This window comes from Mangifera indica, unplaced genomic scaffold (assembly GCF_011075055.1).
Source record: "Mangifera indica cultivar Alphonso unplaced genomic scaffold, CATAS_Mindica_2.1 Un_0012, whole genome shotgun sequence".
Lineage (NCBI taxonomy): Eukaryota > Viridiplantae > Streptophyta > Magnoliopsida > Sapindales > Anacardiaceae > Mangifera > Mangifera indica.
In genome coordinates, this window is record NW_025401104.1 from 387,333 (window position 1) to 459,421 (window position 72,089).

Below are 72,089 nucleotides of genomic sequence, written 5' to 3' on the forward strand. Positions count from 1 at the left end.
ATATATATATATATATATATATATGTTATACATATTCTAATTCAATCGTCCTTTTATCATAATTTGTAGATACTTGAAGATGCAAGGTAAACAAAAGACGCTTGGTATTAGTTATGATTGATACATGGATTTTTATGATATTTGTAACGAACTTTTTTTATTATAAAGAGAGATTAGGATAATATGAAATTATAGTATTTTTTTTCCTTTTTTTTTATGATTATGGATTATATGGACACCATAATTAGGACATAATCAATAGTAATGATCATATTTTGCATATAAAAAACAAAATATGAAATATTTATTTTTATGACTATTCAGTTTGTCACAAATTATTCTTAATATGACAATAAAAAAAATCGAACAAATATTAAATTTAAGAACAAAATATTTAGAGATAATTTTAATTTTTTCCTAAAATGATTATTTTAATTTCATCTCCAATAAGTTAAGAGTTATTTTTAACGACATTTTCAATATCGTTTCAAAATCATAATTTTAATTTTATCGTAAAATGATTATTTTAAATCAAATCAAACTCAAATTAAAAGATGTTTATTTCAGTTTAATTTTTGTTTGATAATTCAAATTTAAATCTTGATTCGATTTAATAAGTTTATAATTAAGTTAAATATAAATTTATAATTCAAATTAGTAGTTTGATGCCAACCTTATTTCACCTAAAATAACTGAACTAAAGTAAGTAAAAATTCTAGCATTTTTGTCCTCTTCGTTCCCATTTTTTATTATATTATTTTTTGTTCGCTAATTTTCTCTGAAATCCAAAAAATAGCATCTACAGAAACAAAGCTCCAAAATCAATCACATTTCTTCCTCTTTGAAGGTAAATCCTCTTCTAAATTATCACTACTTCAGTTATTAATTCTAATATCGCGTGAATTTCCTCTGTTATTTCGTTTGTTTATCAGTTTTTCTTTTTGATTGAGAAACGATGTAGCATCGATTCTTTGATGGCAATGGCAAATGCGGCTGATGAAACCACAAAAATATGCCGTCACTGGTAATCATATTTCTTATTCTATATATTATGTGATAATTTGTGGTAGCTTATGAATTTCGAAGTGTTTTTTTGTTTTTTTAGTTTCCTTTTCTTGATCACAGTTATTTATTTGTGATTTATTTGTAGAATTTGTTTTCCATATTTAATTGTGCTAGAGAAAAATTTTCATTTTGATATATGATTCATCTCAATTTTGATATCTATGGAGTGAGTGCTAAAAATCGTACGTCAACTTAGTTAAGCTTGACCTAACTAGTTTATTGGCTTCTTAACTTTTATTTTATTGTCCTTTATCAGACCTTTCATATGGTTAGATTTCGTGTTTTGTGTTCATTCTTGGACAATCATTTATGTTGCATATGACCTTTGCTTTGTATTGTTAACGCAAATTGATGTGTTCATAGTTTTAGGCGAGGTTTAATTGAGTTTATGGTATTAATTAATTTTTTAAAATTTTAGTCAAACCTAATTAACATACTTAAAATGTCTTATGTATATCATGTGTCTGTTATACTTTTATGCTAAAGCTGATTACAAAGCATGGCTGCTATATATGACTCATTTTTTTTGAATTTACAGCATGACTATTATGTCATCTGAGCTAGTGGACAACTTCCAAGTATAAGAAATTGTTGTCGATTAAACTTATAGGTGCAATTTAATATATTCATGTGTATATGCTGACAGTTGACAATTTATTTAATTTGATTGTTTAAAATCTTGTGCAACACTACCTGTTATTTTTTTATAAGCAAGTTCGTATGATCTATGTCATTGTTACTACAGTCATCTTTTTGGTCTCTATGCTTTCATTCTTTCTTTTGAATCCAAGTTAATGTGGCAAATAGGTGGAATTGCTCATATGTGTTGTTTTCTATGGTGGATTTGGGGAAGATAAAAGAGATTGTGAGGTGGAAAATAGTGATTCAACCTATTGGAAATGGAATTTGGTTTGGATAGTTTAGTTGAAAGAATCTTGCTTTCTTACAGAAGAGTTAGGGGTTCTAGTCATTGTCAATGGACATGTATTTTCCATGGAAGCAGCTTGTTTTAATGCTGCATGAGTCAAAATAGTGTGATCTTAATCATATATTCTTACAAGCCATAAGGTTTTCATGATTCTTCTTTCACATTTTTAGAAACTATTAGTAGTAAACATTATCTTCTCTTTGTCCTGTGCCATTACTTTAAACTTATGATGTAATGTTTCAATGGCCTCAAAGTACAAAATGGGTTGTGTCAAGATATGACATTTCTTTGAAAAATACTCTATGGGGAGGTAGAATACAAGACTGTTTGTTCCCTTCTATCCCCTCTTGAACTCCTTTTTTTTTTTTTTAATATGAGTAATACAAGTTTATTCTGTTTTGATGCTTGGGAAAAAATAGGAAAAAAAATAGTCTTGACTATATGTTGCTTTTGAGTTCCACAAAATAATATCTTTGATTAGTAAATTAAAATTGTAAAATAATGTATTCAAGTGTTTTGTCATATTAGGTAGTCAGTATTTGTTGTATGATGCAGAGGGATGATAGGCATTGTTTAATGGTATCAGAGGGTTGTCTGTTCAATTAGGCTGAGAAGTGTCTGCATTAATCTTTGATTATGTGTTGTCCTTATATTGCTTCTGTTTGCATTCTAGAAAAGATATTAATGATTCTTTTTTTTCTTCATATTGTTATGTTTGATTCTTAGGATACTATTTGTACAATCATTCAAAACTCTTGGAATAAACTTTTCATCAAGGCAACTTTTGTGCTATAGATCAGCCAACATTAAAGATTAGGTATGTTTTAAGTCTTTTTTATGTGAATTATGATGACAAATCAACAAATTCAATGACTTGGGCCAATTTATGCAGCTATGTGCTTGGCATGCCGGGGCAGTTTCTTCTTTGACTGTGCACTCATGCAAGGAAGACAGGTTTAGGGTTGTTCAACTCTCTGGTAGCCATGCTGCCCTGTGTACTTGCTGTTGAAGCTTTTCATATGATTTGTAGTAGTACTAACAATTTGATGCTTAGTTATTAGTTAATTTTAGTAATAATAGTTTAATATGATTAATATTTTTTTAATATGATTTCAGTAATAACAGGTTTGGGGTTGAAATGATGTTTTACATGAATGGTTGAATTTTGAGGATTAATATAATTATTAATTTTAATTTATGATTGAAATTCCCGTATCAAATTCACCAAATGATTAAAAACAGAAATTTTTGTTTCTAATTCGCCACATAATTGAGGATGAAAATTTTTGTCTCCAATTCACAATATAATCAATGACATAAAAAATTGTCTTTAATTCATCAAATAATCGAGGACAACAAAATTTGTCTCTAATTTCATTATACAGTCAATGACAAAAAATAAAAAATTGTCCTCAATTTAACATACAATTAAGGATGAAAAATTTTGTTCCCAATTTATTATGCAATTAAGGAAAAAATTATTGTCTTTAATTTGTTGCATAATAAATGACGAAAAAATTTGTCTTAAATTTATTGTACAATTGAGGATGAAAAAATTGTCACTAATTCTCCATATAATTGAGAATAAAAAATTTTGTCTAGTATTTAACACAATATCAAAGACAAAGAATTTTATCCTAAAATGTGTTCTTTTCAGAGCGAAAATTTTTATCTCTAAATGTGTTTTTTTGAACGAAATAGAGTTATTTGGGGTGAAATCTGTCTCATTTATGAACAAAAAATTTCACACCAAAATGTGTATCTTTTTATGATAAAACATCATTTTGTCCATAATACCTAATTATTAGAGAGATTTCTTTTTTCCGTAGATATTACCAATTGCTAATGCACATTTTTTGACGAGTTAATCTTTTGTCTTAAATGATATTTTAGGATGAATTTTTTACTTGTGGAGATAAAATTTTCATCACCTTTTATTAAATTTGTTGTAATGAATTGTCATAATTTTTTTGTCACAAATTTTGATAATATATTTATAGTAACCGTGACAAGAAAAATTATCACAATATAGTTATATTATTGTGATAAACATAAAAATCGGCACAACAAACTTAAAAGGATGGGCTTATTTTGACAATGGTGATGACAAAATAAATTTGTCATTATATACATATTATGACAATAATAATTTATAGTAATTATGACAAATTTTTTGTCACGAAATATTTAAAATATTGTGACGAAAATAAAAGTTCTCACAATGTACTTGAGAGGATGGAATTGTTTTGACGATGGTGGTGATGACATATTTGGTCACAATATACTTATTATAACAATAATAATTTATAGTCATTGTAACAATTGTTTTGTCATGATATATTTAAAATATTGTGACAAAAATAAAAGTCATCATAATAAATTTAGAAAGACAAATTTATTCAGACAATGGTGGTGACAAAACATTTTCTCACTATATACGTACGTATTGTGATGAGAATTAGATTTACTGTGACAAAAGTTACTATCACAAAAAGCAAAATTTATTGTAGCATTAAGTACATAGGCCACTATTGCCCCCATCCTTTCCTCTGATATTGGTCTTACTAAGTGCGAGAATTTTCTGCTTTTTATTTATATTCTCTTGTTTCAGTTTGTATATCACAAGTACCATTTGCTACCTTCGCATAATACACACACAATTCATGTGTTCAATCTTATTTGATGCATAAAAGTAGCCATAAGACTTCGAAGATTGTCTAGAAGTAACCATAGTATTTGATGTATAGTCTCCAGAAATTATTATGCATCTCCACATATTTATCTTGACTTAATAAAGTAATCAAGTGCAACTAATGATCACTCATTGGCAAGTTGTTTATATCCACTTGCCCATGGATGCATGGCGAAAAAAAAAAGCAAACCCAGGTAATTCTAATGACAACATGATAGGTCCCAGTCAAAGCTAAATAGATTTGTTTTTGTTGTTGTAAACAATATTCTCCTCAAGCATCAACTGGAAAAGAGTTTAAATAAAAAAAAAGAAACTACTTTTTTCCTAATTCTCAGATAATATCTCTGAGTGCGTACACGTTTCCAGAGCACGTCATTCTGAGTGCGTACATGTTTCCAGACCACGTCTTGCTTCCAGACCACTTCTTGCACGTCCACTGTACACGTTCCATGCGCTTGCGTTACACGTACACGTTCTATGCGGTTGCGTTCCACGTTCCATGCATTAATCAAGGAATTTGGGATTTTTAATGGGCACTCTCTTGGACCGCCTTGGCTCATCACAACACTTCAAATCAAGTTAAAGTAATTAATCATAGGCCAATTTGTTGAGAACAAAATTAGTATTTCATTTTCCATGGGAAATTTCCAGGATACATGTAAACATCTAGGAATTCATTTATCTGAAGTCTTTATGTTCAATAGCGTGAACAATATGCAAACAGAGAACTGTTCTTTACCCTATTGACAAGTTAATTTAGTGCCTTCCTTTCCACTGATTGTTTTCATATTTACTTATTTTGTGGCGTTAACTTCTACCAATATCATTGAATTTTAAACATACTGATTTGTGTTGTGGTCTCTTTGTAGTATTAAGATATCTTTATTACAAGTCAATGCAAATATGAAAATTTTTCGTAAAGAAAAATTTACACTGATTATATTATAATTAAATGTACCTCTTGTAAATGAAGATCCTCGCACTGGTCACTACACTACAAACGATCTAAGATCCCTAAATCTTAATATTTTTCACTTTGTCTTACTTTACGCTGATTATATTATAATGGTAGATTAAGAAAATAAACCGTAAAACTGGTAAGAAAGTAGGACACCTCAAATAGAAGAAAAAATATTCCATAAAAGACGTTTGATTAATGGAGAATCAATCAAAGCAAACCCAAATTTAACAATACCCAAATGAAAAGCTAATAAAAAGCAATGAACATATCCGTGATGAAAAATTGGGAAGCAATCGAAGGAGATTCAAGGAAGCTGAGAGGAATAATCAAATTGTACTTACGTAAAATTTTGAGATTAGGGCAAGAAATGTCGAGATAAGTCATATAAACTTTTCAAAAAGGAATAATCAAATCACAATATAAAATGGTGGCTTAGTAGTTGCACCAAACACCATCATTTGGTAATCTACAAAACGGCATCGTTTTGTTTAGTCAGAATTAAAAAAATTAAAGTTGTGGCAGATACTCAACAATTCATGTGTCAGTTTAAACTTTGAAATTGGAAAAAATTTTCAAAGTTATTGCACCCCACAGCACTTTCAAAGTCATTTGCCAAAATTACATGGACAGAAAAAACGTTTTACATGAAAATTGGCATCTAAACATTTACAATTTGCTATAAATATAATCAATATACCATATTCTCAAGCATAATCAATAAAAATGGCTGTCAAGTTCCCATTTGTATACTTTCTGGTAACCTTGCTTTTAATTCTCCTCTGCTCTTCAACTATTCTTCCCCATGCAGAAGCAGCAAAAACCAGTGAGTCAATCTTCTATATATATTTCTCTTCAAACTCATATATTTTCTTTAATTAGTTTATTTAATTTAAAACAATGGATTTGTACATTGTGAGTGAGTAAGTTCATTTCTTTATATTAATTTCCGTCAATTAATGTCTCTTTGTATAAAATAAATTCATGAGTATGTTCATAATTATGCAAGATATATGATCAACTGATAGGTTATGATTATTATGATTTAAAATAACAAAGAATTAATTTTCGTAGAAGAGAAGACGGCAGCAGCACATGGCCACATGATTGATGGAATTAATCATTTTACTAAAATCAGTGTTTTTGGAAGTCCCTCGCTACCTGACAAACACGGTGACGTTTCTAATAATCCTACTAATAATCCTATCAATGTCCCATAACAAAGTGATGCATGAGGTGGCGAGTTACTCAATGGATAAGCTTTTGCTATTAAAATAAGTGTTTCCTTAATGTATTTGGTTTTTAAGATTATACTCCAAGTTGGTTTATCATGTATGTTATTTCTGTTGACATACAAATATTATACATAATTTATATAAATGCTCTTTGCATAATGCCTTGATATTATTCTTAATTAATATCGGTCGTCTTCTTTAGTTTATAGCTAATTCATGTAATATCTATAGTTTCACAAGTTCCTCTAATCATAAGAATTGATTTAGAAGAATCAATATTGTTAGATTATGGTTTTTTTTTTTCCTCTATAAAGTATATGAGGTTTATTAGCAAGACTGCCTTTTCTATGGTTAAGTTTTAATGGTTAAATTAAACAGTAGGGACAATATTGTATTCATTTGAAGAGTGGGGGATCCAAATTTAATTCGACTATACAAAATCTTTCAAAGAAAGATGAGACAAAGATATTTTAAAAAACTATCATTCTATATATATTTTTTACTTTAATTCAAAGATATTTAAATTTAATTTAATCATACAAAACCTTTCAAAGAAAGATGAGAGAAGGATTGTCTTTTTACAGTTAATAGCCAATTCAAAGATATTTTAATTAGAGAATATACTCAAGCCTCAGGTACAAAGATGAGATTTTAGGAAAGATGCAAGAAAGTGCCAATATAGGAAGATTTTTGGATATTGGAAACTTTTTAGATCATTCAACATTTTTTGAAGCTCTTTTATTATTCCACCTTGATTGTATTCTTTACTGTTGATGCCTCATCAAACTTCATGGAAAAAATTTCTTAGGTGTCAAATCCCTCTTAAGGGCTCCATCTATAACATTATAATAATAAATGGACTTGTTAAGTATAACTTCTTTGACTATTGACTCAAATTTTTCATCCAATAGCCTAATAGAAATATACACTTGTATATAACAACAATAAGCATCGTAGCGGCTTCCTTGGCAACTTAAACCCCAAATTTGACCATGCCATGAATTTTTATGTTTGAAAATAGTTCTGGTTTAAGCATTTTAGTTTCATGCCTATGTCTATCTAATGGGAACTATTTTACTAATTCAAATATCAAACAAGACCTCTTAAACTATTTATAATTTTTAAATGGGTTTAACAGACCATGAAGTTTTGTTACAATAAAACTATGCGTACATACTTTTGATACACAATTTAGATACACAGATAATGTGTCATCATGTGATTGGATGATTATAAATTAAAGATAAAATAATACTCAATCACATAATAACACATTATCTATGTATTCAAATTATATACAAAAAATATGTACACATAATATTGCTCCTTTTGTTTTCATAATATTTATTAGTTTGATTTTCCACAATATTGTGGGCACATATTTTGCATTATGTGATCATATTCTTATAAGGAATTTGTATATTTTGGATATATTGTTACCTATATCTATTGATATGGCACTATTTTGATCCTAATTTTTTGATATATACTATGCTTGATCATTATCTTTTGATGAATAATTATTATGATCATTATCTTTTGATATGATTAGGCATGTTAATTGGGTCAAGCAAGCTTGAGGCCTAATTGTTCAACCCAAAAGAAAATCCTTTTTGGAGATAATAGAGTTTGGGTCTTGGACTTGCCTGGACAAAAAAAATTATTATTAAGTTCTCGAGCTAGGTTTGAACAAAGATTGTTTAAGCGTAAAGCCTCATAAGACCCCAAAAATATAATGTTAACTTATATTAATGTTGTGCTTAAGTAGCATTTGTTAATTTGTTTCATGTCTAAATTGGAATAAAGTTAAAATAAGTTTAAATATTAAATACAAGGTTACTCAAACAAAGTACTTGAACGTAGAGTCACAATCAAACAAAGTATTGATTAGCTCAAGCTTTACTCAATCACATTTAGACCCAGCTAGAGCTTGAAAGTTCTTGGCCCAAGCTCCAACTTGAGATAAAAACAACCAACTCATACTCAACAGGACAAATTACTCTCAAACTTTATAACTAATATATTTATCAATAACATTTAAAGTCATAGTGTAAGATTTTAGTGGCGTAAAGACAATATTTTCAACTTCTAAGGGTGAATTGATATTTTATTTTAGCCAAGTCACAAGCTTGCAAACTCATTAAGCTACAGAATAACAAGTTCAAGCTCAAACTTAACTCGATAATAATTTATCTAAGTCGCATACAACTCATCTCGTTTATAACCCTATCCAAACCCATATCATTATAAAATTTCTAACCATAATTCTCATAATTTAATTAAAAAACCTTTAATGAAATGTAACATAAAATGCATTAAAATTTTATAAACAAAAAAAAATCAACAAACTTCATTCCCAGTCTTAATAATTGAATTATATATCATATCATATATCGAAAATCTAATTGTTATATTATGTATCGTATATCATATCATATTGTAAAATATTTTTTTAAATAATGATAATAAAATAGTAAAACAATTAATTTATATATCATCATCTTAGAAAATATCAAAAACACCTCTAAAATTTTATAATTTCTCCTGTATACCCTCATTATGTTAGTAGTTTTCTAAAAAAGTGTATCAACCTATTTTGGCGATATATATTTTGTTGTATAATACATTCGTTGTATTGTGCCAATTTCCAATACACATTAGAATATGCATAATTTTTTTTACATGTTTTGTATCTATCAAACAATATATACCGTATATTGTAAGATACAAATAATTATGTATACATTATTAAATTATTTGTATAGATTAACAAAATTACCTTGTATCATTTAATAAAATTTAACCACCTTGTTTGATCTTTGGGATTAAAATAACCTTTTTCCTGATCTTACCAGATGACTAGACCTATAAATTTCTTCAAACTCAAGGGGGAAAATTTACTAAGGCCAAATGACTATTTCCTACCCAAGATAATTTTCACATTTTAAGTTTTAAATAGTGAAAATTTCACCCATCATTTATTTTACTAAAAATGACCATTTTATTTTTTAATTAAAATTACAAAACTTTAGACCACTAAAATTATCAAAACTCTAACTCATTTTAAAATATTATTTTTGTTCAATTTTTTAAAAATATAATTATTATTTTTAAAATTATTGAAAAAATATTAAAATTTTGAAAATTTTGAAAATACTTTTGAATTTTTTGAATTTTTAAAATTCTTAAAATTTGATATAACAACTTTAATATTTTTAAAAATTATAATTGTACTCAAACATAAAAAGGAAAAAAAAAATAGCCATTAGCATTTTCATTCACAAATAGGGTTGAATTCAAATCGAGCCTATTCGAGTTCAAGCTCGAGCTCAGCTTGAATAAGCCGGAAACAAGCTAACCCTATACAAGCTCAAGCGAGTTGGAGCTCAAGCTGCTTGTCAAATTTGTGAATTAAAAATTTTGATACAAAAAAGCGTTGTTTTGATCAACATGTATTAAAATGATGTCATTTTAATAATGAGCAAGTTAAAAGCTCGAGTTCGAAATGAGTCGAGCCAAGTTTGAGTTTAGCTTTCACGAATTCGAGCTCGGCTTAACTTGAATCTAGCCCTATTCTCAAAGATGACATTTGGGAATCTTGAAAATAGAATAGTGGGAGCTTGTCATTTAGCAAATCTTGGAAGGGTTTAGGGAAATGAGCAATACTATGTGTACCCATTTTGGGTACACAAATATATACACACTCATATGTGTCATCATATGATTGGTTATTGTTTTATTTTTAATTCAAAATCATTCAATCACATGATGACACATATAAATGTGTACACATTTGTGTACTCAAAGTGGATACACATAGTTTTATAGTAGAGAAATAGTGTTTTGGCGGCTATTAATCTCTAAAGTTGGTGGCAAAAGTAGTTGAGTTTTACTCTTCAACTTTCTTAGCATGTTCCTAGTTTTCATCGACAAAAATCTCAAACTAAACCAACAAAAATGCTGCAGATTCGCTTCATTTTAACTTCTCAACGAAGCTTAAGACCGTCCAAATGCTTCCCATTTCATTCTACCCGTTGTGTTATTCAGCGGCTGCAGTTGAAGCTGAGAGAACTATCAGAGAAGCCCTAGACACGACTGGTCCAAAGATGAGATCAATTCCATTTACGACTCTCCTGTTCTCGATCTCCTCTTCCATGGAGTTAGTTTCAGTTCTTAATCTCTTGTTTAGAGCTTTAAGTTTTGATAGTTTAGTTTTTTTTTTTTTGAAGTCCGTTATTTATCATCTCCGCATATTGAACCTTGGACCACGAAATTTTATGGATTCAGGGATTGCCGCCAAAGCAGTTTAATTTTTGAATTCTTGAGTTAATTGGAGGTTGTTTCTTATTTTAGGCTCAAGTTCACAGGCACGCTCATAACTTCAGGGAGGTGGAGCAGTGCACTCTCGTCTCTGTCAAGACCGGTAGGTGTAGTGACGATTGTTCGTATTGTCCTCAATCCTCAAGATACGACACTGGAGTAAAAGCACAAAAGCTAATGACCAAGGAAACTGTGATGCAGGCAGCACAGAAAGTAAGAAGTTTGTTTTACTACTTTTTATCACACTAGTAAGTATAATTGATTGATGTTGTTCTATTTTGTATCGAGTGAATCTTTGTGTCCTAGCGGTGTTGCTAAGAGATCTTGAATTAAGGTGTCAGAACGTAATTATGTTCTCCGTCACAGTGGTAATTATTTGCTATCACAGTTACTTGCAGTATATATTAAGAGAGAATACTTTTTTTAACTAATCAACGGAGTTGAGGGAAAGAGCAATCATTCCAGTTCTGCTCCAACATAAACAATCTGTATAAGTCTCAGACAAATTGATCACATGAATGTTTTTCTTAAAAATGACTCTGATTGGCTGGTTATAGTCTCGAGTTAGTTTTTATTTCAATCTATGGACTATTGGTTGATTCATGTTGTATTACGTGTAATACAATGCTATAACCACGGTGTCAATATCTTTATTCAATGCTATAACTATGGTGTCAACATCTTTACTTCTTTTATTAGGCAAAGGAGGCTGGCAGCACACGTTTTTGTATGGGTGCTGCATGGAGAGACACAATAGGGAGGAAGACCAATTTCAACAACATCCTTGAATATGCGAAAGAAATAAGGTGACAAGTCAATATTTAAGAAAAAGTTACTTTGGTAAAAGAAGTTGAGATCTGGTTGTACTTGAACACCTTCTTTAACATAAGTGAGTTCATTATACCATACTGTGGAGACACATTACCGCAAATTTATCAAACAAGTGAGTTATATTCATACCGTATGAGTTCTATTTTCTTCTTATTGACATATCTGTTTGTTTATGTTTATTTTCTTCTCGTCTTGGAACTATTTAGAAAGGACTTCTGATCATAACGTAAAGCCATGTGTTGAGGAAAATTTAACTATGTTAATAATAAAAAAGAACTCAAAAATATTATCTAGCACTTCTAGTCAATTTATAACATATGCTCTCCTGCTGTTTATCCTTTCTGTTTACCAAATGTGTCAATGGAGTGGCACTGCTGATTTATATTTACTGCCTTTTCAATTGACTTTTTTTATGTCAATTTTGTTGATCATGATTTTTTTTTCTTCCCAAATAGAAAGAAAGACTATAATGCACAGGTGTCCGTTTGATTGTTTTGGTGCTGTGAAATTCTGACATTTCAATAATCTGTGTTAGGCTTTTTATCATATTCATGAAATGGATAATCTGTCTTCTGAATCTGCCATGTACCAGGGAAATGGGGGTGGAGGTGTGTTGTACATTAGGCATACTGGAGAAGCAGCATGCTTTAGAACTCAAGAAAGCAGGCCTTACAGCATATAACCATAACCATGATACCTCATAAGGCCTTACAGCATATATCCAAATGTTATCACTACAAGAAGTTATGAAGAACGCTTGAAAACACTTAAACATGTCCGTGAAGCAGGGATTAATGTCTTTTCAGGTGATTTGGAACTAAAGTTTGAATCTGGTATCTTCCTAAATATTTTGTATGCAAAGATGTTTTATCTAGCCATATCATCTGGATTAGATAGGTAGAATATTCAAGTCCACCTGTGAGGGAAAATATGACATGGGACACTATTGTGCGATAAAATTTCTTATATTCCCTTAATTGGGTTTATATCATTTGCTAATTTTTTCTGTCATGATCATGTCATTTCAACAATATAGATGTAATAATTGTAACCAAAAATAATAATCTAGAAAAGAAATTATTTTTTGAGTATTTCAAATGCTCCATCATGATGGGGTTCCAAGCTTTCATTCTAAAGTGACAAAATATGAATCTGTATCATTATATTCTTTTTCTACCATCGTTTTGAATTGATAATGTGTCATTTGGGCTTTTGGCTTATCAATTTAATATCTTTTCTAGGCTCCAATTCATTACCTCTTGTTGAGTTGTATAAAACTATATTAGGATTAAAATCAAGTTATATTAGGGTTAGGATATGTAGAATAGGAAATTAGGATACCGCATTTCCAATTATAGTTTATTGTAACAGTATATATAAATATGTTCTATAGACTATCAATATGCAAAAAATTCAATTCATATATCTTTTCACATGGTATCAGAGCGTTAAGTTAATCAAAAACCCTAACTGTGTACTTTTTGGTAACTGTTTCTAGCTAAGCTTAGATTGCCCTTCTCTTTGTGTTGGATTAAAAATTTGAAACACTGACCTAATTGTCTCTCTTGTTGGCAAAACCCCAAAGACGTGTCACCATTTGCTGTTGCACGCACCTCCACATGCCACTTGATTTTTTCACAGCTTTCTTCACTAATCTCTATCTTTTAGGAGAGTAACACCTCACAGGCAACACTATTGGACTCAAAGGTGGTGTTAGTCGCAATGGTGTCATCCTCTGTCACTACCAGATTTGTAGGATAAGATAACAACAAGCACTAGAGTTGGACTCTAACAATTAAGTCTAGTCTGTCCAGATTGATGGTATCGTTTGCAAATATGTTACTAAACTTCTTTTCCTTCGATGGCCTTTTTGCACAGCTAATTGAATAACCTGACAGTCATCGTTGCATCGCAGAAGGAAAAATTACAGATAGATTAGTTGGTCATGCCAAAGTTCACTGATCCCCTAATGGATTAAAATAGTCTTTATATACTTCTCGTAAATATTTTTTGGGGTAGTATACGTTTGCACATCGGAAACAATCAAGCTGGTTATTAAACCATGTCATAGTAGCAACATGTGTACATGGAATATAGGAAAGCTAAAATTTTGCCTACTCAAATGTCCATTGCACAAGATCAACAATGGATGCATGTTGCCACATATCATGGACTTTGTATTTGTCGAAGTTGGTTGGTTTGACCACTATGTTGGTAGATTTACACATATGTTCAACAATCTTGTCCTCAACCTATGGTGTTAACGGGTGAGTTCTCTCATTTTTTTTTTTTTTTTAAAGAAAACTTTAGTGATGTCATACTTTGACATATCAAATCATTGGTACATACATATTGAATGTTTATTGAGATTTATCTACAAGGTTTCATCTATTTTAAAACAAATGTTGTAGTATGCCCCTAATAAACTTAACAAATATGGTGATAATCAAAGAACAAGCAATTTATGTCAAAGTGTTAAAGAACTTAGCAATATTGGTCATGATGATGTTGTACCATAACCTACCAAAGTAGGCTCGTGCCTATCTTTCATACCTAATATTGGCCAAATAGGTTATCGCATTGGGATTTACCAAGGATATTTTTCTCAAGGTAGCATTGAAATCAAAGAGGCGATATGTCTTAGCAACCCTCTAAAATAATTTTTTAATGTGTTTGGTCCTTTTTTTATTGTGTACTCATGTTACCATATGGTGGATACAAAAACTGTAGACGACATTAAACATTATGTTTGCCATTGACACAATGATTAAATGATGTCAATATAAGATTATGGCCAAGCTTGGGATATCACTGATGCACATATGTATGTACTTCAAGGATGGCATCCATGTCTCAATTCCCTCATTTCCCCTGATACCAAAGATACCAAAGACTAATGGATAAATCTAATTATTATTATCTTTCACAATCATAATGAAATGCATCCTAAGTTACTTCCCCTTAAAAAGTGAAACATCAATGCAAGTCATTGAACAACAAAACTGTTGGAACTCTTTTATTGAATAACCTAATGTCGTGAAATAAAACTAAAACTTATTTTCCATGTCAATATTAATGTGTTATGATTCTTAGGTTTTATAACTCCAAACTATGACAATACTCAGGTGAAAGCAAGAAATACTCTTGGAAATCCTCACAATGCTTTATTACATATGTCTTTGCATGCCATACTTGTGTGTATGATATGTTAGTCATATACCTATTGGCCATGTCAAAAATAATTTTCTTTGGTCGATATAAGCGGTCAACTACAAATATTGATTTAAAGATGAGTCTCAATGCTCAAGCACGAACTTGTCTATGATGTGGTCATATTTGATCCTGTGGACAAGTGTATGCATCCCTCATAAACCATAACACCTAAAAATCTTCATCCTCGTCTCTTGTTGCCCGTGCCCACCATTTACATTGTTTCACTACACATTTAATATCCCACAATTTCCTATCAAAGTAACCTACTCTAAATTGAAAAATTTTCTCTAAAGTATTTTTTTTTAAATAAGATATTTAATTAAAACATTAGATTGTACATTGATTCACATAAATTAAAGAGATAAAACAAAAGTGAAGCTCGATTGAAATGAATAGCAATCTAGAGCAAACTTTTTTAAAAGTAAGTTAAGGAAACAAAAGGAAAAATGAAAAAAGAATATACAATGGAAGGTAAGTTGTTGCTTGTCCATCTTATGATACTGTTGCTTGTAATTCTCTAGTACTTTTCATTTCAACCATGTGTGCTTATGTTTTCCAAAATACACCACAAACAAGTGAGCCCATTTCTTCATAATGTTGCATGATAAATGATACAACTTATAGGTTATTGTGATGGAAAATAACAAAAACAATAACTTTGACAATTTTTGTAGAAGAAAAGATGACAACAACACACAACCACATGATAAATGGAATTAAGTACTTTACTAAAATCAATATTCATGGAAACAACTTGCGACATGACAATAACACATAACAAAGTGATGTTTGAGATGGCAAGTTGCTCAATCGATCTATTTTTGCTATTAAAATAAGTGTTTCCTTGTATTCGGTTTTTAAGATCCTATTCCAAGTTGGTTATTTATATAATCTATGTCTATATACAAATATTATAAATAAATAAGAACACATCTTGTGCCTCATTATAGTCTCATCTAATGGGTTTATTGGGTATTACTACATACTTGTAATCTCTCTACTATATCTCGAAATGACTCGTAAACCCTAACCTAGTTTCCATTTTCTTTCTTTATTCTGCCCTTCATATAGGGGCATGTATCTTCCCTTCTACACAGGTGTGTTATCTGTCTATAGCATACATGACTTTCATCTCATCATGGCCTCTTCCTATGTAAACAAAATCAACCATACACGGGTGTGTCCCTTTTTCTTTATACTTAGGCATTTTCAAACTTAATCTCATGTCTTCATTACTTAGTTGACTATTCAATGGTCAACGACATCCAATAACTAACAGATCACCAAAAAACTCAATCTAAAATATTTAATTCATGCACACAAGCATGTGTCTCATACCATATAATCATGTGTTGAATCTAGAAAATTGACGAGTTAACTTAAACTTGTAACTCCAATCCAATTCCTACAAATTTCTAAACAAAATCAACCCTATTTTAGATCTATAACAAAAATATCGACATACTTATTCATCTACTTAATAAACTAATACTATAAATTCATATATCACAAGTCTTAATCAATATCAATGCAAATTTCCCATATGTTCATTCAATTTTTATATGATTACCATCACAAAAATAGATTTATAAACAAGTAAATCCCATATAACTCATAATGATATGTAGTTAAACATTTTATTCTCAGCATTTACAACTGACATTATAGACATATAATCTTTGTCTTAATTTTTGTTAAACATCATAAGTACAATCATCCTTTTATATACATATATATATATATATGTGTGTGTGTGTGTGTGTGTGTGTGTTAGCTTCTAAATTCTAGATAACACAGGAGAAGAATGAGCAAGAAAATGAAGACCATGAAAAAGAATTCCTTTGACATAACAAAGAATTCGGAGAAGAAGATTAGTGGAGTGCAACCATAAATTGGCTAACTAAGTGAAATGCATATGCAATATCAGGTTGAGTTATTGTGAGATATACTAAACTATCAACAAGTTGTCAATACAATGTAGGATCATTAAGAGAAGTGTCATCTATTAGAGCAAGTTTGACATTAAGCTTTAAAAAAGTAAATGCAGTTTTGCTATCAGTGATACCTACTCAAGATGAAATATTTGAAGCATATTTAGCTTGAGAAAGATAATATCAATCAAAATTAGAAGATACCTCAAGTCCTAAGAAATATATGAAGGAACCAAGGTCTTTTATCTCAAAGTGTTGATTGAGATATTATTGTACTTCGTAAACACAAGTTACATCATCTCCGGTGATGATCATGTTATTAAAAGTGATGATCATGTTATCAACATATAGCAAAAGAAGAACAATACCATGATTAGTATGACAAATGAACAAAGTTGAATCATAAGTAATAAAGATGAAACCAAATTGGGCAATAGTAGAATTGAACTTTACAAACCAAGCCTTTGGTGCTTGTTTTAATCCATATAAAGTTTGAAGAAGTCGACAAACCTTTCGAAGAGGATGGGAATAACCAAGTAGAGGATGCATGTAAACCTCTTCCATTAGGCCACCATTAAGAATTGCATTTTTCATATCCATCTAAAGAAAGCGTTGTTGTTTAATAGTAGCAATGGCTAAGTTACTTTGGATAGAGGTTAATCAAGCCACAGGAGCAAAAGCCTCTTCATAGTCAATGTCATATTCTTGAGCATATCCTTTGGCTACTAGGTATGCCTTATACTGCTTGACAGACACATCTGAATAAGTTTTAATCTTATAGACCTATTTACACCCAATCTATGTTTTACTAGGGGAGAGATCAACCATATCCCGAGTATGAGTTTTTTCTAGAGCTTAAAGTTCTTTTGTCATAGCTTGTTGCCAAAGAGAATTAATATTAACTTCATGATAAGAGCGAGGCTCTTTTCAAGTGGCAATAATAGAAGAACAATGATAGTCATTAAGGAAAACTAGAGTTTTTCTTACCCAATCAGAATAACAAAACTCAAACCAGGGATAGTATCAATAGCTAGAATAGTCTCATTAAGAATAGATATAGTAGTAGGAGTATTATTGAATTCTTCAGAAGCAATTATATTAGAATTAGGAAATAGTTCAATAAATGAATCAGTAAAGAATAAGGAAAGTGAAGTGTCAACCTGATGAAATTTTAACAAAGAGGAAAACATTATATGTTCCCAAAAGGTAACATATCAAGAGATATGTAATCTATTAGAAAAAGGATCCTAACAATGATAACTTTTCTGTTTTATGTCATAGCCAAGAAAAAAACATAAGCAAGCCTATGGCTATAATATTTTATGTTCATAAGGTTGTAATAAAACAAAACATGCACACCTAAAAGGTTTAAGAATAAAGTAATTTGGAGGCTTACCAAATAATCGCTCAAAAGAGAGAAATTATAATGGACATGAGTAGGAATACAATTAATTGTATAAACTGTAGTTAAAGCTGTTTTTCCCCAAAATTTTTCAAGACATAAGAAAGAAAGAGAGAGGGCATGAACAGAGTCATGAATGTGATGACATTTATGTTTAGTCCTTCCATTTTATTATGAGGTATAAGGACAAGAATGTTGAATGATAGTACCTTACTAAGAAAGAAATTGAAAAAAAGAAGAATCTCAAAATTCTATGGCATTATCAACTTAAAGAATTTTTATAGAATGAGATAATTGAGTTTTAATCATAATAACAAAGTTAATATAGTTTTGTGATATTTCAGACCTTTGTTTTAGAATATAAGTCCAAGTAAAATATAAATAATCATTAATGAATAAAAGAAAATATCAATAACCATTGACAGATGAAATAGGGGAAGGACCTTAAATGATAGAGTGAACAAGCCTAAAAGGAATATCTAAAATAGAATTATTATTATTAAAAGACAAAAAGCTAGTTGTTTTGCAAGTTGACAGTTTAAACAATTAAACGACTCAAATTTTATAGATTCTAACAAACCACGAGTTACTAAAAGATGAAGTTTACTAGTTAAAGTATGACCTAAACGAAAATGCCACTGTTGTAGAGGATAAATAGTTGTTACAGTAGTAGGCATAAGTTTTTGAGGAAAAGAATGAAAAGTGAGCTCAAATAATCTTCCCACTTTATGACCCATCCCAAAAGTCTGGCTTATCTATAGATCTTGTACCTGACAACCAAAATAAGAGAAAGTTATAATAAGGTCTAATTCGCATAATTGTCTAACTGAGATAAGATTTAAAGCTAGATTGAGAACAAAGTATGAATCAAGTAAATCAATATTAGGAGATGATGTATGCCCGATATGGGTGATGGGCATTTTTGTTCCATTTGTAGTATGTATAAGTGGAAGTGAAGAGATGGGTGTTTTAGTTGTCTGAACAGAAAGGTTAAAGGCCATATGATTGTAGCAAGCTAAGTCAAATAGCCAAAAAAGTTTACCTAAAGTCATGGATAAGGTAGCAGGGAAAGGAGAATTAGAAGAGATAACCTATTTAAGAAGAGCCTCAAGGTCACTAATAGTCATAACATTACATGCCTCAGAGGTAGCAGTAGCAATACTAGAAAATCCAGACTTAGAGGAATTCCTTGGTTTAGAAGATCCTTCTTTTGGTTTTGATGGCTGAATATGATAGTTTTCAAGAATATGTCTAATTTCATAACAATATATGTATTCAACAGTAGGACAATAAAAAAAAAGACCAAATTGATGATAGTTCTTATAGTATTTTGCTCTTACTTTTTGGTTGGACAATTGGAATGTGTGGTTGCAAGGACAACATCAATTTATAGAGATCTATCTAAGCAAAGGCATGTCTCTTCAAAGATAATCTCCTAAGTAATAATATCTTGAGTTGAAAGGCTATATCGATGCAACAGAAAAGCCTTAACTGCTTCATATTTTGGACGCAGAACTATGAAAACCTTTATAAGTTGGAGATGATCCTCAAGAAATTCATTCACTAATTGTCCTGGTTCTTGTTTGAGATTATATAAAGTACTCCACAATTGATAATAGTGAGCAAGTCTAGTAACTCTAAATCGATTAGCTAAAAAATCCCAAATCTCTTTACCAATGTCAAAATTAGCAAATTGAATATAAATAAAGGGAAGGTGTTACAAAATCATGTGATTTTTGCTATCCCAATCTTTAAGTCGTTCTGCAAACTTAGTGTCAAATTCATCTTTCTCTTGCATAGATTTAATAATATCTCCAATAATAACACATGAAGGTTTCAGCCTAATGAAAAGACTTTTCGTGCTATGTTCCTATAGGTTATAGTTTGATCCAATCAAAGCAGTGTAATTGGCTTGGAAACATCAATTTTCTCTATGTTATAGAAGATTTTGTAGAAACAGATATGATGGATGATGATCACAAAAAGTATTGTATTTGGGTTGTTTTAGAGACAAGTTTGGTAGGCAAACAGAAACAGACAAAACAATGAGAGATTTAATAAGCCAATAGAAATAGGAAAGCAAATGTATTATTTTAGACAGCCAAAAAAAACTTAGAACAAACAAAAGAACTCAGATGGGTTATAATACAATATTATGAAATCAGAATTGTATATTTCAATTGTGTATCTAATAATACAAAAATGAATCTATTTATACAATACAATTAACTATTAAAAAAGACAAGGATAATTTATACAATCACTATGATTAAGCTCAATCATTATAATTAGGGTGTCAATCATTATGATTGAGGGTCAACCTTTATGATAAGATCAATCACTATGATTAAGGTGTTAATCACAATGATTAGGGTGTCAATCACTATGATTAGGGTGTCAATCACTCTGATTGAGGGTACCACTATGACAAGATCAATCACCATGATTAGGGATCAATTACTATCAATGATGCATTAATCAAGAATCCATAAAATTACATTAACAGTATCTATCATGTCAAAAACATGGATAAGGATTCATATAATAAATCGGCAAAGGAACAACCCCTCAATTCACAAAACATAGAAATCTGACATACAAAGGTATCACCAAAGTTGCCATAAAAGAGCCTAAATATCAATCTCAACACTCTTGAACCCTCAATTGAATGTTTTCATGTAACGCCATACACAAGTATGTGTTTCATGTACCACACATCAATATGTATCACTTAATTCAAAATTTATGTGGCGTTCATGTTATCCAACTGATATGACAATTGACACACAAGTGTGGCCACCTCATGCATGGTCGTCTATCATTCTAAATTCACATTTTATCATTTATTTCACTTTCAATCAATCATACATTAATCATGATCATACAGAATGACTAAGTCCTTCAGAGATATGTATAAGTGTTAGAAGAGATAACTTGAGACACCAATAAGGAGATGACTATCAACATCAGAGTGCAAAGAAGATGATATGCAAGTTAGGGATTTTAATTGGGAATCTTAATTAAAAAAGATAGAATGCATAACTAAAAGTTGCTAAAGTAGAAACGTCTTTCAAAACATGTAATACTTCTCAAATTTTTTATTAACTTTTTAAACGAACCTAAAAGTTTCTAAAATTAATTTACAAAATGATATCATTTTGTATATCATTTAGGTAAACTGGCATTGTTTGTTAATAAGCTGCAAACTCAAACAATGAATTCGAGCTATCGATTTGAGTCATAATTCGATTCGAACTATTTTTATTCTAGTCAATCTCAAGCAAACCTTAATTTCAACTCGACGAATTTTAGCTGAATTCTAGTTAGATTATTTTTTATTCAAGTTAAACTCGAGCTGAGAGATGTTCAGGGTCAGTTCAGTTCATATCCATCTCTAGTCTTTTATATACCCATAAGACTAATAACGACAAGTTTTTAAGCTTATACTGAGAAATTTAAAATTTTGTTATTGAAAGTATAATTTCGTTTAGTTTTAACAAGAATATACATAATTAGTTGTTAAAATTATAAATATAGTATTTATAATGACAAAATATTTATCATCTCATTAATTTTTTCTCACTAAAGGCCCCTTATAGTTAGTAAATACAAGTATGAAAATTATACGGGTATGATACAGTAAATAGTAAAAAATACGTTTGTAAAAAAAGAGTCATAAAACTCGGATATAGGAAAAATTCAGAACGTGTATAAACGGGTTTAATATAACACATCATTAAAAATATATTTCTAAAAACACAACAATATTAATTATAATTTGAACAGATTTCATGAAATCTGTGGTTAAAATAAATATAAAAATTTGTATACAAAGTATTTAATTAGTTATTAAAGCTAATGTAACATAATACATCATATTTAATCATTGCAAAATCAGGCGAATATACAACAAAATTAATGAATGATTGATGCCTCAAATCAAATAATATATTAAACATTAAAAGAATTTTAAACATAACGAAACTATAAGCAACAGAGGAAAAGACAATGAAAGTTTACATATTTGGAGAATATCAAAGATGAAAAATTGAGCTGGACAAAAAGAAAAAATCAATCTAGTGTAAAAAGAATTATGTGAGAAAATGTTTACTGCTATTATAAATATGAACTTGATATGATGAATGGAAAGGTTAGAAATTTGAAAAAAAAAAAGGTTTTTTTTAATGACAATATGGTAATTAGTGAAAAATTAAAAAGATACTTTCATACTTTAGACGTAGGTATCAAAACAACGTGTTTAATAATATAAAATTCATTCAATACAGGAAACCCGCAAAATACATGTTTAATAATATGCGAATTAAATGCGTTTTTTACTAACTACCACCCTACCTTTTTTTTTTTTTTTTTTGTGGTGACTAAAACTGAAAACCTTATACATGGTAATTAAAATTTTATAATAAAAGGGCCATTTTCACTAACGTGTTAGAGGGAAATTGAAAACTTTCCATTAACGAGTTTTTATATGCGAAGGGAAACGAAATTCATTTATAAGAACTAATAAAAAATTATTCTGTTTTCCATGGGAAATTTCCCAGATGCGTGTACACAGCACGCAAGGAATTCAAATATGATGAATTCTTTATGGTCATTATCGTGAACAATACGCAAATAGAGAACTATTCTCTACCCTGTTGACAAGTTTTAGTGTTTATCTTTTCATTGAATTTTCACATATTTATTTGGTGGCGTTTAATTCCACCAATATTATTCAATTTTAAACATGTTGATTTGTACTGTGGTCTCTTTGTTGTATTAAGAAATCTGTATTATTAGTTCTACAAGAACGGAAATTTTTCGAAAAGAAAATGTAGAACACTGATACATACATACCTCTTGTAGTACTTGAAGTTCCTCACAGCAGACACTCGGATTTCTAATTTTTTTTTTTTTTAACTCTGTCTCACTTTACACAATTTATATTCTAATTGTAGACTAAGAAAAAAATGTTAAAACTGGTAAGGCAGTAGGACAACTCAAAGATTAGGGCAGAAAAATATCAAGATAGGTCATATAAAAATTTGGGGAAGGAATAATTGAATGGCAGTGGATAAAATTGTGGCTTAGTAGTTGCATCAAACACCAACATTTTGTGATCCACAAAACGACATTGTTTTCTTAGTTAGGATTAAAAAAGTTAAAGTTATGCCAGATACTCAACAATTTATGGGTCAGTTTTGATTTATTAGAGAGTGGAATCAAAATTAGACCAAGACCCTGTTGGTTCTCCGAAAATTTTAACTAAAGTGTACCCAATATTTGTCAATTCAGATAGAAAACAGAATTGGTAATCAGATATATAGTGATTCCAACTCCAAACATGTAATTTGCTCTTTACCCTAGCTGAGGCTGAGCCACAAAGGGTTAAGAGGGAGCTTGACTTAATAATTTTTAAAAATGTACCCTTAGACTCTTATGTTAATGAACACCCTTTATTACCTTTATTTATTTTCAACTAATTTATGAGAAAATTGATTTGTAAAAAATATTATTTCAATTAGTAAGTCATCAAAGTGAAAAATAAAATCTCAAATATAAAGTTTTACTAAAGTTTAAACTACAAAATTGGAAATAATTTCCAAAGTTATTACACCCCATAACACTTTCAATGTCATTCGACAAAATTACAAGCATAGAAAAAAAATTTTCCGTGAAATTTAGCACCTAAACATGTCTAATTTGCTATAAATATGTCTATATAATCGATATACCATATTCTCAGGCATAATCAATAAAAATGGCTGCCAAGTTCCCATCTGTGTACTTTCTGGTAACCTTGCTTTTAATTCTCCTCTTCTCTTCAACGATTCTTCCTTTTGCGAAAGCAGCAAAAACCAGTGAGTCAATCTTCTATATATATTTCTCTTCAAACTCATATATTTTCTTTAATTAGTTCATTAATTTAAAACAATGGATTTGTACATTGTGAGTGAGTCTACGCTTACGCTTGTGGAATCACCACAAACAAGTGAGCCCATTTCTTTATATTAATTTCCATCAATTAATATCTCTTTGTATAAAATAAATTCATGTGTATATTCATAATTATGCAAGATAAATGATTCAACTGATAACAAAGCAATAATTTTGATAATTTTTGTAAAAGAGAAGACGGCAACAGCACATGGCCATATGATTAATAGAATGAATTACTCTATTAAAGTCGGTGTTATAGGAAGCCCCTCACCACCTGACAATCACGGTCTCGGTGCTATCAATAACCCATAACAAAGCGATGCATGAGGTGGCGAGTTGCTCAATCGATCAGCTTTTGTTATTAAAATAAGTGTTTCCTTGTATTTGGTTCATCATGTAAGCTATTTCTGTCTACATACAAATATTTTACATAATTTATATCAATGTTGTTCACGTAATGTCCTCGTATTTTTCTTAATTAATATCGGTCGTCTTCTTTAGTTTATAAACAATTCATGTAATATCTATGGTTTCACAGTTTCCTCTTATCATAAGAATCAATTAAGAAGAAAATCTATATTGTTAGATTAGGGTATTTTTTCTCTATAAAGTATCCTGAATGAGGTTTATTGACAAGACTACTTTTTTGTGGTTAAGTTTCAATGGTTAAATTAAAAAGTAGTGACAATATTGTATTCATTCAAAGAATGGAGGATCCAAATTTAATTCGGCCATACAAAACCTTTCAAAGAAAGATGAGACAAAGATATTTAGAAAAACTGTCATTCCATATAAATATTTTTTAATTTAATTATAAAATATTTAAATTTAATTCAGCCATACAAAACCATTCAAAGAAAGATGAGCAAAAGTTTGTCTTTTCGTTGTTAATAACCAATTCAAAGATATTTTAATTAGAGGATATACCTAGGCCTCAAAGGTAAATAAGATTCTAGGAAAGATGCAAGAAGGTGCTTATATAAGAAGTTTTTTGGATATTTGAAAGCTATGATAAGAGCATTTCTAAAACTTTGAAGCTCTTTTATAACTCTACCTTGATTGTATTCTTTATTGTTGACGCCTCATCAAACTTCATGGAAAACATTTTCTTAGGTGTCAAATCCCTTCAAGGGGCTCCATATACAACAACATAATAATGAATGGGATATTGAATTTTTTTTCCCTTTTTTTTTAATCGTGTATACTGATATGTTACTCATCTCAAAGCCTAAGCAAAAATGCTACAATAGTAATTCATTTCCCTAAAATACCCCGTTGATGTAACTCATGCAAAAGGAGAGAATACCATCTCTCTCTTTGTCCTTAACCTTCCAGTAAGGGACGAAATCTTTGTAGCATGAAAAAAAATTCTTTAATAGAGAAGACTCCTGTGATTGAACAATAAAACCCGTGAAAAAGTCATTATAAATGATTCAACTTTGATACAAGGAAGGGAGAGACAAAAATTGTCAAATTTATTTAGAGAATTAATATCTGTTGCAAAGATTTCACAACAAAATCATCCACATTCAAGTCAGTCTTGATTCAAGCTCATATGTTAATATGTTTTTTTTATGAACAATTGAAAATCAAATAATATATGGTAGATTCATATTCATGACTTCATGTGAAATATTGCGATTTCATGTTGTTTTATTGCTTAAAGTTATTATAATATTGTTTAATATTGTATTGATGGTTAAAAAATATGAAAATTCAGATCTAGATAAAAATCATGTAAAAAGTAGGTTGATATTAACGCCAACCCCTTGAATTTTATTTTTATGTTTGTTTAAACATAGTTTCTATTCCTCTCAATTCCTTTATCCATCCTCTTGTGTTTAGGGAGTGATGGTGGAGTTCCTAGGTTGGTGGATTTATCCTTTATGCCTTGGTTATGCTTATGTTTCAATTTGATGCCATTTCAATGTGTGTACTGTTTTCTTTATCTTAGCAGAAAATTTAATAAAAATTACAAAATTGCCACTACCATTTTCTTCCATTTTTTATTGTCTTCCCTTGATCATAATTTGTACATCATTTGATGATATGATAGTTTAATGTGTTATAAATATATGCGTATGAAGCTTGGCTGCATTGGTTTGCATTTGAGGCCTAATTTGAAGAAATTATAAAGTAGTGCAATTTGAAGTGAATAATATTTTCTAGCTCACCCCTTTTGGATTTATTGCTTATGCATAGTGTTATGCATCAGTTTAGTACTAGAGCATTGGTTGTTTGTGCAAACTAGCTATGATTTTTTTCATTTTGGAGTTATTATTTTTTACTGAAAGATACTATTCACAGCACATAAACTTTGCCTAAACACAGGTTTTTTATGTTTTTAGGTTTATTTTTAGTCAAGATGGAAAAAGCTACATTTAAGATTCTCTATGGAGAGCAATGAATTGAAGTTAATAATAATGTGATAAGATATGTTGATGGGAATAAAAGAGGGATGTGTATTAACACAAGTATTGATTTTGAAGGATTCATTGCGATAATAAGTTATCGTCTAAGACTCGATCGAAGGCAATCAAATATAAATATATTTACCCTAGGTAATGTGGGTCTAATAGATATTGTAGACGATGATGATCTAAAGTTTTTTATGGTTAAAGCAAGAAGTTTACGAGGATCAACCAAACTCTATGTTAACAAAAGTCTAATTTATGAAAGGGGCAATCAACAAGCTGAAGATGTTCATAAGGAAGAAAGGGAGAATCATCCACAAAGTTTCCAAGAGTTTGGTGGGAATTATGGTGATGATAATAATGACAATGGCGTGGATAAGGATTATGAAGTAAAGGTTAATGAGTAGGATGATAATGGTGATAAATTCTCTAGTTTTAATGAGGACTTGTACGATGTTCCAAGTCAGGATGTTGGCGAAAGTTAAAGTCATGTTTATAATGAAAGAGCTAAATGTAGCACAATACATCATGACTTTATAAATATTAGAGCATATCCTAGTCATATTCATAATCTAAATCCATTTAAATGGGTGCCTAAGCTAGCTATTAATGTTGAGATTGTCGGTATTAATAATCTAATGACATGAAGGGACAATCATTTGTAAATGACGAGTTTTTATAATTCGAAGGTAGAATTGAAAGTATTGTTTTGAACATTTGCCTTAGAAACATGAATTCAATGGAAGGTCAATCACTCTAATAATATACAGTATGAGTTTAAGTGCATACATCCATTATATAAATAGAGAGCATGAGCAACGAGAAAGAAAGATAGAGACTATTGGGTGTTATGACCTATGGACGAGACACATACTTGTTTACAGGATCAAATATTATCACACCATAGGCAAGCTGGTGGAGAGTCATTTCAAAACATACTTAAATCAATGTTTGTGATTGATCGCATTTATCAACTGAAAGAAATTATTTCAGACATGGCAAACAAGTACAAAATCAACATCTCCTACACACAAGCATGACGTGCCAAAACATATGCACTAAATGCATTACAAGCATCTTTTGAAGATTCTTTTATTGTATTGCGTGAGTATTTTCATAATTTAGAGCTTAAGAACCCGAGAACTGTGACACGTATTGATATTGATCCAAAAATAGGTTTAAGTTTTTCTTCATGTGTATGGGTTATTCAATAAAAAGGTTTCAACAATTTTGTCACCTAGTGATATGCATAAATGGTTCACACTTAAAGGGAAAGTATCTTGGGTCTCTTTTCATTGCACGAAGGATGGTAATAATCAAATCTACTAGTTCGCCTTTGGTATTAGGCACAAAAAGAGAATCAATACATGGATGCCCTTTTTGATATGCCTATGCATGTGCATTAGTGATTTGTCTAATTTGGCCATTATTGTAATGTTGGTAGAGTCTTTGACGGTTGGATTCCCTTTTATGTATAAAAATTACTTGCCCTCATTAGGTATGTCAGTGTCTTATATGACATTATCAACTTCTTCATTCTTTCTAAGCTAGTGGTATATTTAGTAGAGTCAAATACATACAACTTCTAATTATTGATATCCAATACGTTGCACACCCAATGTTAGTTATCAAAGTTAAGGGGAATGAATACCTACCACCAATAAAAAGAAATAAATACAGTTATCGATAACCATATACCTTAAATGACTTACTTTTGTAAACCACCTTATTCACACTACTCCATAGTTGAAAGTATTCATTGAATTGTACACGTGAGACGTCATTAATTTGATCTAGAAAAAACAAAGCCTACTCCATATTTACACCCAAATGTTTGAACTCATTGTAGCACTGTAGGAGAAGTGCAATGAACAAGGTCAAAATAGTTGTCCACTTACTATTTGGAAAAGATTTACAGAGTATTCCCATGAAAGCTTTGATGTACTATGTACACAAATAAGTTAAACTATAAGTTGAAAGTGATAACCAATATGAACAAATACAAAGGAATGGTGTATATCGTGTTTTCTAACTATTGCTCCTGAGTTACAATTTAGGTCCACCAGGGTTTGGTCACACTAGCTATCATTCGGTTTGATCCCTCGAGGAAGACATATCAATTGTCATTATTTGAAGCACTGTGGCACCACAATAAGAACTCTAAGTAGGCCTCAACCAATCCTTAGGTATGGGTTGTTTGTTCTTTCATGCCTTTATTAGATCGGTGAAACGACTTACCAATTGTTTTCCTTTCACAGCACATGCCCAAATGCTGACACTTTTTTAGCTGCCTGTGGCTTCTTAACAATTGTCAATTGGTCCTTCTCTTATTCTTGCGCATCATTGTCCAATGAGACGTCTAATTGGAAAAAAGAAATTATGGTTCTCATTATTTTATAACACAACTAATTGAAATAATAAAAAAAAAGTATAGTGGATAATAACCTATATTGATCCTTACGCCTGAACATATGAATCCTCAAGTCTCATAATTTGATGCTTTAACGAGGACTAGAGTTCCTACATCTCTTGCCATTACTCTTGCATCTCCCCATAAAACACTGATGCTTGTTGCTACCATTACTGTACAATATACAACATTTATGGTTAATATTTAATCATTGATATGAATATTAACTTTATCCATTATGCAATAATTACTTGGAAAGCAATTGGGTAGCCTAAAATATTGTAATCAATCATTGGGAGTAGACTCATATAAAGCGGGTAATGTTAAACACAATACTGAATTTGTTATAGATACCCTTCCACATCGATTCACCTATTTTATTCTAGGTCACTGTCTCCTATGGGTACTGACTAAATGCATCTAAATTGTTTATTACATTAAAAAAAGATTAATGAAAAACAATCATTTTAATCAAAGATTAATCAAACAAACTGGATTATCATTAAATTAATATGGTTGGTGTCAACTTTAGTTTAAAGTTATATTTTAAAATAATTTTTTTCATGAAAACTGTTAAATTTGATGTGAGATTTCATTTATCTTCCAAATAAGTGTTCATAATATTTTCAAATAACTAATTACAATTCTAGTTTTAGATTACTATAGTTGAGTTTTAAATGTCATTTCAGCTATGCTAATCTAAAAAATTTAAAACTCCATCCCCTATACTTGATAATTTTCAATCACCAGTATACATAAAATAATTTCTACTCAACTAACAAGCTTTAGTAACATTTTAAAAAAAATGGATAGGTGAGATGTAAAAATATTGATATTTCAGATTGATTGGAATCAACAAAAAGAAAATAGAAAAAGCAAGGTGGCAGTGGTTGGTGGTAGAAAAGGTTGGCGGCAAAGCCAAGCCTTGGTTTTGCCGCCAACCTTTCTACACCAACCCAACAACAAATTTCGATTTCAAATTAATTCGTTCAAAATCAAATTGAGATTTACATTGAATTAGTTAATTGAATTCAGACTGAATTAAATTTGATACCATACAATTATGCTTTCGTTTTTATAAGGAAACCTTACCTGTCATTTTGCCATTATGTTGACACTGTCGAGGATTGATGAAGCTATTCACTAAATTTTCTTCGTACACAAGAAAGTAATCTGATGATCTATGCTATATATTTTTAATACTCTTATGTTATATGGAAGCAATCGAGCAAATACTTTTGTAGAAAATATTTGCAAAAGCAGGCATATATATAGAAGCAAGCAAACAAATGCTTTCGCGTGAATGTAAAATGGAAGCAAACAAGCAAAGTCTTCTGCATATTCATCATATTCTTTACAAGAGTCAATGCATTATATTCATAAATATTCATTATAATATTCTTTGTTTGTTGAATATATTGTATTATATTCATTATATTCATATTATATACAGTCTCTGCAAGATTCCATGTAATGTTATATGTTTCATGTCACACGCCAAGACCTTCACTGCATTCTCTTCATGGGTAGCTTATTAGATTATTTTTCCATGTACCATTTCAACATGAGATTAACACCAACCAAAATTTAGAAAGATAAAATCAAGTGAGTTTAAAATTTTGTAAATTTAATCTAAAAAATTTAAACTCCAGAATTTTTAAATTTACTTGATCTCATCTAACACATATATAAATCTTGTTTTAAATATTGGTACTAAATATCTACACATGTTCTCTCTCTGTAATGCATAAAAAGAAAGAAATAATAGTGTTGTCTTTGGTTGGTATCTCAAGGTTAAAGATAAAGACAAATCAGGCACTCTAACATATAAAGTGGTAAAAATATTTAGAGTGTGAAAGGCGTGGTATAAATGCATATGTGGGCTCAAATTAGGGTAAAAAATTCAATATCCCATAATAAATAGACCTATTAAGTATAACTACTTTGAATATTGACTCAATTTTTTCATCCAATAGCCTGGTAGAAAAATGCACTTGTATATAACAACAATAAGCATCACATCGGCTTCCTTGGCAACTTAAACCCCAAATTTGACTATGCCATAAATTTTTATGTTAAAAAATAGTTATGGTTTAAGCATTTTAGTTTCATGTTTATGCCTATCTAATGGGAACTATTTTACTAATTCAAATATCAAACAAGACCTCTTAAACTACTTATATTTTGTAAATGGGTTTAACAAAGTATGAACTTTTGTTACAATAAAACTATGCATACACATTTTTTATACACAATTTGAATACACAAATAATATGTCATTATTTAATTGAATGATTATGAATTAAAGATAAATTAATACCCAATCACATTGTCAATGTAGCATTGAAACAAGCTGCTTCCATGAAAAATACATGTCCATTGACAATGATCAAAACCCTTAACTCCTTTGTAAGAAAGCAAGATTCTTTCAACTAAACTACCAAAACCAAATTCCATTTCCAATAAGGTTGAATCACTATTTTCCACCTCACAATCTCTTTTACCTTCCCCAAATCCACCATATAAAAAGACATATATAAGCAGTTCCACCTATTTGCCACATTAACTTGGATTCAAAAGAAAGAATGAAAGCATAGAGACCAAAAAGATGACTATAGTAACAATGACATAGATCCTATGAACTTGCCCATAAAAAAACAATAGGTAGTATTGCATAAGATAAAAAAAAAAATCAAATTAAATAAGTTATCAACTGTCAGCATATACACATGAATATACTAAATTGCACCCATAAGTTTAATCGACAAAAATTTCTTATACCTGGAAGTTGTCCACTGGCTCAGATGATATAATAGTCACGCTATAAACACAAAAAAAAAAAAAGAGTCATATCTAGTAGCCATGCTCTGTAATCAACTTTAGTGTAAAAGATGGAGCATAATAGACACATGATATACATAAGACATTTTACGTATGTCAATTAGCTCTAACTAAAATTTTAAAAAATCAATTAATACCATAGACTCAAATAAAACTTGCCTAAAACCATGAACACATCAATTCGTGTTAACAACACAAAGCAAAGGTCATATGCAACATAAATGATCCTCCAGGAATGAAAACAAAACACGAAATCTAACTATATGGAAGGTCTGATAAAGGCCAATAAAATGAAAGTTAAGAAGCTAAGAAACTAGTTATGCCTAGCTTAACTAAGTTGACTTAGGATTTTTAGCACTCACTCTATAGATATCAAACTTGAGATGAATCATATATCAAAATGAAAATTTTTCTCTAACACAATTAAATATTGAAAACAAATTAGATGCTGCAAAAAAATCACAGACAAATAACCGTGATCAAAAAAAGGAAAATGAAAAAAACACTTTGAAATTCATAAACTACCACAAATTATCACATAATATATAGGCTAAGTAATATGATTACCAATGACTACATATTTTTGTAGTTTCATCAGACCCATTTGCCATCGCCATAAAATAATCGGCACTACATCATTTCTTGATCAGAACAAAAAACTGTTAGAAAAATGATATTACAGAAAGAATTCGCGCGAGATTAGAATTAATAAGTGAAGTAGTGATAATTTAGAAGAGAATCTACCTTCAAAGAGGAAGAGATGTGATTGATTTTGGAGCTTTGTTTTTCCAGATTCTATTTTTGGATTTCACAAAAAATTAGCGAACCAAAAATAATATAATAAAAAATAGGAATGAGGAGGAGAAAAGCGCTAGTGTTTTTACTTCAGTTCAGCTATTTTAGGTGAAATAAGGTTGCTATGTAACTATCCATTTGAATTATAAATTTGTGTTTAACTTAGCTATGATTTTAAACTAAATTGAGACATAAATTTGAATCATCGATTAAGAACTAAACTGAATCAAATATCTTTTAACTTGAGTTTGATTTAATTTAAAATAATCATTTTAAGATGAAATTAAAATTTTTAAGTTAACATTTTAGGACAAAATTAAAATCATCCCTAAAAATAAATCCTTTACTTTTGGAAAATCTCCCAAAATTATCATTCAAAGACAAAAATAAAATCATCACTAAAAGTAACATTTTGAGGTGAAAATAAAATTATTCTTAAAAGTAAATACTAAGTTTTTTTAAACGAAATTAAAATTTCCTTTTGAAAATAAATCTGAGGTCTTAAATTGGTTCCCTAAAATAATCATTTTTAGACAAAAATAAAATCATCTATGAAATTATCATATTGTGACATAATTAAAAATGCCCCTAAAAATAAATCAAATTTTTAGATATGAAATTAAGATTTTGTCCTCTAAAATAATTATTTTGAGACAAAAATAAAATCATCCTTAAAAGTAATATTTTAGGACGAAATTAAAATCATCCATAAAACTAAATCCTACATTTTTTTTTTGTGATGAAATTAAGATTTTGTCTCCTAAAATTATCATTCAGGGACAAAAATAAAATCGTCCCTATAAGTAACATGTTGGGACAAAATTAAAATCATCCCTAAAAATAAATTCTACATTTTTTGAGACGAAATTAAAATTGTCCTTAAAATTAAATCTTAAATTTTTAGGGCAAAATTAAGATTTCGTCTCATAAAATAATCATTTTGAGACAAAAATAAAATTATCCCTAAACTTACCTTTCTAGGACATAATTAAAAATGTCCCTAAAAATAAATCTTAAGTTTCTAAGGACAAAATCTTAATTTCGTCCCCTAAAATTATCGTTTTAGGATGAAATTAAAAATATCCTTAAAAATGAATTTTAAATATTTTAGGACGAAATTAAGATTTTGTCCTCTAAAATAATCATTTTGGGACAAAATTAAAATTTTATCCTCTAAAATTATCAATTTAAGACAAAAATAAAATCATATCTAAAATTATCATTTTAAGACAAAAATAAAATCGTACCTAAAGTTATCATTTTAGAATGAAATTAAAAGTACCCTCAAAAATAAATCTTAAGTTTTTTAGGACAAAATTAAGATTTTGTCCCCTAAAATTATCATTTTGGGATGAAATTTTAATTTCATCCCTCAAAAGTACATTATGGGATGAAATTAAAGTCGTCCCTAAATTAAATATTTGTTGTAATGTGGTGATATATTATCTATGTATCCAAATTATATACATAAAACATGTAAATGTAATATTGCTCCTTTTGTTATTGTAATATTTATTAGTTTGATTTTCCACAATATTGTGTGCACATATTTTGCATTATGTGATCATATTCTTATAAGGAATTTGTATCTTTTGGATATATCGTTATCTATATGTATTGATATGGCATCATTTTGATCCCTATTTTTTGATATTATACTACGCCTGATCATTATCTTTTGATGAATAATTATTATGAGCATTATCTTTTAATATGATTAGGCATGTTAATTGGGTCAAGCAAACTTGAGGCCTAATTGTTCAACCCAAAAGAAAACCCTTTTTGGACAGAAAAGAATTTGAGTCTTGGGCTTCCCTGGACAAAAAAATTTATTCATTAATTTCTCAAGCCATGTGTTGGTGAAAATTTCCCTAATGTTAACAATAAAAAGGAACTGAAAAAATATTTTGCGGCATTTCCAGTCAATTTACATACATTTGCTTTGCAGCTGTTAATCCTTTCTGTTCAGCAAATGTCTCTGTGGACTGGCACTGCTGATTTATATTTATTGCCTTTTCAATTGACTTTTATTATGCCAATTTGTTGATCATGAATTTCATTTTTCCTTTTTAGTTTTCTTCCTAAATTGAAAGAAAGACTAATAATGCACAGGAACCATATGTCCTGATTTTTTGGTGCTGTGAAATTCTTTCACGTCAATTAACCCGTGTTAAGCTTTTTATCATGTTCATCAAATGGATAATCTGTCTTCTGAATCTGCCTTGTATCAGGGAATGGGGATGGAGCTGTGCTGTACATTAGGCTTGCTGGAGAAGCAGCAAGCTTTAGAACTCAAGAAAGCACGCCTTACAGCATATAACCATAACCTTGATACCTCAAAAGAATATTATCCAAATATTATCACTGCAAGAAGTTACGATGAACGCTCGGAAACCCTTAAACATGTCCGTGAAGCTGGGATTAATGTCTGTTCAGGTGATTCGGTACTAAAGTTTGAATCTGGTAACTTCTTAAATATTTTCTATGCAAAGATATTTTTGTTGGATTGAATCTGGCCATATCATCTGGATTAAATAGGGAGAATATTAAAGTCCACTTGTGGAGCATAATATGAAAAAGGAAATGATTCATGTTTTTGTTGGACAGTCTTCTTTGACTTGCCTGGGAACCTCTTGGACAAAAGCTACTCCATTAAAATTATTGGTGCCACAATCTTGATGATTAAATTTCTTTATATTTTGTTTGCACAGATATGAATGTTCATATCCATATCTAGTCTTTATATACCCATAAGACTAATAATGATGAGTTTCTAAGTTTTTTAGTGAGAAATTTAAAACTTCATTATTGAAAGTATAAATTTGTTTAGTTTTAATAAGAATATGCATAATTATAATGTGAAAATTATAAAAATAATATTTATAACGATAGAATATTTATCCCCTCATTAATTGTTTTTCTCATTAAAGGCCCCCATAGTTAGTAAATACAGGTATGAGAAAAAAAGGATACAAAAATTATGCAGATATGATATGGCGAATGGTGAAAAGTGCATTTGTAAAAAAGGCGTCATAAAATTTGAATATGGGAAAATTTTGGAATACATATATACAGATTTAATATAGCACATTGTTAATAATACATTTATAAAAATATAACAATATCAATAATAATTTTAACATTTTTCATGAATTTTCTAGCTAAAATAAATATAACAATTTATATATAAACTAATATAACATAATAAATCATATTCAATCATTGCAACATCAGATGAATATGCAACAAGATTAATAAATGATTAATATCTCAAATCAGTTCATATATCAAATATTAAAGGAATTACAAATATAATGAAATTATAAATAAACAAAAAAAAAAAGACAATGAAAGTTTACATATTCTAAGAATAACAAAGATAAAAAATTGAGTCCGACAAAAAGAAAAGGAAAATTATAAAAAATAGGCAAAAGTAAAGGGGCTTAAGCGAAATTGCCCAAAAAATTCATATTAAACGAAAATACCCAACATTTGTGAAATGTCTAAACTACCCCTGTATATAAACAAGGCAAAATTTCATATTTCCCACTATGAAACGTCCACTTTCACTGTGCATTTCCAAAGAAAAATAGACTTTTTTCCCACTGTGAACCGTCGCCCACTGTTGTCCCACTGTGAACCATTTTTTCCGTGGATTTTCTTGCTTTTCGCCGAGCGAAAATGGTCAAGAAGGTTAGTATATCTTCCCTAATCTTGTTTGAATCAAGTTATTGTTCATATTATTGAGATTTGAGTTAGATTTTGCGGTTTGAAATATTAGGGTTTCGATTTGTACAATGCTTAATATGTTTTGATTCTTGGTTGTTTTCGTTAAATTTGTTGAGGGGTTTTGTGTTATAGACTATGTAAATTCAATTTATGTTGAAATTGGAGGCCGAAATGACCGATTTTTGGTTGAAAAATCGGTCCGAAGCGTTCGGCACTTCGACGCTTTTCCACTGTGACGAAGAACAGTCCACTGTGACAGTGGGTTAGGGGGGTTAAGCGGATTTTTTAAAAACTTAGGGATCTGGTCGTAATAGTTTATTCCACTGTAGGCGTTTCTAAAATTTCCCATTTAACAGTGCACTGCTGGGAATAACAGTGGGTTGGGGTGAAAATTAACTATTTTGAAACTGCAGGGGCGGTAAAGATTCAAAAATTACTGAGGGGGCAAGGGATAAATCTTGGACCTGTTTGTAATAGAAATTTTCTCAGGGGGTAAATTGATATTTTTCACATCCAAGGTTTCTCGACGTGTAGTTTTCGAATTTTATATCCGTTTTTTCTGTTTTAAGATTTTTCAATATGTAGTTTTCGAATTTGAGAAACGTTTTTCGATTTTTGTGCCTTTTGGAGACATTTTACAATGTAATGACCTCGTATTTTTCGATTGTTGTCATTCTAGGGTTTTTCAATTTTTAGAATTCGAATTTGAGTTCCGTTTTTTTGAATTTTACCATTTTACGATATATCGACTCGTATTTTTCAGATTTCCAAAGGATTTTTCGATTGTTGCCATTCTAGGGTTTTTCAACTTTTAGAATTTGAATTTCAGTTCCGTTTTTTCGAATTTCACCATTTTACGATATATCGACTCGTATTTTTCAGATTTTCGAAGGATTTTTTGATTGTTGCCATTCTAGGGTATTTCAACTTTTAGAATTCGAATTTCAGTTCCATTTTTTCGAATTTCACCATTTTACGATATATCGACTCGTATTTTTCAGATTTCTGAAGGATTTTTTTATTGTTGCCATTCTAGGGTATTTCAACTTTTAGAATTCGAATTTCAGTTTTGTTTTTTCAAATTTCATCGTTTTACAATATATCGACTCATATTTTTCAGATTTCTGAAGGATTTTTTGATTGTTGCCATTCTAGGGGATTTCAACTTTTAGAATTCGAATTTCAGTTTCGTTTTTTCAAATTTCACCATTTTACGATATATCGACTCGTATTTTTCAAATTTTTGAAGGATTTTTTGATTGTTGTCATTCTAGGGTATTTCAATTTTTAGAATTCGAATTTCAGTTCCTTTTTTTCCCTTTAACTGTTTTACAATCCTGAAATCTTATTTTTAAAATTTTTCAATCACCTTTTTTATTGTTTTGTATTTTTTTTCTTTTTATGATTTTTCCATGAAGACATTTGCTTACATATTTGCTATTTATGAATGACTAACGAATTTTGTAAATTTTCGCAGGATATTTCTCGCAAAAGAAGACGTGTTGAATCCCCGATGAGTCCAGACACTTTCGAACAGATCTGATATATCGTGCATAACGCACAACATTATCTAGGATTACGTCTACACTGACCCTGGAGCAACTACGACTATTTGAGAGGACATGTTTCGGGTATCTTCTTTGTTTACCCGAGACCAAATTCTCTGGTATATTAGTTCATTCATTTCTACTATGGCAGCTACATCGATTCTCTGTCAGAGACGAGTTTTGGTTTCTAATTAGCGGGGTTGATGTTCGTTTTAGCTCGTTTGAGTTTGCTTTGGTGACAGGTTTTTTGTTTAGCCGACGCATTGATATTTCTTCATATATTCCTCACTCCTCCAGACATAGGATCAGAGATACGTACTTTCGAGGTTGTCCGAAGGTGTAGTATCATGACCTAGAGCATGTTTTCTTGTCGAAGCCGTGGGGGGATGACGATATTGACGCAGTCAAGATGGCCTTATTGTATGTTCTTCACTTGGTTTTGTTAGGGAATGATCGACGAAAGAAGGTGTCTTCAGAGTATTTACAGTTGATCAATCATCTGGACGGGTTTAATTCCTACCCCTGGGGTGTCCCCGTGTGGCAGATGACATACGAGTCTATGTCACAGGCGAGTGATAGAGTATGCTCTGGACGGATGCCTGAGATGCGTAGATATGACCTCTACGGATTTCCTTTCTCATTTCAAGTTAGTTTTAATTTATTGATTATATATATTAATTTAAAAAAATATGAATTGATTTATTTAAATCGTAAATGATTATATTGCAGTATTGGATATATGAGACTCTGGACACGTTACACGATTGGATTGACCTTGTTGATCCCTATTCGTCCCCACGAATGTTTAGGTGGCGTACACGAGACGTCCCTAGTTGGACTCATATAGGTCATATTTTCACTGGTGATCCAATAAGTACTAGTTAATTAATAAGTCGATTAATTCATTATATTATATTTTGATGATGAATTATATATCTTCATCATGAAGGAGGATGTCACATTCCCTCTTCGTCCATCATCGATCGAGGAGGGTTTATCATGGTACGCTGAGATTCGTGAGTACACCGGTTTACCCGATGCTGATTCCTTCTCATCTTCTTCGGATCCAATTGCGACTACAGACAGGGCTTCTCCAGCCTCAGGACCTTCAACTCTACCTATCGAGTCTTCTGAGACACATGAGAAGCCTATTCAGCCTCCTGTTATGGAATAGCCTGTATGTACCCCTGCAGTTCAGAGCCCACGGACGACAGACCATCCTGGAGTGGAGGACCATCCTAGAGTGGAGGACCATCCTGGAGTGGAGGACTACACTACCCATCATACCACCGAACAATGTTCCCCATTCGTAGCACCCAATATTTCTACATTAGATGCTATATTAGCGTACTGGGGTGCTACGATTTTACGTGAGATATCGAGTTTTTGTGATGATATCTCTTCCCAGATGACTCGATTACGCGACGATATCTCTTCCCAGATGACTCGATTAGAGGATTGTATGACTCGTTTGGAGGACATCGTCACACGTACATATCCAGCCCCCGTCGCTCAGGTTGTAAAACCACTTCTAATTTATTACTTATAAAAAATGTCTACAGTATTATTATTCTGACAACTATTATTACATTTGTATAGGAGAGGGACGACGATATCCGATCGACATCCCCCATTGATACCGCAATACCATCTCATCACCCACACGAGGTCCGTATGACATTTCAAATTTATATTTATTGTTAAATGTCATTATTATATTATAGTATTGTTATATATGAAATGTCACTAATTAAGTTATTATTACTATTATCTTAGGGTAGTCGCTAGGAGGACACACCAGTTAGCCCTTCTATTGCATCACCTGTCCGAGCTGAGGTATGTCACTTATCAATGGAACTTTATTTTTATGATTGTTCAGTTTTCGATTAATATAGGGTATATATATTCGTATAGGGTCGTCTTCATGAAAGTCATCCGGTCGGATCTCATATAGGTTCTTTAGATCCTCCACATGAGGTATGATAATTATTATACATTATATCGACTTTTCGATGTGATATTATATTTTATATGAAATATCATTTACCATTTTGTCCTTTTCATGCATATAGGGAACCGGTATTGATATATTATCGATCGAGGGTTCTCCCCGAACACCTTCCCTGGAAGTTGAGGTTAACTTTTTTTTTTAAAATGTCATTGATTGATCTGTCTTTTCAATTATATTGTTTATTTAATGATGTTTTGACTCTTTTTTAGGACGAGCGATTATGGCTACTTGCTGATATCCTGAGCTCGGCCAAAAAGATAGTAAATATTGGTTCACAGGAGGAGGACTTCCAGGAGGACGATTTTGAGGCCATCCATATTGAGGTATATCAATCATACTTAGTATATAAATATTCATATATATTGGTCACTGAGATGTTCAAAATTACAATTTTCTAGTCCATCGAGGGAGCACATGTGGTGGACTTGACCGTGATTCAGGATTCTCCAGCTAAACCTCCTCTCGCATATATGAAGAAGGTAAAATAAATCGATTAATGCTAATTGTTACGTATGATGAATGATGAATTAATTATTTTTTGGGATCATGCAGATGATTCGTACAGCACGTGGCCAGATCGTCTGGAAGGGTCTGCTGGTTCGCACCCGGTATACGAATCCACTCAAAGGGAGGGTGAAACGGTAACTTAGGACCATTCCATCCTCTGCCTCAGAGCGTGAGGAATCTTTCCTCACGTGGTACACCAAAGCTGCGGCTTCTGACGCACATGATATATACTTCATCGGGTTGAAGTCAAAGGATAGTTTTTGGTGGCTTGTGGTAGAGTTGCCCCAGTGGCTGACCGATGATGTAAGTTGTCTATACTATATAATTCGGGAAAAAGTTTGATATATTTACCAATAACTAACACATGTGAACTTGTTTATATCATTTTAGCATGTGGATTCTTTTTTGGCTTTATTACGTTGGCAGCAGGACGAGCACCGAGCCACTGTTTCCCAGCATTGGATGACTGCGCACACATTCTTCGGAGGCCATATTGAGATGGCTTGGAAGAGTTGGCAGACTACACTGATTGACGAGTTTGAGTTTTCAGGGCTCTTCACGAGGATGGTTGACGCAGCTTACACCTCAGGATTGTTGTACAAACCATGGGGGATGGTTGATTAGGTATAGTATATATATATTTCTATTACATTGAATTGGTTGACGACAATGATAATTAACTAAAATTTGTCACTGTTTATAGGTTTACATCCCTATAAACTTTGACAACGCACATTGGGTCACCGAAGTTGTAGATTTCCGAGAGTGGTCGATTACGGTATACGATTCGGAGGTATCATATTCAGGGAATATGGGGACTCTTGAGCAGCACATGCGACTGTATATGACATTCATTCCCGTGTTATTAGAGGCGACGAGTTTTTGGATAGCTTCTGGGAGGACTCCACGACGTGATTCCTTCACTTTGTATTGAGCGACGGATGTCCATCAGCAGGGAGTGGGCTCCGGTGACTGTGGCATGTTTATGTTACGGTTTTTTGAGTGTTTGGCTTTGTCACAGAGCATCGATTTTCCCTGGGAGTCGTCTATCTCTATGCGTCGACGTTTAGCGTTGCAGTTGTATTTTCACGGTATCGAGTAGCTCATGGATGTATATTTAGTTACCTCGTTGTTTATTTATCGTTCTTCATATGTTCGTATGTATGTATTTATTGTATGTGCATATGTGTATGAGCATATGTGTATGATATACTTTATATGTGGTTAGATATGGATATGTATTTGATTTCATTCTATATGTGATTTGAGTGATGTTACTATTAAGCATGAGTCGATATCTCGTAAAACGATGAAATTCAAAAAAACGGAACTAAAATTCGAATTCTAAAAGTTGAAAAACCTTAGAATGACAACAATCGAAAAATTCTTCGAAAATCTGAAAAATACGAATCGATATCTCGTAAAACAGTGAAATTCGAAAAAACGAAACTGAAATTTGAATTCTAAAAGTTGAAAAACCCTAAAATGGCAACAATCAAAAAATTCTTCGGAAATCTAAAAAATATGAGTTGATATCTCGTAAAACGAAACTGAAATTTGAATTCTAAAAGTTGAAAAACTCTAGAATGGCAACAGTTAAAAAATTCTTTGGAAATATGAAAAATACGAGTCGATATATCAAAATGCCCCCCAAATTTTAATAAGATTTCGTTTGACCCCTCAATTATATATTCCTAAAATTTCATTGAGAAATTTGTAATGCTCTTATGGTTATTAATTAAAAATTAAAATGATATTTTTGTACTTTAGACTTAAGCATCAAAACAATATTGTTTTGGATTTTTTAAAAATTTAAAAAAAAAAGAAAAACAAATAAAACAGTTGTTTATTATGGAAACCTGTAAAATATGTGTTTAATATGTTTCGGGTTTAATAATATGTGAATTAAATGCGTTTTTACTAACTAATCCCCCCACTTTTTCTTTTTTTGGTTGCAGTGACTAAAGATGAAAACCTTCTACATCGTAATTAAAATTTTATAATAAAAGGGCCATTTTCTCTAACGTGTTAGAGGGAAATTGAACCTCACTTATGAGTTTTTATATACTAAGGGAAACGAAATTCATTTATAAGAACTAATAAAAATTTATTCTGTTTGCCATGGGAAATTTCCTGGATGCATGTACACATCAAGCTAGGAATTCATATATGATGAAGTCTTTATGATCATTATCGTGAACAATATGCAAATAGAGAACTATTCTCTACCCTATTGAGAAGTTTTAGTATTTTTCTTTTCATTGAATTTTCGCATATTTATTTGGTGGAGTTTACTTCCACCAATATTATTGAATTTTAAACATCTTGATTTGTATTAAGATTTCTGTATTATGAGTTATACAAATACGGAAATTTTTCGAAAAGAAAATGTAGAACACTGAATCAAATATACCTCTTGCAGTACTTGAAGTTCCTCACAACAGACTCCCTCGGATTTCTAAATTTTTTTATTTTTATAACTCTGTCTCACTTTACGCAGTTTATATTCTAATGGTAGATTAAGAAAAAAAATGGTAAAACTGGTAAGACAGTAGGACAACTCAAAGATTATGGCAGAAAAATATCAAGATAGGTCATATAAAAATTTGGGGAAGGAATAATTGAATGGCAGTCAATAAAATGGTGGCTTAGTAGTTGCATCAAACACCATCATTTTGTGATCCACAAAACCACATCTTTTTGTTTAGTTAGAAATAAAAAAAATAGAGTTGTGTAAGATACTCAACAATTCATGGGTCAATTTTGATTTCTTAGAGAGATGAATTAAAATTAGACCAAGACCCTACTAGTTCCCCCAAAATTTCAACTAAAGTACATCCAATATTTGTCAATTCAGATGGAAACCAGAACTGATAATCGGATACCTAGTGATTCTAACTCTAATCATGTAATTTGCTCTTAACCCTGGCAGAGACAAAGCCACAAGGGGTTGAAGCTCCCACTGACTTAATAATTTTAAAAAATGTACCCTTCCTCTTATGTTAATTAACACCCTTTACTACCTTTATTTATTTTCTAGTAATTTATGAGAAACTTTTTTTGTAAAAAAGTATTATTTCAATTAGTAAGTCATCAAAGTGAAAAATAAAATCTCAAACATTGAGTTTTACTAAAGTTTAAACTACGAAATTGGAAATAATTTTCAAAGTTATTGCACCCCACAACACTTTCAATGTCTTTTGACAAAATTATGTGGATAGAAAAAAAAATTTCCATGAAATTTGCCACCTAAACATGTCTAATTTGCTATAAATATGTCTATATGATCAATATACCATATTCTCAAGCATAATCAATAAAAATGGCTGGCAAGTTCCCATTTGTGTACTTTCTGGCAACCTTGCTTTTAATTCTCCTCTTCTCTTCAACGGTTCTTCCTTTTGCAGAAGCAGCAGAAACCAGTGAGTCAATATTCTATATATATTTCTCTTCAAACTCATATATTTTCTTTAATTAGTTCATTTAATTTAAAAAAATAGATTTGTACATTGTCAGTGAGTGAGTCTATGCTTACGCTTGTGGAATCACCACAAACAAGTGAGCTTATTTCTTTATATTAATTTCCGTCAATTAATGTCTCTTTGTATAAAATAAATTCATGAGTGTATTCATAATTATATAAGTTATATGATACAACTGATAACAAAACAATAATTTCGATGATTTTTGTAGAAGAGAAGACGACAGCAGCACATGGCCATATGATTAATAAAATTAATTACTCTATTAAAATCAGTGTTATAGGAAGCCCCTCGCCACCTGACAATCATGGTAACGTTCCTAAAAATCCCATCAATGCCCCATAACAAAGTGATGCATGAGGTGCCGAGTTGCTCAATCAATCAGCTTTTGCTATTAAAATAAGTGTTTCCTTAATGTATTTGATTTTTAAGATTCCACTCCAAGTTGGTTTATCATGTACGCTATTTCTGTCTACATATAAATATTATATATAATTTATTTAAATGTTGTTTACATAATGCCTCCTTATTATTCCTAATTAATATCAGTCGTTTTCTTTAGTTTATAGCCAATTCATGTAATACCTATGGTTTCATAGTTTTCTCTAATCATAAGAGTCGATTTAAAAGAAAATTTATGTTGTTAGATTAGGGTTTCCTTTTTCCTCTATCAAGTATCATGTATGAGGTTTATTGACAAGACCACCTTTTTACGGTTAAGTTTTAATAATTAAATTAAAAAGAAGGACAAAATATTGTATTCATTCGAAGAATGGAGGATCCAAATTTAATTCGGCCATACAAAACCATTGAAAGAAAGATGAGAAAAAGATATTTTGAAAAACAATCATTCTATATATATTTTTTAATTTAATTCAAGGATATTTAAATTTAATTTGACTATACAAAACCTTTCAAAGAAAGATGAGAGAAAAATTGTCTTTGTACAGTTAAGAGCTAATTCAAATATATTTAAATTTAATTCAGCCATACTACTGGACTGTTGACTCAATTTTTTCATCCGATAACAATAATCGCATCGGCTTCTGCAAGCAACTTAAACCCCAAATTTGACTATGCCATATACTTTTACGTCTGGAAATAATACCGTTTTAAGCATTTTAGTTTCCTGTTTATGTCTATCTTATGGGAACTATTTTACTAATTCAAATATCAAACAAAACCTCTTAAACTATTTATATATATTTAAGCAATACTACATGTACATATCATCATATAATTAGATGATTTTGAATTAATGATAAAGTATGTGCATATAGTTTTATTGCTTATATTTTGTAAATTTGTTTAGCAAATCAAAAGCTTTGTGATCATAATATTTATTAGTTTGATTTTCCACAGTATTATGTGCACATATTTTGCATTATGTGATCATATTTTTATCAAGAATTTATAACTTTTGGACTTATCATTATCCATATCTATCCATATCTATTTATATGATATCATTTTGATCCTTATTTTTTGATATTATACTATGCTTGATCAATGAATAATTATTATGATCATTATCTTTTCATATGATTAGACATGTTAATTAGGTCAAGCAAGCTTCGGCATAAAAAAAATCATTTTTGGGCATAATAAAATTTGGGCCTTGGGCATGCTTGAACAAAAAAATTTCTCTGTTAAATTATCGGGCTTAGGCTTGAACAAAAGTTGTTCAAGCCCAAAGCCCGATAAGACCCAAAAAATATAATGTTAACTATATTAATATTATTTTTAAGTGGTGTTTGTTAATTTGTTTCATGTTTGAACTTGAAAATAAATTTAAAATAAGTTTGAATGTTATATACATAGGTGTAACTAAAAACTAAAGTTTAATATCTATAAATTTATAACCCATCAATACACACACACACACACACACACACACACACACACACACATATATATATATATTATATTATAGACTATTGGTGTTTATGGCTATGGGCATATTATCTTGGCACTTAAAGCCTCCGTCGGTCCAAGCAAATCGGCGCTAGGTGGTCTCAGTCCGAATCTGAACTTTGTTTTAAATTCGGGCTCCTGATTTTATTAATTAATCTTTGTCGTCCTTTATTTATAAATTCCTTGATTACACTAAAGTTATGCAAATAGTAGTACTATATACATAAACAATGTATACAATTTTATACAAAAATAATGACATGTCATTATATGATTGAATATTATTTTATCTCTAATTTTGAATTATCTAATCATATGATGATACGTTATCATTTATATACATTATTTGTACACATAATTTTATTACTATAAAAAATGGTTTATTATCTAATGATTCATTCTAAATTCATTTACAAAACAATGTTTCATTAAATCTAATGTATATTCAAAGTAATGTAAGTATAAAATTAAATATGCGTTATCAATAAAAATTATTTTATGTTATGACATCGGATATTGGGACATTTCCCTGTAGTGAGAATTAAAAAGCTGGTAAATGATGGAATACCTAACACAGGCTTTGATATTAGTGTGGAGGCAAGTCAGTGCCATAATTCCACAAAATTTTAATTGGAGTTTAATTATGTGTTATTCAGATTTTGTTCATAGATACATGATTCAGTTTTCTAACACTATGAATTCCCTACATATTTAACCGAATTAGCTATTTGGCTAATCAAATATGTCACTTTACTTTAAAAAAAAAAAAAAGAATGTCACTTCACTTGGCCCATCCTTTTCTGTAAAACATAATTTTCATCAATGGAGTAAGCAGTGAGGCATAAATAGTTTAGATTTTGAATAGAAGTTTATATGTCGATTGTAAGAGAAATCCTAAAATTCAAAACGCCAATTTTTTTTTTTTTTCAACAATAACTTCTTACACATGAAAATCTTCATACAATCTCTAGCCACCATAAACCTTGAAATGTGATTCCACGAAGTTTGCATTGCATCAATATAATCTATAAAACCTTGCCTCTCAACTAATGGAAATGATTGCTCCTCAACAATTATCATTTTGGCAAGCATGGTCGTAGCATGCTCTTGACTAAATCTTTAAGTACATAGACCACTATTATCCCCTTCCTCTCCTCTGATATTGGTCTTTAACGAGTGCAGGAATTTTCTGTTTTATATTTATATCCTAGTTAATAACTATGAGGATAGGAAAAACATGTCAAATGCTTGTATATCACAAGCCTAGTTAATAACTATGAGGATAGGAAAAACAAAACGCTATGAGAATTATATAAGTATAATATGGTAAATGGTGAAAGACACGCTTATAAAAAAGGGTTAAAAAATTCAGACATGGACAAAATACTAAACTTGTATATATGAGATTAATATGACACATTGTCAATATTACGTTTTTTAAAATACGATAATATCAAATATAATTTTAATATTTTTCATAGATCTTTTAGTTAACAATTTAAATATAAAAGTATTTAATTAACTATCAAACTTAATATAACATAATATATAATCAAGATTTAATTATTATAAAAAATTATAGGAAGAGTTTAAAGATTTGGAAAACAAAAAATTGGGTTCTTTATTTTATATAGTTATAGCATTATGGTAATTAATTGAAAATACAAAAGATATTTTCGTACTTTAAAAAATTTCATAAAAAAAAGGGCAAAATACGCATTTCATATGGGAAATGTATAAAATATATAGTTAATACATTTTGGGTTTAAAAATTCAAAACGATATGCTTAAAACACAAATTAAATGAGAACGTAGATTAAACGTGAATAATTCATATTTTTACTAACTGGGATCACAAGTATCATTTCCGACATTGTATATCAATATGTTCGCGTAATACATGCAATTCATGTGTTCAATCTTATTAGTTGTCTCATTCACGATTTTCTCAAAATGCAATCACACATAGGACTTCGAAGATTGTCTAGAAGAATTATAACAAATTTCATAAAACATGACAAAATTTGTGCCAAAAAGTGAAAAATTCGTCTCAAAAATTCAATTGTGATGAAAGATCAAATTGTCAAAAAATGTGCGTTACCAAAGAGTAATATCCATGAAAAAGAAAATTGTCCCTAATAGCCCATCATTAAGGATGAAATGATACACATTTTGGGACAAATTTTTTTGTCCATAAATGAATTAACTTTAGTCTCAAATAACTCTATTTTGTCCCAAAAAACACACATTTAGAGGCCATGTTTTTGATTATACAATTAATTGGGAACAAATTTGTTTGCCCTTGAATATATAATGAATTAGGGACAAAATTTGTTGTCCTTAACTATGCATTGAATTGGGAACAATTTTTTTTATCCTTGAATGTATAATGAATTAGAGACAATCTTTTGTCTTTGTTGTACATTGAATCAAAGACAAATTGTTTTATCCTTGAATATGTAATGAATTAGGAACAAAATTTTTCCTCCTTGCTTGTATAATGAATTGGCAACAAAATTTTTTGCCTTTAATTGTGTAAGGAGTTGAAGACAAATTTTTTTGTTCTTGGCTGTATGATAAATTAAGGACAAAATTTTTTTCCTTGATTAAGTAATGAATTGAAGACAATTTTTAATGTCCTTAATTGTGTTATAAATCGAGGACAAAAAAATACGTCCTTAATTGTATTGTAAATTGAGGTCAAGAGTTTTTGTTCTTAATTATGTTGTGAAATTGATACGAGAATTCTGATCATAAATTAAAATTAATAATTATATTAACCCTCAAAATCCAACAATTCAACTAAAAAATATTAATCATATCAAATTATTACTATTACAAATCAACTAATAACATTGCAAAATTATTACTATTACAATTGTATTAAAAAATATTAATCAACCAATACTAACAAAATATTGTAAATCTATAAATGTAATAGTTAAAACATCTAATTATATATCTATCTTGTATTACCACAGGAAAATACAGACCTGCGAATGTCATTGTGCTTATGAATAGATTCTATGGCCAGCACACTCTGACCAATGTAAAATCTGGCCACAGTTCCAGTCAAGGTCTCATCTCTCATCAGCAAAATCATGATGTCCCCACCTGGTATATATTCCATAATTAATACAAGTACTCAGCAATCGCACGTTAAGAAGTTCAAACAAAATAGTAGAAGGACATGATAAATTATTCCACTCCATATCAGCAAAGTTTGTTTTTACCATTATAGAAGAATCCCAAATAAGATGAGATTAACCGTAGTATTAACTTTTCTTTTATGCACCAATTCATTGTAAGACTTGGTAATTGCAGAGTAATTATGCACATTATCTCATTATGAACATCGAACAAAAGATAATAGATACCAAAATGTTTCCTTTTCTTATATCCTGGTCAGGGGAATTACTATAATAACTAGAGAGATTTACCATTCCACAATGTAGCAAGTACCTTGACAGAAGTTGATCAGGTTCTTTGGCATAAGAAATAGCAAGAACTGTATGCAGCAAATCCTGGTCAATATTCTCAGGCACTAATCTCACAGACACTAAGGGACCACCTGCAAGCAAGAAAGTGGGATGTACAAATTCAAACATTACCCAGTTTATGGGGCCGAAAATTAGTTCCATTCCATAACCTTTCCTCAGCAACACATCCAGAGCAACATAATCAGGTGTTCCAACATTTTGTCTTTGGATGTACAAATTCAAACAATCTATGCATGGACATCTAATATCACATTCCCTACCAAAATTGTTTTCCACAAATTTCATGAAAGATCTTGCTCCTTTCACGTATCTTTCAAACCTTTTTTTTTTTCCATTAACCAAGTCTTACCCATGATTAATACCTATTAAGTGACCCAAAAAAAAACACTTAACAAAATAAAGGACCAATAGAATCAATGTAACTAGCCACTTCATGTTATACAAAGAAACATGCAAATTTAGAGAGGAAAAGATTAAGAACTCACCAAAGAATCTTTTGTTGTTTGAAGACCTAATCCCTGCAAAGTAAAATAACAGACAATGAATTAACATATCACATTGCTTATCCTAAAAATAGATATAGCAAGATACACTTACAACCACACAAGATACTGTTAAAAAATGACATAGCAAGAAACTCTCTCAGGTTGCTGTATGATTGATAAATAAAGGTCAAATCAAAACAAAGATGGCAGATGTCTTAGCTTAAGCAGATAATATTTAACAACTGTTAATATGTCAATTAGATAAACCGAGAGAATTATGTGTTGTAACAACACATAATTCAGACCCTTCATTCAACGAAATAATTTAAAAATAATTAATTCAGACCCTTCATTCCATTAGGTACTGCTTAATACATATTTTGGGCTACTAGTCAGTTCAGTGAAAAAATTCTTTACTTTGGCAAGTTGTTCATAAAAAATGTGAAAGTAATTGGTTGAGACTGACTAAAACTAGTACAAATAATTAAGCTTTGAAATCTAGATTACTCAGACTTCAACTATTAGTGGACACATATGCTGACACTAGGTTATTCAGAGCTTAAAGAACAGACTTCAACTATTAGTGGGCAGAAATTAAGCATTGAAATCTAGAAGATTTTAGCAGAAACTAAAGCACTAAAATACAGAGATGGTGACAGTATTTCACATGTAATACAAGCAAGTTATTATTCTAGTATGACAGGTTACACGGAAATCATGGATGAGAATGTGGAGACATTACACACAGAACCACATTTGCAATAATGCAATCATGAAGATAAAATAAGATCTATTTAATTAAATTCAAATACAAAACACATCAAATCACATAAAACTGAAATTCATAAATACATCATATAACAGCAGAAATCATACACTAGCAGAAGAAAAAACCTAGAATTGGTTAAAGAACAAATACTTGACCAAAAAATAACGCATCATTCATTCAAATTTGAATCCAATGAAAGCCTACCATTAATCTTCACAGCTATGATTTTCAAAAATTAAAGCAAATAGTCATTCTAGCACTATGTTTTGTAAATGGAAGAGAAGAGAGAACGAACCTGGATTTACGGTTCTTCAGAGGATTGCGTGCAGTTGAGTTGGGAGATTGGGGGAAATTTAAAAGTGAAAATGTGGTGTTGTTTTGGAGTGGAAGTGCGGTTCCTTGATTTTTATAAGAAGAGAAAGGAACCAAAATGAAAAAAGTGCTCTTATTACTTGCTAGAAATTCTTTTAATTCTTTTATAGTTTACGGGTAAGATAGATAATATTATTTTACATAAAGATCAAAATGATACATTAATTAAGCAACACTTACGCATAAATATTTTTTAGTTTGAGTTTGAGTTTATTGATTTGAAAGCCAAACTGAATCAAATATTTTCTAAAAGTAAAAATAAGTCTTAACTTATTGGGAATGAAATTAAGTTTTTGTTCCCTAAAATAATTATTTTAAGATAAAATTAAGATATCGTTCCTAAAAATAATATTTTAGAACAAAATTAAGATATTATCCCTAAAAATAATAAACCTTACTTTTTTTGAGAGGAAATTTTCATTTTATCCCCCAAATTTATCATTCTCGGATAAAAATAAAATTGTCTCTAAAAGTGACATTCTAGAACAAAATAAAAATTGTCCCTAAAAATAAATTATATATTTTTGAGGACTAAATTTAGATTTCGCCCCTAAAAGTAATATTTTGAGGTAAAATTAAAATTGTCCTTAAAAATAAATCTTATGTTTTTGGGCACAAAAATCATTCTATGATAAAAATAAAATCGTCTCTAAAAGTGATATTTCGGGACAAAATTAAAATTATCCCTAAAATTAAATTTTCTGTTTTTGCAAATGAAATTTTCATTTCATCCTCTAAAATTATCATTCTAAGACAAAAATTAACATTTAAGGATACAATTAAAATAGTTCTTAAAAATAAATTCTACATTTTTTGGAACAAAATAAAAATTGTCCCCTAAAATTATCATTTTGTGACAAAAATAAAATCATCGCTAAAAGTGACATTCTAGGACAAAAAAAATTGTCCCTAAAAATAAATTCTATGTTTTTGGAGAAAAAAATTAAGATTTCATCTTTTAAAATTGTTATTCTATGACAAAAATAAAATCATCCTTAAAATGATTAGTTTGAAACAATATTAAAAATGTCCTTAAAAATAAATTTTAACTTAGTGGAGACAAAATTAAGATTTCATCCATTAAAATAATCATTTAGGGATGAAATCTTAATTTTATCCCTAAAGTTATATTTTGGGATGGAATTAAAATCGTCCATAAATTGAATTCTTGTTGTAGTGCAGTAACCATAGTATTTGATGTATAGTCTTTAGAAATTATTATGCATCTCCACATATTTATCTTGACTTAAAAAAGTAATCAATTGCAACTAATGATCACTCATTGGCAAGTTGTTTATATCCACTTGCCCATGGATGCATGGCCAAAAAATAAGCAAACCCAGGTAATTCTAATGACAACACTTCAAATCAAGTTAAAGTAATTAATCATAGGCCAATTTGTTTAGAACAAAATTAGTATTTCATTTTCCATGGGAAATCTCCAGGATACATGTAAACATCTAGGAATTCATTTATCTGAAGTCTTTATGTTCAATAGCGTGAACAATATGCAAATAGAGAACTGTTCTTTACCCTATTGACAAGTTAATTTAGTGCCTTCCTTTCCACTGATTGTTTTCATATTTACTTATTTCACGGCGTTAACTTCTACCAATATTATTGAATTTTAAACATACTGATTTGTGTTGTGGTCTCTTTGTAGTATTAAGATATCTGTATTATAAATCAATACAAATATGAAAATTTTTCGTGAAGAAAATGTAGAACACCGAATAAAATGTACCTCTTGTAAATGAAGATCCTCGCACTGGTCACTACACTACAAACTATCTAAGATCCCTAAATCTTAATATTTTTCACTTTGTCTTACTTTACACTGATTATATTATAATGGTAGATTAAAAAAATAAATCGTAAAACTGGTAAGAAAGTAGGACACCTCAAATAGAAGAAAAAGTATTCCATATAAGACGTTTGATTACTGGAGAATCAATCAAAGCAAACCCAAAAATTTAACAATACCCAAATGAAAAGCTGATAAGAAGCAATGAACATATCCGTGATGAAAAATTGGGAAAGAATCGAAGGAGATTCAAGGAAGCTGAGAGGAATAATCAAATTTTACTTATGTAAAATTTTGAGATTAGGGCAAGAAATGTCGACGTTAGTCATATAAACTTTTCGAAAAGGAATAATCAAATCACAATATAAAATGGTGGCTTGGTAGTTGCACCAAACACCATCATTTTGTAATCCACAAAACGGCATCGTTTTGTTTAGTTAGAATTATAAAAAATGAATGGCAAATACTCAACAATTCGTTGGTCAGTTTAAACTTTGAAATTGGAAATAATTCCCATCCACCCCAAAGCACTTTCAAAGTCATTTGCCAAAATTACGTTCATAGAAAAAACGTTTTACATGAAAATTGGCTTCCAAACATTTCTAGCTTGCTATAAATATAATCAATATACCATATTCTCAAGCATAATCAATAAAAATGGCTGGCAAGTTCCCATTTGTGTACTTTCTGGTAACGTTGCTTTTAATTCTCCTCTGCTCTTCAACTATTCTTCCCCATGCAGAAGCAGCAAAAACCAGTGAGTCAATCTTCCATATATATTTCTCTTCAAACTCATATATTTTCTTTAATTAGTTTATTTAATTTAAAACAATGGATTTGTACATTGTGAGTGAGTCCATTCTTACGCTTGCGGAATCACCACAAACAAGTGAGCCCATTTCTTTATATTAATTTCCGTCAATTAATGCCTCTTTGTATAAAATAAATTCCTGGGTATGTTCATAATTATGCAAGATATATGATACAACTGATAGGTTACGATTATTATGATTTAAAATAACAAAGCAATAATTTTTGTAGAAGAGAAGACGGCAGCAGCGCATGGCCACATGATTGATGGAATTAATCATTTTACTAAAGCCAGTGTTTCTGGAAGCCGCTCGCTACCTGACAATCACGGTGATAAAAATCCTATCAATGTCCCATAACGAAGTGATGCATGAGGTGGCAAGTTACTCAATGGATAAGCTTTTGCTATTAACATAAGTGTTTCCTTAATGTATTTGGTTTTTAAGATTCTACTCCAAGTTGGTTTATCATGTATGCTATTTCTGTCGACATACAAATATTATACATAATTTATATAAATGCTGTTAACATAATGCCTTCATATTATTCTTAATTAATATCGGTCATCTTCTTTAGTTTATAGCTAATTCATGTTATATCTATAGTTTCACAATTTTCTCTAATTATAAGAATTGATTCAGAAGAAAATATATATTGTTAGATTAAGGGTTTTTTTTTTCTCTATATAGTATCATGTATGAGGTTTATTGACAAGATTGCCTTTTCAACGGTTAAAGGCAACTTGCAAGTTCTTGGCTCAAGCTCCAACTTGAGATAAAACAACCAACTCATACTCAGCGGGACAAATTACTCTTAAATCTCATAACTAATATATTTATCAATAATATTTAAAGTCATGGTGTAAGATTTTAGTGGTATAAATGCAATATTTTCAACTTCTAAGAGTGTATTGATATTTTATTTTAGCCAAGTCACAAGCTTGCAAACTCATTAAGCTATGCAATAACAGGCTGGAGCTCGATAATAATTTATCCAAGTCGCATGCAACTCAACTCGTTTATAACCCTATCCAAACCCATTTCGTTATAAAATTTCTAACCATAATTCTCATAATTTAATTAAAAAACCTTTAATGAAATGTAAAATAAAATGCATTAAAATTTTATAAACAAAATCAACAAACTTCATTCCCAGTCTTAATAATTGAATTATTTATCATATCATAAATTAAAAATCTAATTTTTATATTATGTAGCATATATTATATCATATTGTAACATATATTTTTATAAAATAATAATAATAAAATAGTAAAACCATTAATTTATATATCATCACTTAGAAAATATCAAAAACATCTTTAAAATTTTATAATTTCTCATATGTACCCTTATTATGTCAGTACTTTTCTAAAAAAGTGTATCAACTTATATCAGTGATATATATTGTTTTGTACAATAAATTCATCTTATTGTGCCAATTTTTGATACACATTAGAATATGCATAATTTTTTTTACATGTTTTGTATCTATCATATGATATATATCATATATTATAAGATACATATAATTATGTATACATTATTAAACTATTTTTATAGATTGACAAAATTACCTTGCATCATTTAATAAAATTTAACCACCTTGTTTGATCTTAGGGATTAGAATAACTTTTTTCCTGATCTTACTAGATGACTAGACCTATAAATTTCTTCAAACTCAAGGGGGAAAATTTACTAAGGCCAAATGACTATTTCCTGCCCAAGATAATTTTCACATTTTAAATTTTAAACAGTGAAATTTTCACCCATCATTTATTTATGATGGAAAATTCTATTTTATTTTACTAAAAATGACCATTTTATCTTTTAATTAAAATTACAAAACTTTAGACCACTAAAATTATCAAAACTCTAACTAATTTTTTAAAATATAATTATTATTTTTAAAATTATTGAAAAAATATTAAAATTTTGAAAATACTTGTGAATTTTTTTAATTTTCAAAATTCTTAAAATTTTATATAACAACTTTAATATTTTAAAAAATTATAATTGTACTCAAACATAAAAAGGAAAACAAAAAATAGCCATGAGCATTTTCATTCGCAAATAGGGTTAGATTCAAATCGAGCCCATTCGAGCTCTAGCTAGAGCTCGAGCTCGGCTTGAATGAGCCTAAAATGAGCCAGCTCTATACAAGCTCGAGCCAACATGTTTGAGCTTGAGCTCCTTGTCAAATTTACGAATTAAAAATTTTGATATGAAATGACATCGTTTTGATTAATGTATATTAAAATGATGTCGTTTTAATAATGAATTAGTTAAAAGCTCAAGTTTGAAACCAAACAAGCCAAGTTCGAGCTTAGTTTTTACGAGGATGAGTTTGGCTTAGCTTGAATCCAACTCTATTCGCAAAGATGACATTCGGGAATCTTGAAAATAGAATAGTGGGAAATTTTCATTTAGCAAATCTTGGAAGGTTTTAGGGAAATAGTGTTTTGGCGGCTATTAATCTCTAAAGTTGGTGGCAATAAGTAGTTGAGTTTTACTCTTCAACTTTTTTCGCATGTTCCTAGTTTTCATCGACAAAAATCTCAAACTAAACCAACAAAAATGCTTCAGATTTGCTCCATTTTAACTTCTCAACGAAGCTTAAGACCGTCCAAATTCTCCCCATTTCATTCTACCCGTTGTGTTATTCAGCAGCTGCAGTTGAAGCTGAGAGAACTATCAGAGAAGGCCCTAGACACGACTGGTCCAAAGATGAGATCAATTCCATTTACGACTCTCCTGTTCTCGATCTCCTCTTCCATGGAGTTGGTTTCAGTTCTTAATCTCTTTTTTACAGCTTTAATTTTTGATAGATTAGTTTTTGTTTTGAAGTCCGTTATTTACCTGTGTACCAATCTTTTTATTGGTTTATGTGATTGTGTAGACTTCTCAGTGTGATTATTATGGTAAATTGGTAAAGTTAATTTTGGTTGTGCGGCTGTTTATGTGCCAGAGCCCTTGGACCCCCGAGAAAAATTAATCAATAGGAAGGAAAATCCATCGACTGACACATTGTCTCCACGTGTATGAACGGCAAATTAGCTCCAAATAAGCCTACGGTATTGAGGATTACTGGTCTCTTGAATCCACTATCTTAGAGGACCCAGTAGACCTTTAAGTCCCCTAATTGTTAAGAGTCAAGTGGTAGCTTAATGAGTTTGGTGTTCTGTGCAAGGTTTTTCTAGTTTGCTTAAAAAGTTTCTTGTTTGATGATGTGACTTCTAATGCAACAGCTGTTATAGAATTCTTGAGGTTTTTTTTTTTTTTTTGTTTTGATAACCAAATTGTCGTCTCCGCATATGGGACCCTGGACCATGAAATTTTATGGGTTCAGGGATTGCCGCCAAAGCAGTTTAATTTTCAAATTCTTGAGTTAATTGGAGGTTGTTTCTGATTTTAGGCTCAAGTTCACGGACACGCTCATAACTTTAGGGAGGTGCAGCAGTGCACGCTCCTCTCTATCAAGACCGGTGGGTGTAGTGGGGATTGTTCGTATTGTCCTCAATCCTCAAGATACGACACTGGAGTAAAAGCACAAAAGCTAATCACTAAGGAAACTGTGATGCAGGCAGCACAGAAAGTACGAAGTTTATTTTGTATCGAGTGACTCTTTGTGTCCTAGCTGTGTTGCTAAGAGATCTTGAACTAAGGTGTCAGCACGTAATTATGTTTTCCCTCACAGTGGTAATTATTTGCTATCTCAGTTACTTGCAGTATATATTAAGACAGAATACTTTTTTTAACTAGTCAATGGGGTTGAGTGAAAGAGCAATCATTCCAGCTCTGCTCCAACATAAACAATCTGTATAACTTTCAGACAAATTGATCACATGAATATTTTTCTTAAAAATGACTCTGATTGGTTGGTTATAGTCTCGAATTAGTTTTTATTTCAAGTTGATCACATGAATATTGACTATTGGTTGATTCATGTTGTATTACGTGTAATACAATGCTATAACCATGGTGTCAATATCTTCATACAATGCTATAACCATGGTGTCAATATCTTTATACAATGCTATAACTATGGTGTCAACATCTTTACTTATTTTATTAGGCAAAGGAGGCTGGCAGCACACGTTTTTGTATGGGTGCTGCATGGACAGACACAATAGGGAGGAAGACCAATTTCAACAACATCCTTGAATATGTGAAAGAAATAAGGTGACAAGCCAATATTTAAGAAAAAGTTATTTTGGTAAAAGAAGAAATTGACATCTGGTTGTACTTGAATACCTTCTTTAACATAAATGAGTTCATTATACCATACTGTGGAGACACATTACCACAAATTTATCGAACAAGTGAGAGTTGTATTCATACCGCATGAGTTCTATTTTCTTCTTATTGACATATTTGTTTGTTTATGTTTATTTTCTTCTCATCTTGGAACTATTTGGAAAGGACTTCAGATCATAACGTAAAGCCATGTGTTGAGGAAAATTTAACTATGTTAATAATAAAAAAGAACTCAAAAATATTATCTAGCACTTCCAGTCAATTTATAACATATGCTCTGCTACCGTTCATCCTTTCTGTTTAGCAAATGTGTCTGTGGACTGGCACTGCTGATTTATATTTACTGCCTTTTCAATTGACTTTTTTTATGTCAATTTTGTTGATCATGATTTTTTTTTCTTCCCAAATTGAAAGAAAGACTATAATGCACAGGTGTCCGTTTGATTTTTTTTGGTTCTGTGAAATTCTGACATTTCAATAACCTGTGTTAGGCTTTTTATCATATTCATGAAAACGATAATCTGTCTTCTGAATTTGCCATGTACTAGGGAAATGGGGATGGAGGTGTGCTATACATTAGGAATGCTGGAGAAGCAGCAGGCTTTAGAACTCAAGAAAGCAGGCCTTACAGGATATAACCATAACCATGATACCTCAAAAGAATATTATCCAAATGTTATCACTACAAGAAGTTATGATGAGTGCATGGAAACACTTAAACATGTCTGTGAAGCTGGGATTAATGCCTGTTCAGGTGATTTGGTACTAAAGTTTGAATTTGGTATCTTCTTAAATATTTTGTATGTAAAGATATTTTATCTGGACATGTCATCTGGATTAAATTCGTAGAATACTGAAATCCACTTGTGGGGGAAAATATGAAAGGGACACTATTGTATGATAAAATTTCTTATATTCCATTAATTGGGTTTACATCATTTGCTACTTTTTTCTGTCATGGTCATGTCATTTCAACAATATAATGTAATCATTGTAAACAAAAATAATAATCTAGAAAATAAATTATTTTTTGAGTATTTCAAATGCTCCATCATAATGGGTTTCCAAGCTTTTATTCTAAAGTGAAAAAATATGGATCTATATCATTAAATTCTTCTTCTACCATCGTTTTGAATTGATCATGTGTCATTTGCGCTTTTGGCTTATCAATTTAATATCTTTTCTAGGCTCCAATTCATTAAATCTTGTTTGAGTTGTATAAAACTACATTAGGATAGAATCAAGTTATATTAGGATTAGGAAATCTAAAATAGGAAATTAGGATATTGCATTTCCAATTATAGTTTATTGTAATAGTATGTATAAATATATTTTATAGACTATCGATATACAAAAAATTCAATTTATTTATCTTTTCACATGGTATCATAATGTTAAGTTAATCAGAAACCTTAACAATGTACTTTCCGATGATTGCTCCTGACTAATCTTAGATTGCCCTTCTATTTGTATCAGATCAAAAATATGAAACACCAACTTGATTGTCTCTCTCATTCGCAAAACCCAAGAGGCACATCACCATTCATTGTTGCATGTACCTCCACACACCACCCAATTTTTTGGCAACTTTCTTTACTAATCTCTATCTCTTGGGAGCGTAACACCTCACAGTCAGCACTATTGGACTCATAGGACATCAATTAGCAAAACTCTAGAGCCTTATCATCGTTTGTCATCAGTCTCACTATCACTATCACCAAAAAAGCTTTTCTCATTGGATTTTCCTTTCTATTCAGATTTCAGTCTTTTCTAAGTCAATTTCAAACTCCTCCAGTAAGGCTTCTTTAGAAGCTTCAAGTTGCCATTGCATATGGTCAATAAATTCTTCAAGTTGCCATTGCATATGGTCAATAAATTAAGTTGTCATTGACAAATTAAGTTAACTAATTCTTCTTTAATAAATTAGGTAAGAAATTTCTTTTTTAGATACTAGTGATGAATACGATGCAACCATTCTTTAGATTGGCACAATTCTTTCTATCAAATATAATTAATGTTTTTGTATGGAATCAACAAATAATGAATCAACAACTCAGCTTAATTATGACTAATACTTCAACATTAAATTACATTAAAAGTCAATTCACAAAATAAACCAAGATAACTATTCAGTCAAATGGGGTGGGTGCTAGTCCCAATGACCTTGTCCTCTGTCACTACTAGATTTGTAGGATAAGGTAACAATGGGCACTGGAGTTGGATTTAGACAATTAAGTCTAATCTGTCTAAGTTTATGGTATCAACTACAAATACATTACTGAACTTTTTCTCCTTATGATGGCTTTTTGTATGGCTGGTTGAACAGCCTGACAGTCATCATTGCATCATAGAAGGATAAATTACAAGTGGATTAGCTAGTCATGCCAAAGTTGACTAATCCCCTAGTGGATTAACATATTATTTATATACTTCTCATAAATATTTTATGGAGTAGTATACATTTGCACATCGGAAACTATCAAACTGGTTATTGAACCATGCCATAGTAGTGACATGCGTACCTGGAATATAGGAAAGCTAAAATTTTCCTCAGTCAAACATCTATTGCACATGATCAACGATTGATACATGTTGCCACATATCATGGACTTTGTATTTGTGGAGGTTGTAGATTTTTGCATATGTCCAACAATCTTATCCTCAACCCATGGTGTTAATGGGTGAGTTCTCTCATTTGTTCTTTAAAAAAAAAAAAAAAAACAAAACATCAGTGATGTCACACTGTGACATATCAAAGCATTGGTACATACATACTAAATATTTATTGAGATTTATCTATAAGGTTTTGTCTATTTTAAAACCAATGTTGTAGTGTGCCCCTAATAAACTCAACAAGTATGGTGACAAGCAAAACACAAGTGGTTTGTGTCAAAGTGTTGAAGGACTCAACAATATTGTCCATCATTGTAACACCGAATTCAGGTATGTCAGTAAACTCTACTTTCAAAATTACCCCTAGAGTTGATTTTATAAGTTGTTGTTTAAAGAAATTGTGAAAGAATTATTTAAAACTAATAAATGAGCAATAATTTTCAAATGGGGTAAAATGGTCATTTTAGAAGGATTTAAGAGACAAAGTGGAAATATAAATTGAATGGCACACTTGAAATTATATAATGGTGCTAAGGGTTTTTGGTAATTGGAAAGGGATAAAATAGTAATTTTTAGAGAAGGCTGAGGGTAAATTAGTCTAAAATGGTTATAAAACAATAAAACTATTCATTTTCTTCTTTTTTGACCGAGAATCCTCCATAAACTTCACTAAAGTTTTCTTCAAACAAAAATTTACCAAAAATCTAGCTAAACCACCTAATTTCTAGAGCCTCCAGTTATAAAAATTGTAGATTTATCCATTCTAGTAAGTTCTAAGATAAAAAGTTTAATTTTTAAGAGATATTAAGTTTAGAGTTTTAATGGATGATTATGTTTTTAGTTGATTAAGTTTGCTAAGAAGAAGAAAAGGAGAATAAGCTTAAATAACTTAATTAGCAAAGAAAATGTAAGAATTTCATACTTCACATACTTAAAGTAATTTGAGTTAGATTATTCAAATAACCTTTACTTGTATAAGTGTGTAGAGTATAGAACTAAGGTGATTTATGCTTAAAAGAATAAAAAAATTCATTAGAACTTATGATATAATTTTTTTTCATAAGTGCATTTTAGACATTTCTTATTTCTAGGGTTAGCTTAGTTGATTTTGTGTATTGAGTATGTGAGAAATAATGAATTGATGGAAGAATTTGGACTAAAGGTAGGCATGTAACTTTTCGCCATAAGGGAAAAAGTGTCATTTTATGTGATGTAGGTTAATTTTGCTTAATTATGTGCATAATATGTGCAAAAACCATTATAATAAATATGTATATCCATAGGGCATGCATGAGAAAATAATCTAATACTTGATGAGGCTTAAAAAGAATAAAGAAAAAATAATGAATGAACATATTTCATATTATAGTTATACATGTATAAATATGAGGAATCATAATATATGCATGTTTTCAAAAAAATAAAGAAAGAGGAAAAATATTTTCTAAGTTATGCATGTTTTTAGAAAATGAAAAACAAGTGTTTTTGGTTTTATAATGACTTATATGATACAGGAAAACAGAAAGTATGCGTAAAATCTTTACACGCGAGTTATACTGTGTGGACAGTAAAGAAAGATATTGACTATATTGTGTAGACAACAAAGAAAGATATCAACTGTACTGGGTGGACAATAAAGAAAAATAGTGAAATGTGCGTGTAAGAGAGGATTATACCTCGTATAATAACTGTAAGTACTGTCATATATCTTCTAGACCGGTCAATGAAAATATTTGATTTTAAAAAAACGAATTAGCAAATGTTTTATGAAAGTCATTTGCATTAAAATCATGCATGCAAGCCTATGTGGTTGATAAAGAGTTGAGAAAGATATACAATCAGAAAATAGAAAAGCCATGGCACTCATATATGCATAAATCATAACGTGTGAATCATACTTGTATAGTAAAGAAAAGAATAAATGTATGAATGAAAAGAATTATGATATGTGGTTAATACGTGTTTCGTGTAAATTATCTTGTATATGACTAGCCCAAACACGCTAAGTATAGAAGAGATTAGTACTGGTATGAAATGTTTTGAGTATTTAGTATGATTTTTTTACTGAGCCATGGTCGCTCACTCCGTATACTTTAATATTTTACATGTAAAGAGTTATAGTAAAGGTTCTTAGGGAGCACTAACGAGACATGATACTGCACAAAGTGATGCTTGAGATAATGAGTTGCTCAATCAATCAATTCTTTGCTATTAAAATAAATGTTTCCTTGTATTTGGTTTTTAAGATTCTACTGTAAGTTGGTTATTTATGTTATCTCTACATACATACAAATATTATAAATAAATAAGAACACATCTTGTGCCCCATCATAGTCTCATCTCATGGGCTTATTATGTATTACTATATACTCATAATCTCTCTACTATCCCTCAAAATGACCCGTAAACCTCTAGTTTAGTTCCCATTTTCTTTCTTTATTTTGTCGTTCATACATAGGCATGTATCTTCCCCTCAAAGGCATGTCTTTACCGTTCTTTATACATAGGTGTGTTATCTCTCTATAGCATACACAACTTTCATCTTATTGCGGCCTCTTCTCGTGTAAATGATAACGCCATAAATTGTTATTATTTTGATTTATAATTCCCTTATGTTGTGTAGAAATTTAATTTAATCTAATGGAATTACTTATCTTTTTGCATTTAGGAAGCTTTGAGCAATTTTGGAATAAGTTGGGCCAAAAAGATGAAAAAACTGGAGTAGATCTATTAATCTGGAATTTTCGTAATGCAAACTAGGCATGAGCACGTGAAAGATAAGAGTAGAATTCAGAAAACAAATCTGAACGCCCAGATCAGCTGCAAGAGTCCAAAAAATATTAAGATTTGCTTCCTAAGAAAGGGATAATTACCAGCTGGAAAAGAGGATTAATTGAGCTAGATAAGGAAAGATATTTTTGGAGGAAGGATATACATTAAAAATACATATCTTTTCCTTTCTTTTTGGGAAGATATGTATCACTTTGCTTGGTTGGATTAGGAGATTAGGATTGATTTCAATTTCTAGATTTTTAGTAGGAAGATAATATATATACTTTTATTTTTATTAGAGAATCATTCACCATTGTAATTAGAGAATTAGAGAGCAAAATATGTTATACAGTGGCTGAATAATTTCTTTTGGTTGAAGGGATCTGAAACCATGAAACTACAATGATTGTGAGATTTATTTTTGTTCCTCAATGCATCTTTTTAATTATTTGTGTATTGATTATCTTTTTGAATTATTGTTCATGATTGTGTTGATTGATTTCTAAGGTGTGCAATTAGTTTATCAATTAATATAATCTACGGTTAGTTTAGGTGCTGAATCCATAATTGTTTAATCCATCTAATCAAAGTGGTGACTAGGTTTATCGTTTGCTGCGTCAGAAACTATAAATCCTAGGAAAATAATCAACTGGATTAAATGCAACGTCGTACATTTGTGTTGTCTTGCTTCGTTGGTCTTTCTAATTCGTAATACTATTGTTAAATTAAATTTGAGATCGTATCCAAATTATTAATCAATAAGGGTTAATTGGAATACATGTTTTTGGTTAACTAATTGTAAGGAAAGACAGATAAATTTAATACCACAACGAATATTTGAATAATTAATTTGATATTTTGTTTCAATGATCAATCGTTGTTCCAGTGGTGGATGTGACCGAAGACCAAGGTTTGTTAAATTGATTTATTACTTTTAGATTATTTTACTGAATTTTTATTTATTATTTTTCATTACAATTTGCATTCACTTCAAAACCCCCCTTTTATTTCTTTGTTTCGATTTATTTATGACGACATACTAATCAAAGCTCTTCGAGGGAACGATCCCTACTTTTCTTTACTATATTTTTGTTGCAAGAATTTAGGATTTAATTTGGGTGTCAATGACAGCACGTACCAAATTTTGGCACCGTTGCGGGGGAATTTTTACTTTGTATGTTCGTTACGCGATCTGCGAAACAAGCTAGTTTACAGTTTGATCCAGAAATTGAAAAGACTACAAAAGGGTTGAGAAAAGAAACAAAAAGGAGACTGCAAGCACACAGATCTGCTTCCAAAACAGAGGAAAACATGGCTGAAAATCAGACTTTAAGAGAGCTTGCTATTCTAGATTTGAATCAACAACCACACTGCATTACTTTTCCAAATTTAGATGTTAATACAACCTTTGAATTAAAATTTGGACCAATCCATCTTTTACCTATTTTTCATGGCTCTGCAAGTGAATATCCTCATAAACATTTGAAAGAATTTCATGTGGTATGCACCGAAATGAAACCGAATGGAGTAACTGAAGAACAAATCAAGATGAGGGCTTTTTCGTTTTCTTTGAAAGATGATGCGCAAGATTGGTTGTATTATCTACCCACTGGAAGTATCACCACTGGCATGAAATGAAAAGACTATTTCTATAGAAATTTTTTCCAGCATCAAGAGCAGCTGGCATAAGGAAAGAAATCTATGGCATTAGGTAGCAGAGTGGAGAATCTTTATACGAATATTGGGAGCGCTTTAAAAAACTTTGTGCGAGTTGTCCACATCACCAAATTAGTGACCAACTGCTTATTCAATATTTCTACAAAGGACTTCTATCAAATGAGAGAAATATGATTGATGCAGCGAGTGGTGGAGCCTTGGTTAACAAAACACCTGAAGCAGCCCAAAATTTAATTGCAAACATGGCATCAAATTCACAACAATTTGGGAATAGATTGGACTATTCGTCTCGACGTGTCAATGAGGTAAATGTATCTTCTCTTGAAAGACGACTTGATGATCTAACTACTCTTATACATCAAATGGCTGTAGGAAAAATAGAGGCAACAAAGGTTTGCAGAATCTGTTCAGTGGGAGGACATCCAATTGATATATGCCCAACACTTTAGGAGGACTGCTCTGAACATACTAATGCAATAGGCAGATTTTTAGGACAGCAACAACGAAATCATAATTATAATCCTTATTCGAATACCTACAACTCAGGTTAGAGAGATCATCTTAATTTTCATTATGGGAATGCAAATGCGAATCAACCTTTGAATAATTTTCAGCCATACTAGCAGCCTTATATTCCTAGACAGTAGCAACCAACCCAAAATTTTGATTCAGGTACATCTCTTGAAGATATTATAAAAACTTTGGCTACTAACACTGTGAAATTTCAGTAGGAAACCAGAACCAGCATTCAAAATTTGGAAAATCAAATAAGTCAGATGGCTACTACAATCAGTAGGCTGGAAGCATAAAAGTCAAGCAAATTACCGTCACAAACCGTGGTAAACCCAAAGGAGAATGTTAATGCCATAGTGCTGAGAAGTGGAAAAGAGCTGGAGATGCCAATTAAAGAACCACCTGTACCAACACAGCAAGCAGAAAATAGAGAGGAAACGACAGTAGAAAATAATCTTCTGAAAAGGTAGTAATAGGTAAATATCCTTCTTTCAACGAATATAAACCTGTTTTGCCTTTTCCTGAAGCTTTAAAACTGAAGTACGAAAGCAATACGGATTTATATGAGACCTTTCGAAAGTGTGAAGTCAATATTCTATTGTTTGATGCAATAAAACAAGTGCCTCGTTATGCTAAATTTTTGAAAAAGCTGTGTACATTGAAAAGGAAGCAAAAACTCAAAAGGTATGAAAAAATAAGGGTAGGAGAAAATGTTTCAGCTATAATCCAAAAAAATCTTCCTGAAAAATGCAAAGATCCAGGTATGTTTTGCATCCCTTGCACAATAGGAGGCACAAAAATTGAAAAGGTCATGTTAGATTTAGGAGCATCTATTAATGTAATGTCATATTCCATTTATTTTGCTCTTAATCTTGGACCTTTAGAAAAAACTAGTACAGTTATTCAGTTAGCTGATCGATCAAATGTATATCCTAAGGGGTTAATTGAAGATGTTCTTATTCAGGTTAATGATAAATTAATTTTTTCAGCTGATTTTTATGTTCTTGACATGGAAAAAAATGACCAATCTGCACCTATTTTGCTAGGAAGACCCTTTCTGAAAATAGCTAAAATGAAAATTGATGTTCACAAAGGTACACTAACCATGGAGTTTGATGGTGAAGCTGTTCAATTTAATATTTATGATGCTATGAAATATCCTGATGTGGATTTTCCTATGCATTCAGTTGATTTAATTGATTCTCTAGCGCAAGATATACTTGATGGTGATGATGAGTTACAGACGGCTAATCATAAAAATATTTTGAAAGAAAAAGATGAAATTAAATTAAATTCAGATGTGCAAAATACAGTGGCAGAGATGAATGAGTTCAAAGAGCTGAAAAATACAAGTGATGTAGCTTATATTGAGCTACCAGTACCTAATAAAAAATTGGTACCTTCTGTTTTGCAGGCACCAGAGCTAGAGCTGAAACCTCTTCCAGATCACCTCAAATATATGTACCTTAGAGATAGAGAAACCTTACCAATGATCATTTCCAGCAAGTTAAATGAGCAACAAGAGGAGAAACTGATGAAAATTCTAAAGAAGCATAAGGCTAAGGAGAAAACAAAAGCATTTCATAACAAAATGATTTCTAGAAAAGAATTTTCACTTAGCCAAAAAGTTCTCCTTTATCATTCAAGACTTCGATTATTTCCAGTAGAGATTCAGAGCTTAGCGACATTGAAAGTATTTAAAGTTAATGGCCATAGACTTAAACCGTCTTACGAAGAAGTGCAAGCTGGAAACATCGAAGAAGTGGAGCTGAAAGATCCCGGATAAATAGACGAAGGCATTACGTCGAGCCAACGACTGTAAACAAATGCGCTACTTAGGAGGCAACCCAAGCTTTCAATCATATTTTGATCAATGCTTCAATTTTGATTTTCTAGACATTTGCTTTAATTTCGGTTTATATGTTTCAATTTTAGTTTTAAATTTCCGTTTTAGGATTTTTAGATATTTAATTAACAATTATTTTATGATTTTCGCTTAGGTTTATTTTAATTTATTTTCATGTTACTGTTCAATCGTCTTCTTCCTCCTGCAGGTCCTAATTAGCCTTCTATAAATGTTCACGAGGGGAGGAATCTGTATTTTGGTGTTCTGGAATTGGGTCATGTGCTTTTGTCAAAAGTCCAGCTTCTGTTTTGCTATTTTCTTAAATTCAAGGGGGTCATATGATTTAGTGTGATTATAAGGCTGGGTTTATATGCTTCCAAAGACCACATTCGCCAAACCTACGCCTCACAATTTCTCTCCAACTAAAATAAAAACCTAGCAACCTTTTTCCTCATTTTGCAACGCCATGGTCAGAACCCGTTCACAAGCATCAAATAGCAGCAAAACCCACCCATCGATGGCCTCTTACACCAGAGCTGTTATCAAAATCTAAAGAATCCTTCATCAATTACAATGCTCTATAATTCAAACTACTGTTCCTTTCCCCAAATCCAGAGAAGTTTCCTCTTCCTTTTCTTTTAAATTTCAGTTCTCATTTTATTATGTTTTGTTTAAACATTGAGGACAATGTTTGGTTTAAGTGTGGGGGAGGGTGTATTTGTGTTTTATTTTTCTGCTGTTTACTGTTTTGTCTTTCAGTTTTCTGTCTTGCAGTTCTATATTTTTTTTCTTTTTCTGCTCTGTTCTTATGTGTGTCCATTTGTTCTGCTTTTATTTTGTTTTGTTTTTCTGTCAGTTTTTTTTCTATCTTCTTTGTGTTATGCTTATTCTGGTATGCCTTGTTTTGCTTTGTGTATGTTGCTGCTCCTTGCTGGATAAAGTTTGATTTTTATTAATATGGCAGCTAATGCATCCTTCCCTCTTTTTAGTTAGCTAAACAGTTCCATTAATCTCACTTTGAATGAATTGATTTGTATGCATGCCTTAAGGATTTAGCCAATTCAGTAGGAGAGCATTGTGCACTGATTTGTTAGATTAATTAGAGGTATGCACTTAAACAAATATTGATAATTGAGTGCTAGAGTTTTGTTTGAAGTTGAGGTGAATTTATTTATCCCATGAGTTTTGAGCCGAAAAAGATTGGAACATTTATATCAATTTATATTTTTCTTTGATAAGTGATATTCTCCCATGTGAATACATCTCTAGAACTTGCTTTGAACCGTTTTGAGACCACATTGATATGTGCATGCATGAAAATGATAAAGGCATTCTTGTTTAAAACATTTAGCTTAAAATGCCAACCTATTTTAATTTCCCTAGTTAGCCTCTTGAGCCTTACAAAGCCCTTGATTCTTTGTGCTAAAACCATATTACAAACTCAAGCCTTCAAGTAAAAATCCTCACCCAACCATGAAAATTAGCAAGGCATTTAAACTAAATTTTGTTGCTTGGTGAAGTTGCTATCTTGAGAAATTTAAGTGTGGGGGAAAAAGGGACTTAATTGTATAGGAAGAGATGATGAAAAGAAGTTGGCATGAAGAGTGCTATTGAGATTGCCTTATGTTGTTATCTTTGCTACCCAATTCTCTTAGTTATTCAAAAAAAAAAAACAAAAAAAAACAAAAAAGAAAATAAAACAAAACAAAAAAAGAAAAAAAAGAAAAAGACAGAAAAGAAAAAAAAAAGTTGAAAAAGAGAGAACAGAAAGGCAATAGCAAGTAGCAAAGAAATGTGGTGAATGTGGTGGTTTTAGCTTTACATTTTTGTTCTCATTAGGTGTTTAAATGCTTTGTTAATGCTCATGGTTTTAACCTTTGTATCCATTAATCCTCACCTTTACCCAAAGCCCCATTGCAATCTAAAATAAAGTCCTTTTGATTTATGCATGTATATAATCTAAGTGGTAGAGATTTGGTGCATAAGCAAGCCTATGGTAGAATGTTTGCATTGGAAGAATTTGAGTAAAACTCCAAACCATTAAACACATGAGTGATATGAGTGATAACCGTGAGGAGATTCACCAAAACTTTATACATGCTTTAGAATGTGATTATCTTGATTTGTCTTTGTGCATATTTCCTTGTGAAGTTTGATAATGAGGTGTGTTGATGCTTGAATCTTGGTTGGTGAATCTTAAGGTATGCACATTGTTTGGTATCATGAGAAAAGAGATTGATGAAACCTTTTTGTGTTTGTTTTGTTTTGTTTTTGTTTTTCGTTTTACTCGAGGACGAGCAAAAGATAAGTGTGGGGGAATTTGATAACGCCATAAATTTTTATTATTTTGATTTATAATTCTCTTATATTGTGTGAAAATTTAATTCAATCTAATGGAATTACTTATCTTTTTGCATTTAGGAAGCTTTGAGCAATTTTGAAATAAGTTGGGCCAAAAAGATGAAAAAATTGGAGTAGATCTATTAATCTGGAATTTTCATAATGCAGACTAGATGTGGGCACGTGAAAGATAAGAGTAGAATTCGAAAAACAGATCTGAACGCCCAGATCAGTTGCAAGAGTCCAAAAAATATTAAGATTTATTTCCTAGGAAAGGGATAATTATCAGCTGGAAAAGAGGATTAATTGAGCTAGATAAGGAAAGATATTTTTGGAGAAAGGTTATACATTAAAGATACATATTTTTTCCTTTCTTTTTGGGAAGATATGTATCACTTTGCTTGGTTGGATTAGGAGATTAAGATTGATTTCAATTTCCAGATTTTTAGTAGGAAGATAATATATACTTTTATTTTTATTAGAGAATCATTCACCATTGTAATTAGAGATTTAGAAAGCAAAATATGGTATACAGTGGCTGAATAATTTCTCTTGGTTGAAGGGATCTGAAACCATGGAACTACAATGATTGTGAGATTTATTTTTGTTCCTCAATGCATCTTTTTAATTATTTGAGTATTGATTATCTTTCTGAATTATTGTTCATGATTGTGTTGATTGATTTTTAAGGTGTGCAATTAGTTTATCAATTAATATAATCTACGGCTAGTTTAGGTGTTGAATCCGTAATTGTTCAATCCATCTAATCAAAGTGGCAACTAGGTTTATCGTTTGCTGCGTTAGAAACTATAAATCCTAGGAAAATAATCAACTGAATTAAATGCAACGTCGTACGTTTGTGTTGTCTTGCTTCATTGGTCTGTCTAATTCGTAATGCTATTGTTAAATTAAATTCGAGATCGTATCCGAATTATTAATCAATAAGGGTTAATTGGAATACATGTTTTTGGTTAACTAATCGTAAGGAAGGACAGGTAAATTTAATACCACAACGAATATTTAAATAATTAATTTGATATTTTGTTTCGATGATCAATCGTAGTTCCAATGGTGGATGTGACCGAAGACTAAGGTTTGTTAAATTGATTTATTACTTTTAGATTATTTTACTGAATTTTTATTTATTATTTTTCATTACAATTTGCATTCACTTCAAAACGCCCATTTTATTTCTTTGTTTCGATTTATTTATGACAACATACTAATCAAAGCTCTTCGAGGGAACGATCCCTACTTTCCTTTACTACATTTTTGTTGTAGGAATTTAAGATTTAATTTGGGTGTCAATAACAGCACGTACCAGTAAACAAAATCAACCATACACAGGTGTGTGCGTTGTTTTTTATACTCAGGCATTTTCAAACTTAAACTCATCCTAGCCGTTTTACTTCTTAGCAATATTTTGATAATATCCATCAGAATTAGAATATACCTCAAGTTCTAAGAAATAATTAAGGGAGCTAAGGTCTTTCATCTCAAAGTGTTAATTAAGATATTGTTGTACTTCATAAACACAAGTTACATCATCTCTAGTAATGATCATGTCATCAACATATAGTAAAAGAAGAAAAATACCATGATCAGTATGACAAATGAATAAAGTTGAATCATAAGCACTACAGATGAAACCAAATTGGGTAATAGTGAAACTGAACTTTACAAACCAAGCTCTTGGTACTTATTTCAATCCATATAAAGTCTGATAAAGTTGACAAACCTTTCGAAAAGGATAAGAATAACGAGGCAGAGGATGCATGTAAACCTTTTCCTTTAGGCCACCATTAAGAAATGCATTTTTCACGTCCATCTAAAGAAAGTGCCATTGTTTAAAAGTAGCAATGGCTAAGTTACTTTGGATAGAGGTTAATTAGGCTACAAGAGAAAAAGTCTCTTCATAATCAATGTCATATTCTTAAGTATGTCCTTTGGCTACTAGGTGTGCCTTGTACTACTCGACAGACACATTTGAATGAGTTTTAATTTTATAAACCCATTTATATCCAATCTAGGTTTTACTAGAGGATAGATCAACCAAATCCCAAGTACAAGTTTTCTCTAGAGCTTAAAAATCTTTTGTCATAGCTTGTTGCCAAAAAGAATTAGTATTAGCTTCACAATAAAAGCGAGGCTCTTTTAAAGTGGCAATAAT

At 30.6% G+C, this 72,089-nt stretch overlaps 1 protein-coding gene, 1 long non-coding RNA gene and 1 pseudogene across 2 annotated transcripts; all 3 read left to right on the top strand.

Annotated features, from left to right (window-relative positions):
* Positions 1 to 811: 811 nt before the first annotated feature.
* On the top strand, positions 812 to 3,119 carry LOC123205666. Its single transcript, XR_006499880.1, has 3 exons — positions 812 to 1,024; positions 2,720 to 2,810; positions 2,886 to 3,119. It is a non-coding gene; the product is annotated as an uncharacterized LOC123205666 (long non-coding RNA).
* Positions 3,120 to 10,888: 7,769 nt separating this feature from the next.
* Positions 10,889 to 40,904, top strand: LOC123205679 (annotated as a pseudogene).
* Positions 40,905 to 53,749: 12,845 nt separating this feature from the next.
* Positions 53,750 to 59,096, top strand: LOC123205680 (biotin synthase, mitochondrial-like). The gene is made up of 6 exons (XM_044622699.1): positions 53,750 to 53,849; positions 54,134 to 54,232; positions 56,467 to 56,681; positions 57,317 to 57,496; positions 57,977 to 58,083; positions 58,707 to 59,096. The coding sequence occupies exons 1-6, from the start codon at positions 53,750 to 53,752 to the stop codon at positions 59,005 to 59,007; spliced, it is 1,002 nt and encodes a 333-aa protein (XP_044478634.1). The 3' UTR covers positions 59,008 to 59,096.
* The last annotated feature ends 12,993 nt before the right edge of the window (positions 59,097 to 72,089 follow it).

Coding starts and splice junctions, on each gene's coding strand:
- LOC123205680 (XM_044622699.1), top strand. CDS start 53,750: ATGGCTGGCAAGTTCCCATTTGTGTACTTTCTGGTAACGTTGCTTTTA. Junction 54,233..56,466: donor CTCGCTACCTGACAATCACG/GTGATAAAAATC, acceptor AAATCTCAAACT/AAACCAACAAAAATGCTTCA. Junction 57,497..57,976: donor TGATGCAGGCAGCACAGAAA/GTACGAAGTTTA, acceptor TTATTTTATTAG/GCAAAGGAGGCTGGCAGCAC.